The sequence below is a fragment of the Corticium candelabrum genome, chromosome 15 (genome assembly GCF_963422355.1).
Source record: "Corticium candelabrum chromosome 15, ooCorCand1.1, whole genome shotgun sequence".
NCBI classification, from domain to species: Eukaryota; Metazoa; Porifera; class Homoscleromorpha; order Homosclerophorida; family Plakinidae; genus Corticium; species Corticium candelabrum.
Genome location: NC_085099.1, coordinates 5,908,171 through 5,977,141, shown reverse-complemented (window position 1 = coordinate 5,977,141; position 68,971 = coordinate 5,908,171). Strand labels below are relative to the sequence as shown.

General features: G+C 41.2%; 8 protein-coding genes and 4 long non-coding RNA genes across 19 annotated transcripts in view; 8 read left to right on the top strand and 4 right to left on the bottom strand.

Annotated features, from left to right (window-relative positions):
* Positions 1 to 2,338: 2,338 nt before the first annotated feature.
* On the bottom strand, positions 2,339 to 3,194 carry LOC134191666 (uncharacterized). 2 transcript variants are annotated; one of them, XR_009971830.1, is made up of 5 exons: positions 3,165 to 3,194; positions 3,029 to 3,083; positions 2,859 to 2,943; positions 2,657 to 2,805; positions 2,339 to 2,592 (listed from the first exon to the last, which is right to left on the bottom strand). It is a non-coding gene; the product is annotated as an uncharacterized LOC134191666 (long non-coding RNA). The 2 variants fall into 2 exon arrangements; XR_009971829.1 differs by having other exon boundaries at positions 2,339 to 2,805.
* A 636-nt stretch (positions 3,195 to 3,830) lies between these two features.
* Positions 3,831 to 9,614, top strand: LOC134190818 (arylsulfatase-like). 2 transcript variants are annotated; one of them, XM_062659334.1, is made up of 15 exons: positions 3,831 to 3,901; positions 3,968 to 4,093; positions 6,961 to 7,059; positions 7,128 to 7,216; positions 7,275 to 7,376; positions 7,436 to 7,547; positions 7,611 to 7,732; positions 7,978 to 8,034; positions 8,091 to 8,201; positions 8,262 to 8,333; positions 8,389 to 8,623; positions 8,989 to 9,056; positions 9,156 to 9,218; positions 9,273 to 9,412; positions 9,477 to 9,614. In XM_062659334.1, exons 1-14 carry the CDS (start codon positions 3,853 to 3,855, stop codon positions 9,360 to 9,362), a joined length of 1,395 nt encoding a protein of 464 aa, XP_062515318.1. In that variant the 5' UTR covers positions 3,831 to 3,852; the 3' UTR covers positions 9,363 to 9,412; positions 9,477 to 9,614. The 2 variants fall into 2 exon arrangements, with proteins under 2 accessions (XP_062515318.1, XP_062515319.1); XM_062659335.1 differs by lacking the exons at positions 3,831 to 3,901; positions 3,968 to 4,093 and adding an exon at positions 6,146 to 6,176.
* A 4,935-nt stretch (positions 9,615 to 14,549) lies between these two features.
* LOC134191260 (uncharacterized) lies at positions 14,550 to 16,293 on the top strand. Its single transcript, XM_062659856.1, has 4 exons — positions 14,550 to 15,310; positions 15,388 to 15,474; positions 15,555 to 15,742; positions 15,810 to 16,293. Exons 1-4 carry the CDS (start codon positions 14,588 to 14,590, stop codon positions 16,033 to 16,035), a joined length of 1,224 nt encoding a protein of 407 aa, XP_062515840.1. The 5' UTR covers positions 14,550 to 14,587; the 3' UTR covers positions 16,036 to 16,293.
* Positions 16,294 to 23,900: 7,607 nt separating this feature from the next.
* Positions 23,901 to 24,756, top strand: LOC134191568 (uncharacterized). Its single transcript, XM_062660190.1, has 2 exons — positions 23,901 to 24,171; positions 24,218 to 24,756. The coding sequence occupies exons 1-2, from the start codon at positions 23,901 to 23,903 to the stop codon at positions 24,754 to 24,756; spliced, it is 810 nt and encodes a 269-aa protein (XP_062516174.1).
* An 11,097-nt stretch (positions 24,757 to 35,853) lies between these two features.
* LOC134191450 (uncharacterized) lies at positions 35,854 to 37,662 on the top strand. Its single transcript, XM_062660066.1, has 4 exons — positions 35,854 to 36,691; positions 36,760 to 36,846; positions 36,922 to 37,109; positions 37,178 to 37,662. The coding sequence occupies exons 1-4, from the start codon at positions 35,960 to 35,962 to the stop codon at positions 37,383 to 37,385; spliced, it is 1,215 nt and encodes a 404-aa protein (XP_062516050.1). The 5' UTR covers positions 35,854 to 35,959; the 3' UTR covers positions 37,386 to 37,662.
* Positions 37,663 to 39,359: 1,697 nt separating this feature from the next.
* Positions 39,360 to 41,340, bottom strand: LOC134191441 (uncharacterized). The gene is made up of 3 exons (XR_009971788.1): positions 40,984 to 41,340; positions 40,154 to 40,269; positions 39,360 to 39,932 (listed from the first exon to the last, which is right to left on the bottom strand). It is a non-coding gene; the product is annotated as an uncharacterized LOC134191441 (long non-coding RNA).
* A 189-nt stretch (positions 41,341 to 41,529) lies between these two features.
* Positions 41,530 to 43,345, top strand: LOC134191440 (uncharacterized). Its single transcript, XM_062660061.1, has 4 exons — positions 41,530 to 42,382; positions 42,451 to 42,537; positions 42,612 to 42,799; positions 42,868 to 43,345. The coding sequence occupies exons 1-4, from the start codon at positions 41,651 to 41,653 to the stop codon at positions 43,073 to 43,075; spliced, it is 1,215 nt and encodes a 404-aa protein (XP_062516045.1). The 5' UTR covers positions 41,530 to 41,650; the 3' UTR covers positions 43,076 to 43,345.
* Positions 43,346 to 45,740: 2,395 nt separating this feature from the next.
* LOC134191387 (uncharacterized) lies at positions 45,741 to 46,550 on the top strand. Its single transcript, XR_009971781.1, has 2 exons — positions 45,741 to 46,078; positions 46,147 to 46,550. It is a non-coding gene; the product is annotated as an uncharacterized LOC134191387 (long non-coding RNA).
* A 6,833-nt stretch (positions 46,551 to 53,383) lies between these two features.
* On the bottom strand, positions 53,384 to 61,777 carry LOC134191022 (3-beta-hydroxysteroid-Delta(8),Delta(7)-isomerase-like). Its single transcript, XM_062659576.1, has 4 exons — positions 61,573 to 61,777; positions 60,233 to 60,379; positions 57,996 to 58,125; positions 53,384 to 53,734 (listed from the first exon to the last, which is right to left on the bottom strand). Exons 1-4 carry the CDS (start codon positions 61,755 to 61,757, stop codon positions 53,579 to 53,581), a joined length of 618 nt encoding a protein of 205 aa, XP_062515560.1. The 5' UTR covers positions 61,758 to 61,777; the 3' UTR covers positions 53,384 to 53,578.
* A 263-nt stretch (positions 61,778 to 62,040) lies between these two features.
* Positions 62,041 to 63,017, bottom strand: LOC134191023 (uncharacterized). The gene is made up of 3 exons (XR_009971710.1): positions 62,789 to 63,017; positions 62,475 to 62,694; positions 62,041 to 62,351 (listed from the first exon to the last, which is right to left on the bottom strand). It is a non-coding gene; the product is annotated as an uncharacterized LOC134191023 (long non-coding RNA).
* Positions 63,018 to 63,056: 39 nt separating this feature from the next.
* Positions 63,057 to 64,334, top strand: LOC134191021 (uncharacterized). The gene is made up of 2 exons (XM_062659575.1): positions 63,057 to 63,157; positions 63,219 to 64,334. Exon 2 carries the CDS (start codon positions 63,241 to 63,243, stop codon positions 64,195 to 64,197), a length of 957 nt encoding a protein of 318 aa, XP_062515559.1. The 5' UTR covers positions 63,057 to 63,157; positions 63,219 to 63,240; the 3' UTR covers positions 64,198 to 64,334.
* A 361-nt stretch (positions 64,335 to 64,695) lies between these two features.
* The window catches only part of LOC134190857 (uncharacterized), a 15,018-nt gene continuing 10,742 nt past the window's right edge, over positions 64,696 to 68,971 (top strand). For 3 of the 6 annotated variants that reach the window (XM_062659390.1, XM_062659391.1, XM_062659388.1), the window contains exons 1-6: positions 64,696 to 64,751; positions 65,972 to 67,111; positions 67,182 to 67,436; positions 67,704 to 67,833; positions 67,901 to 68,041; positions 68,107 to 68,971. The exon at positions 68,107 to 68,971 is cut by the window's right edge and continues 632 nt beyond it. In XM_062659390.1, the coding sequence (XP_062515374.1) occupies positions 68,201 to 68,971 (771 nt within the window). In that variant the 5' untranslated portion in view covers positions 64,696 to 64,751; positions 65,972 to 67,111; positions 67,182 to 67,436; ... (1 more) ...; positions 67,901 to 68,041; positions 68,107 to 68,200. The remainder of the gene's footprint in view (positions 64,752 to 65,971; positions 67,112 to 67,181; positions 67,437 to 67,703; positions 67,834 to 67,900; positions 68,042 to 68,106) is intronic. The other 3 variants (XM_062659393.1, XM_062659389.1, XM_062659392.1) reach the window with 3 other exon arrangements.

Here is a 68,971-nt window from a genome sequence, read left to right as displayed (position 1 = left end):
GTGGCTGCATTAGATGGGTGGTGTTTGATGGTAGGCAGAATATAATGATGTTGTTACTTGCCCCTTGCTTGATTACAGCAGGGTTATAATGAGAAGAGTGACCATCTAATAGCAGAAGGATTGGACGAGCAGCAGGAATAAACTTTAAAAACAGTTAATTAAACCACCCATCAAACAAGTTACTATCAATCCAACCAGACTCATTTAGGCCATACCTAGTCCCAGGGACTTCTCCTTCTGTCCAGTCTGGATTTAATCCTTTTCTGTCAAAATAACCATTGGTGGCATAGAATATCCAGCAGCACAGATGCAAGCCATTACAGTTATTTGTGTTTTGCTGCCTGATGTTACAGAGTAGGTATGAGGTTGGCCCTTTCGAGTAGCAATGTATCCTGGCTTAAGATTTAGGGAAAATCCTGACTCATCACAATTGAATATTTGACCTGACTTGTTTAAAAGATTATTCTTTGTCAGTGTTTAAGACTTTGGTGTGGAACTCTGCATTCTTGCCTGCGACAAACTTTCACTTTTCCTGCACGTAATTCTTGGGTGTCGTTGTTTGTAGCCTTTCCACCATTCTCTAGACAGGGTTTCATTATTCCTTTTTGCTCTAGCATGGCCTGAGCATGAGGCAGTATCTAAGCATTACATGAAACAGGATGTAAGGTTTCAAACAATTTGGTGACTTCTATGTAGTAATAGTCTGAATACCTGTGTAACAGTTTGTGGATACCCCACATCTGCACATCCAAGCACAAATTGCTCTAGAGCTTGCTCTTCCTTATCCGTAAGGTACTTGGCTGGTCCTTGAGAAGAGCCGATTAGTATCTTCCCACTTGCGTACGCTTGACTTGTAGAATTTGGAATTCCGTATTCCATGGCTACTTTTCTGACACTTTTCCCAGTTCGTTTTATTTCATCCACGGCTCGCCCTATATTAGAGTCATCTTTCCAGTTTTTCTGTGACCGCTCGACTGAAGCTAGTTGCTGTAGTTTGTCGTTTTTCTTGAACTGGATGGTCCTGTCCTTGAGTGGCATCTGGTTCTTCACACCAAGCCTGTGCCATTGACAATCGTTGTAGGTATGAAGCAGATCTTCTCACTAGACAACAAACTGGAGAACTGGTAGCGTGTGATCTGAGGAATTCTTTTATACTGCATTAGCTCTTTTTTGCTATGTATTATTTATTACAGTGTATGAGAGATCTAAACTTTTACAGGCGAGGTGTATGTGTCTGGTGTTTACTCACTTAGTTGTTTAACACTTGACAATATTTAGTTAACACAAGTTGTAGCCCTGGTTGTCTAATTCAAGGCAGTGTGTGTTCTGGGGATTATTTTGTACTGTATTAGCTGTTTGCCGGGTATTGCGGGTGTATGAGAAACTTTACAAATGTATGCCAGGTGACAACATTTCTCTTGCTTGACAACATCTGACAGTAGTTTATTGAACACATGTAGCTCGATCAGCTTGTCTACCCTTACTGGTAGTGTGTAATCTGGGGACTATTTTGTACTACACTGTACATTAGCCTTTTGTCAAGGATTGCAGGTGTATGAGAGACTTTTTACAGATGTATGCCAGTTGACAACACCTGACAGTAGTTTTTGAACACATGTAACTCAGCTTGTCTACCCTTACTGGTAGTGTGTGATCTAGGGACTCTTTGTACTGCATTAGCCTTTTGCCAGGTATTTGCAGGTGTATCTTATGTATGCCAGTTGCAACACCTGACAGTAGTTTTGTGAGCACAAGTTTAGTTAATGTAGCTCAGCTTGTCTAATTACTGGCAGTATGTGATTTGGAAGCTCTTTAGCACAGTATTATTACCTTTTTTTGCCGGGTACTGCAAGTGTACAGGTGTATGCCAGGTGACTAGATGTTTCCAGCATTTTAATTCTTGGTAGTCATAAAAATAGGCTGATGTAATGACATATGTTGTTATACATATACATTGATTTCCTTTTGGTACTGCACATACAGAATATCACAAGATGCACTTTCAGCTTGCCAGATCTCTGCATTAAACTACAATCTTGTTTAAAATGTAAAATTTGTCCACATTAAGTTACTGCTGCTTGGTTTAGACAGAACAACATATCAGATACTTTCACCAGACTGCAGCTGATTATGATTCTGTCTCACAACCTCATAACTGTAATATGACAAGCCTTGCTCTCTTTGGTCACAACTGTCAACTTCTTCTAGAGCTCTTAACTTAATAATTAAAATTACCTAGATCCCATGAGGAGAAATCAATTCTTATAAATAAAATCAGCATCCCATCCAGGTTACAGAATCATTATATCAGCCAAGGAAAGCAAAAACAGGTAGGAAAACTGTCGTAATTGCCACAAAATGTGGAAATTCAGAGTCAGCTATTTGTAACATTGACATGTACAGTTGCAGCATATATGTGCAACGCTTGCCAAAGTGTAGTTTGACAAACACATTCTCGACAATAAAGCTCTAGAAGAACAGTGCACTACAAATTGCACCACACCTGCTAATCAGAGATTCTTATTCATGCGTCTGTTCTCAAAATAAAGTGTCCGAGATTATGTCTCGTACGACGACACCTTTTTCACTGACCTGAGACAGTAAACATAGAAGAGACAAAACTGGCTATTCAATGGCAAAAACCCGAAATGCTAACCTTTCAATAAACATAACTATCGTCTCAATCCGTATTGTAGAAGAGCGATGAGAGCGACTGACCTAGATATGATCCCGGATGTCCGAGGTATTTGTCCATCAGAATTCACGTTCTGCCGTAGCTACATCACGATGAACGTTGACTTCATCCTGTAGGTATAGTAGCTAGAGGCGAGGACTATTACGTTAGCCAAGAAGAACACCTCAAATCTTCGTCTGAAAGGGAGAAATCACTCGAGATCAGGTGACCGAGATTATGTCCCGTGAGTCATCGGTCTTCCTCGATGTCTGCAAGAGTAGACGTTGACAAGACAAAACCAACAATTTGATAAAAGAAAGCTCTAGGATGAGCCTATCGATAGAGATGACTTACGTCTCAAACGGAGTTGTAGAAACGAGATGGCAGGCACTGACCGAGATATGATTTTCTGTGACAGAGAATAGGTGCGATTGGTTTTCGAGTTCTAGAGCAGCGACGTTACGTCGATTGCTGATGTAACCTGCTCTACCTAGTTGCTATCCAGTAGCCTATGACGCTAGCACAGCAGCTGAGTTACGCCACGGCTATTTTGTAGAGAACGAGTGACCGAGATTAGGAAATGACCGAGATCAAATCCGGGACTCTAGTAGCACTACTGATGTGTCAATGTAGACACCAGCTTCAGTTTGACCAATTACTCGCTAGCTATAGATAGATGACATTGTACAATACTCAGTACACTAGATTCACTCGGCTGTTAATTAATTGTTTTGCCTAGTGACAAGTAAATTCTAGAAATTGTCGTGGGTATTACTGGCAAAAATGTAGTGTCACGAAGAAGATGAACTCTCTTCTATAGTTTGTCATGAATACTATGCAAACAGTCTAAAAATGAAATCTGTACTAAGTTAAAAATACCAATTTTGATCTAAAATACACTAGGTAAATTACGAAAGATTACAAAACTATTCAAATTAAATATTGAAGCAATAGACCACCGATGGTTTCATTTCCCACCCTCAAACACAATGCACGAGATCATCATCATCACTCTCAGATGTGGCACATCGCCTTTTTACTAGCAGCTTAGCGTGCGTTAAGTTACGCCTATTTAACACGCGTAAGGCTTCTTCACTTCGACACACCGTCCCTGCTTAGTTACGATGAAATTCGTTATTATCACTTTCTTGTTTGTGGCTGTTTCGGCCCATAAGCCGATGAACTTCGTTATTTTTAATCCAGACGAGATGAGGGCTGAAAGTTTGGGTGAGAAGTTGCTTTGATGCATGATGTGCATGCGCTAGGGATATTGACTCGTATGCTGTGTCGTAGGCTGCTACGGAAATGAAGTGGCGAAGACGCCAAACTTTGATTCTTTTGCATCTCAAGGAACCCGTTTTGAGCAGTGCCACACAACGTACACTGTGTGCTCACAGTCACGTGCTAGCTTTATGACAGGTGTTACTCTGTTGTTACTCTCTAGACCTTATTTGCTTCCGGGACATTGTTCATGTGACTTGGATGTTACCATGGTTACGCGCTATATTGAGTGGCAATAGTGAAAGTTGTTCTGCAGTTTACTGCAATAGCAGATCGGAGAATGGCATTTTGTTGAGTTTTTACTGTTTTTCTACTGAGTTATATTGCTGGTGTCAATGGATTGCTGCAGTCAATCGAAATGAGTGGTCTCCAAGTGAGGACAGTTGGCTCTGTTCTCTTCCATTCATGTCAGGAAAGAAGTCGGATGACTCGCTTTCACCAGTCTATGTCTTATTTTCCCCCACACCTTCAGTCCTGCTAAAAGCATCAGGAAAGAATTTGAAAGCGTACGCTTGCAGTGAACGATTTCCTGAAGATTACCCTATATAGCCAGCAACACAGCTGATTTAGCAAGGGTGGCTGCTATACAAGTGCAATGGCAGCATGTAACAATGCCTGACTTTATGACAGCAACCATTTACATGCAGCAGACATTTACATGTATTACTCGAAGAGGTTTCCACTCAGTCAAGTGGGCTAAAACATGAAAAGTCCCGGAAGCGAATAAGTGTAGCTTGTATATTAGTAAGTAATTTAAGTAATAGTAAGGGGAGGATCAAGAGACTCTTTAGACAGGGGCACAGGTATGCACTTTTTAGCACACTGCTATAGGTAGTAATTTTGTTAGTTACACTACTGGCCCATGGCCATGCCTGTCTTCATTATCTTCGTATGCAGCACCAGAGGAGAGAGAATCTTCATCGGTGTCTTTATCATCTAAGATGATATACTGTTTTGATATCTAAGATGATACATTATCAACAAAAGCATACTTTTTGTAAACTCACTAATGACATTGCCACTTTGACCTTTTTTCGGCGAATGTACATAAGATAAGAGTCAATGTGGTTATTCTTTCTTGAGACATGATGGACCTAACATTAGTCTTCTGGCTTGTCAATGCTGGGCTTGCACTTACAACTTGTGATAAGCTAAGCAAATTAAGTTTCACAAACGTTTTGTATGGCAAACACATTTAATACTAAAGTGTACCTCATGATACTGTTGAAGAGTTAGGGGAATTAAGTACTTCCAACTGGATTCATCACTGAGACGTATTCTTGCTGTAGTGCCACTTGTGGTGGAACCATGAATGTAGAATTTTGTAAGAAATGAAAAAATTATATGATGAAATCAGGTTATGGCATGAAGCACCATGAGCAGTAATGATTATGAAACCCAAGGATGGATTTGTTTGGCTTCTGTTTGACGTGGAACAAGAAGCAGATGCAAGGTCATTTGAGTTGGTCAGATTGGTCAAGCCACTCAAACGATTTTTGAGAGCTAGAGCTAGTGGCGTTAGTGGTTGCACTGACTTTGGCACATAAAGTAGCATACAAGAAGAGCATGCTGCTGAGGTTTCTGATGTGGTGTTGTATGTTTGGATGCTGCTACAAACGCAGCAACAATGTGGCAATGTACACAGAAATGCAGACGTGTACTACATGCCTGTGACAGGTTTCTGTTGTCTCCAAAGGAGCTGCCAGAGAAAGCAAACAAAATGTATTCTCTTTGAAACCTACAGCACTGAATTCGTCAAGACATTTTGCCCAGATTGTTGTTGTCGAGGCTAATTACTCTCACGTGCCTACGTGACTTAATAATCATAATAATTGGGACTAATGTTGGCCAAAGATAGTTAACTTAATCATAGTTACCCCAGATGTTGGTGTGAACACACTCCTAGTCTCGTCAGGTCATGTGCCGAAAACATGAAACGTACTACTCAGTATTGTGTGTGTCTTGGCTTTGGAACTTCTGGATCTTGTTATGGCATTGGATGATCTATTGGTATGCCAGGTTCATATGATATTTGAAGTTGCTTAATTAACAGGCATTTGGTATGATTGGATATTTGAAAGCTTACTAAAGTCTATCATGTTTCCAAAAGTAAGGTCTGCAAAATGTTAATCTTCTTATTTGCTCAGTCTGCTTTCAGTCATGAGTTTGGTTAGCTTTGGATGAAAAGATCGACAGACTGCGGCTATGTTCATCATATTTGGTAATTTGAGTAGCATTTTTGGCATAGCGTAGCTATTTTGGATATTTAGAATAAAGCTGATTGTATCTTATTAATTAGAAGTCAGACCACCAAATCTAACATTTTGTTGGTGTTGAGGTGATTATGATTGACTCTTTCCTTACAGCATCTACAGGTTTCAGAGCTTGTCTTGCTTAGAGTGATTGTAACACATTCAGGTAGTCAGATCTATTAATTATAGCGAGATGGGGAGCAGTACAATGCATCTTCTAAAGGCTAACAAGAGCTATGAGGGGAACAATTTGCTGCACTAGAATGCGTCAAAATGTTTCTAACAGTAAAATGATTAATTAACAATTTTGATTTGCCCTCTAGATAAGTGGTAACAGGTGGTTTTATTGTCACATAAAATTAGCAGTTTAGAAGATCAGTTGACACTTCAGTGCGTGCTGCTCTGGTTTTGCATGGAGACAGTAAGACAGTGTATAAGCACAAATCATGAATTATGATAGACAAACTTATTAATGGCAGAGTGTGGATACTAGGTAGAGTCATATGCATGAGAACTTCTTTACAAGTCTTTTACTTCTATATTGTTGTATAGGATGTGACATGAAAGAAAGTGTGATTATTTTTACGTATTCTTTACAAAATTTGTTTTTTGCAAGCAAATACCCAATTTTTCCACACAATGATATTACTTGATAATCAATGGAATAGATAATTAACACCAAAATACGCTGACTTATTGCAGAACTTGAATTTATGAATTTTGGGTGGAGATTAATTTACAAGATTTGAGTAGGTTGGTACACTCATGTCCGTGGTCATCGATCTTTGTGGCATCTTCTTCACAATGATGAACCCAATCTTTTGCGATACTTGAAAAAAGCAGGTTACACTGGTAAGATTCTAGTATACCTGTAAATACACTCTACTATTGAATGCTGGTGAATTTCAACATTATTACAGTGAATTGGTGGGGCAAGAATGACTTACTGGCAGCCGACTCGTTTAACAGTAGTGTGTCTTCTGCAATGCACATGGGTGGACCTCAGAACGTAATACGAAGAGTAACATATAACCAGCACATTTTGATTAATTTTGAATATTGCATAGGGTGGCAATTCATTTCGGTTTGGTGAGGCTGGTTACTACTCTTTTCTTAGTAATGCATACAATGGTAACTGGAACGAGACTTCAGACTACAATAACGTTGCAGTATGTGATTAGTTGAGACTTTGTGCAGATTGTGCAGATGAAATGGTGTTTTGCATTAGGAAGCTGTAAAATTTTTGGAGACCAAACCAACTAAGCCATTTATGATATATCTTCCTCTTATTAAACCACATCCACCCTATTCTGCACCGGAACCATTTCACAGTTTAATAGGTACGAGAAATCTTTACAGACAGGCAATGCAACGTGTTCTGCAGTGATTGTTGTTGTGTGCAGATCCTAAAGATATTCCAGATCTTCGTCCGTGGGGCTTGGATAAGAAGCCAGATTACCATGAACTGATCAGGAAACACAGAAATTTGACATCTTTGGATGTGGACTTTTTCAAGAAGCTGCAGGTTTTTGCATAACTTTGACTTTTGCTGTGTAATAGCAAAATTACTTGTCTGTTCGTTTGTCTCTCTTTCTGGCCCGCAGGTCATTGATTTATTTGTTTTTTAATTGTTTTACTGTGTCTTTGCCTTTCTTGCTTGTTGGTTAAGTTTTTAGCTGCTTATGTGGGGTGGTGAGGTGCATGCATTTATCTGATTAACTCCTACTGTTTATGCTGTGAACATAATTCAATTAATGGTTTTGATTTCAGGCAGTTTATATGGGCTCTATTTCATACTCAGATCACTTGTTTGGAATCTTACTGAAGGTGTAGTTTGAGTTTGTGTGATTGTGTAAATTCAGTGTTATGAGTGTAGTATTTAGGCATTAGAAGACAATGGTTACGCAGATTCAACAGCCGTATTTGTGTTTGCTGACCATGGAGATTACGCTGGTGATTATGGACTTGTGGAGAAGTGGCCCAGTGGTTTGGAGGTAACAAGTTGCTGTTATCATTCTTTAGTGACTTTGCTTTTCTACCTTTTTTCTATCAAGGATGTTCTTACTCGTGTTCCTTTGCTGGTGAGAGTACCGGGTGGAGCCTCAAACCACGTTGTTAGAGAGCAGGTGATTGTCATACATTATCAGCCAGGAAGTCTATTTGTCACGTGCTTGTTGAAAGGTTCAACACATGGATATAGTGGCGACTATATTACATTTGGCGAATGTCACCGCACAGCATGTTCACTTTTCTGAGGATCTTACCCCAATTCTGATGGGTGGTTTTGGTGATGTGGATAGAGCTGTGTATTCTGAAGGCGGCTATAGTACACATGAACCACTAGATTTTGAGGGTCGGTGTAAGGATCCTGAACAATCTGGGAAGTGTAATCCACAGCAAATTTACTACCCGAAAGGTGAAGAACAGTACTGTATTACCTATATGATTTTTTAATCATTACTGTACGTGCAGACTTGTCTCTTTATTTGCATATTTATTTTTCAGTTAAATTAACAACTGCACTAGTAAAGGAATTTTTACATTTAATAGCTTGTGTTTTTTTATTGAGAAATTTGAGTCATGTATGATTGAAGGTATTGTTAGCATGACTTTCTTGGAGGCTTTTACTCATCTATTATTGTTGATCTCTGTACAGTAATTTTTGTCTGTTTTCTGTGAGAATGTATCATAAAATGGTTTGGTCTGATATGTAACATTTCTTGTGTAGAGATATTATAGATAATATATGCTTATGTTTGTAATTATTGTGTTAATTTACAGGTCTTCAGCAGCAAATGGAGCCACTCAGTGTTTGTCGTTCTGTTATGATTCGTACTCTAACACACAAAGTACGATTTGTTGTTTAGATTCTGTATATGCTATGATAGTGGTTTAATGCTTTTATTAAAGAAGACAATTATTTCATAAAGTTGTATTTGCATGCTTAGTTGGTGCTTAGATCAGACCCTAAGGATTTCGATCATTGCTCTGAACTCTACGACTTGCAGAAGGTAATAAGCGAATTGACTTTATTTGTATTGATTTGAACTAGATTGCTTGTTTAGGATCCAAGGTATTTTACTGTCTTTCCAACTGTCTATCTCTATAAATTTAATTTGTGTCTTGCGAAATTCTATATGCACGTAGGGAACTGAAGAACGTGTACAATGAATCTGAGTATGCACAAGTGCAGCAGCAGTTGAAGGTACGATCTGGTGACCAGACTTTGACTAGTTAAGTTGTAGTTTACTGTAATTCTGTTGTGCAAGCAACAATTGCTGATTTGGTACATGCAAACTAGTGATGTCACACCATACGCTGAAGATTCTAGGGGCTACTTTCCACCACACAACCACAGTTTCAACGAACTTCAGCATTTTATGGGACTTGGTCTAGAGGCCACTTTGAACCCTCAGACAACTATTTACACAAATCCAGTCGAGTCTTCAGATCTTCTGCATCAGTACTATCGACGGACGCCTGCTGGATATGTGCTAAAAGAATGTGTACACGATATACCTGCTGGAGCTTCTGTAGTTGTAGAGGCTGACTCATTTCTGTAAGACTGAGTCTCAGAATTGGTGGTTGTTATGATTTGGATGTTTTTTGCTAGGGTGTTACATCCACGGTCAGATGAGCCAGTTAGATATTCAAAGTAAGTTTTAAAGTTAAAGGCTTGGTTAGTTGGTATTAATTGCAAAATACTTATGTAGATGTGGAGCAATGCAGTCTGGGTTACCGATGATGTTGTCAAGAGTACATGAAAGCTATGGCAAGTTTGATGTAATCACTGATGTTTATCTTCTCCTTGTGTATTTTTTGCTTTTAGGAAATTCTTTTAAATTTCCCAAGAGTTACAATGGTTGGTTGGCATATGCAGCTTACAACTCATCAAGTGGCTTTTCATACTTTTGGGGCAACTTCACTGTTCCAGACTTTCCTGATGAGAAACCGGAAGTTTTGTATTTGTTCACAGGATTACAAAACAAAGATTGGATTCCTCTAGTTGACCCAAAGTCGGAGTCTGTTGGTTTTGACATTATTCAGGTGTTCAAATACTGCATAGCACAACTATCAGTAAATTTATGCTTTGCATTCTGAACATGCCAAAGCACATTGAACTGAAAAGTATTAGCAGTTTTCAAGCATACTAAAAATTGGAGATTGCATGTCGCTGTTTGTGTCTTGTATCTTGTATCTAATATTGTAAATTTATTTTTTGTGTTTGTTGTGGTTTGTCTATTATCTTCTCTGAGTTTAATTCTGTCTGAGCATGTTTCTCTGCAAGTTTTTTTTTCTTTAGGTACAAAAGCTGCAATTTGCTCTTGATTTGATTTAATCAAAACCTTAAATTGATTATTAATTATTATAATTAAACAAACAAGGTGTAAATTTGATACTAATTTGTGATTATTATAATTTGCTTTCAAAATTTTGTTATTTGTGTGTGTGTTTTGTGCAGCCTGTTCTACAGTATCCTTGCGAACACAACAAAGGGTGGTGTGTGAGGAGTTGGTATGTTACAACAGATGGAGGAGTCATGGTCAGTTCTCCTGTGGGTGCCTTACCTGGCAGCTACATTCTTGCAAACATGACAAAAATTGGAGAGCAAGAGTGGTAAGCAGATTGTACTTATATACTTGTATGGATTTAATCTGGTTTATTTATTAATGTAGGTACGTGGGCTCAACAGTGGAATGGTATAATACTACAGATATGAGGTTGAAATAGCTTGCAGTTTTGTCAGGAAATGTAGGCAGTTGTGACTTCTGTTAGAGTTTCTCACAAACGTTTGATGAAGCAATCGTGGGCATACACAACACTCGAAGGCTATGGTATAAAGGGTTGCTCTTACTATCCGCATAAGTCATGTTCATTTGTTGATATGGTACTGTATTCGTCTAATGGCACAATGGAGGTCCCAAAGTGGCGGGTATGATAAGCCATTCCTTAGTTGTGATGTTGTATGAGTATGGTGTGGTTTTATGTAGGCCAATCCTAAGCCAAATCCTAAACCAGAATGTCATGAAACTGTGACAATTAATTCTTCGAGTCGGGTTGTCATCTCATTTGGCAATGAAAAGTAAATTGGTCTGTCTTCTTTATCCCTTGTTTTCCAGCAGGTTAATAACTGTTTTGCATGACATTCTGCACTGCATGTGCCAGCAGTGTGTTGCACTTTGTGTAGCTGTATGTCAACTATACTAATATATCATACAAAATTGAGAGTTTTAACCTCCTTCACGTGCAGAACTAAACTGAGAGTGGAGTGTTTTCATGAGTTAGTTTAGAATGATCTTCTGTTACCTGAGTTCACATGGTATATCAGAAGTGTTTGTAGATTTGCCATGTGGTTCATGCCTTGGGAATATTCAAGAATGGTGTACAAGGCTTTGAGACTTCTGAATCAATACAGAGATATGCAGTCACATTGCAGTAGGTTTCTATCACACCTGCTGTATTTAGTCTCGCGTAGCCAGACCCTCTCTGCCATCATACTGCCCCAAGTATGATGGCCTAGAGAGAGTGGCTACGCGGGAACCATGCTGTACTGTTGGAGTACTGTCAGCTGCAGATGTCCTCACAAGTTCGTAATGAGACTCACACATGTAGTGTTTTCAGTACCTTTGTGCTTGTAATCTGGTAGTGGTGGAGATAGGAGAAACCATTTGTACAATGTTGTATTTCTCCAAGGTCTAAAAAATGTTTGGGTATTGGATTTGTCCATCCATGCATGTCCGCTACAATCTTAAGTTAATTACACCAGTAGCTGGACTTTTCAGATATAAGACAAGTCATTGTTGTTTTATATTACGGACAGTCTTTTAATTAGTTAGCCACTGTCTACTATAACGACAAAACGTATGTAAGTCGTATAGGGTCCACGGGAGTCCGAGGTGCAGAAACAAAAATGTCAGTCGTATTGTTTGAGTTGTGTAATTAATGTTTGCTGATCGATCGCAACTGACTAATCTTGTTGGTACTCAGTGAGACTGTGACGTTAGCCAAGCAGCTGGGTTTACGTAGCCTCGACACTAGGCCTCCCTTTGCGTTCGGTGGTCCGACTGCGCGAGGATAGCAACGGGACTGTATCACGTGGTGTTCTATGCTTTTCGAAGAGAACATCAGTCCCGTTGCTATCCTCGCGCAGTCGGACCACCGAACGCAAAGGGAGGCCTAGTGTCGAGGCTAGGGTTTACGTACTTTGCAGATGCGAACTAAAGTTCGAAACTCGACATTAATTAATTAATTAATCGAGAAGTGTACGGGTGTGATCAGAGACACTGGGTGGCCGCCCATTTGGCAACGTGACAACTTCTTTATCATTGGCCTACCCTGCTTGATTGGTTACGGGGAACACACATTTCGTCATTTCACAAAGGGACCAACCCTTATCAAATGAGTGCTCTGAAGCACGCAAAATTCTCTCAAGTAGTGGCTGATATCTGTCTACGCACGTAGTGCACTCATGCAGCTTGATCTCCGAGGCCCTCTCACTTTCCGCACTTTACTTTAATCGCTGCTAAGTCAAAACTGATAAATAAAGTAATTAATTCTACAGATCCCTTTCGTGATGTTTCCACTATCAACTTATTCATTCATGCGTATGGTACTTCTTTAGACCTTATCTATGATTTGCATAAAGGGTCTCCAATAGACCCTTGTGGTGTTTTTGAGTTTTGCGTTTGTTACTAGTTGTATACAACTCTTAATTTTAGGTTTCTGCACAACATCTAGTTGTTAGATTGTCCTAGATACCGCCTTGGCTAATCTTCTTTCTTGACAGTAATTTTAGTGAAAAAGACAAGGTTTACAGACATCACGTGCAGTGCTAATCAGCTGGAGTAATCTGTTGTGTAGTTGGATAGATCGGCCTTACTATACATAGAAGGGTATGAGTAGAAAATGTTCAATTTCTTTTAACCTGTGGTTGTTATTTTGGTCATGTTCTGCTTGTTTAAATTGAATAGGAAACATTTGTCTTAGCAGGGCAACGAAAAATTTTGTAACACTGACCGCCACCATTTGAATTTTACTGAATCTAAGGTTGGTTTTCGTTGAATTTAATTTGTGACATAAGTATAGCCAGAGCAGCATATATGCACACAAATAATCACGACAATCTGTATCAAGCGAGTCAACTGCAACACCATCCAATATTATTTCCGCTTGCAAGCAACAAACCGTTCAAAGTATTTTCTTCGATCATCGTCCAGTATTGGAAGAGCAACGCCCGCTCCCCAATCCCATAATTGGAGGGGCTGCTGCCCTTCCTGTCTCCGGTTCCGCCGCTCCTGAATGAATCTTTCCTAGTTGTGTTCTGGCGTGGCGCAGCTAGAAAACTTTGCAAGAGTGCAAACGAGAAAAACGAAGTCCCTAGGAGTACGACTCTGGATGTTGAATCTAAAATTTTGTATAAACAAAACTAAATTAAGAATGCACTGCAATTAATGACTGCAAATCTCTCTCTTTGTGTTTTACTTTTCTTTTGTCTGTGATGAGAAATTCTGCAGCATAGTTGTTCTAGGATTTACAGCAGAATTGTGTTGAGATTGAGTGTTGGTATGCTACACTCAACAAAATTACAATGGCTCTGGGGTTGCGGCAACCAAAAATGCGGTTAGACGGCTAGCTGTGTAAATACAGTACAGTAGGCATAATAACCACCACGTGAGGGGATTTCAATGGTGTCAAATGCATAGACGTTCTTGCCACTGTACACATGTCATAGCGCCATGCGGTGTGCATGTACATCAGCCAAGGGTTAGCACTGTATAGTGCTTCTCTATTCATTTATATAGCTTAGAATACGTGTTGCAGTCTTACAAGCCTCTATTAGCTAAGTGTAGTGCCCGTGCAAAGACGTCATGCAGTTGATATTAACCAGTTAACGTAATTATTGATGCCTGGTATATATGGTAATTTGAATGGAACACATGACTCTACAAAAGTCCCACCCGTGGCCCTTTACATCACTGCATGATGTGAACGTATCAAATGATACCCCTACTCAACTTGTGGGTCTACAAAATTGATCTATAAAGTCCCAAATTTGGAAATTGTGCCCTACAGGGAACGTAGGTTCAGCTTAGCAATCTGCACTAGACTTGGAGCAAGTTTTCTTGCAGTTGTTTATTAAAATTGTATTTACTATTTAATAATTAAATTTTAGATTCATTCACCGATAACTTCCGACAGACTCCTAGGGAGTGTAATGACTATTAAGTAGGGGATTTCCCCAGGCAATTATGCTAGAAGGGGAATACTGTTGAGAAATCTCATGTCGTATAACAGAGACCTCACTGCAACTCTTCTGTTAGTTTGGGATTTGCGCAGCTGTTTGAACTTGACTGCGTACTCATGTGCCTGAAAGTTGACCATGGCAGACTTACCAATTGGTCTTGGAACTGCAACCCAGTGGAATGGACCAGTCGCTCATCCGTCGACTGGTCGTAAACAGCAACTGTGCACACGCTTACAGCCGATCGACGTCCATTCGTCTGCTATTCACTGCAGCTTAGGGAGTTGGTGCCTCGAAAATGCTGCTGTACCTAGCTCGTACCAGGAAACATACCACTTTTCTGGGGACAGTCAGTCCCCGATAGTTCGTCAACCCTCTGACGCCGCTTTGAGTCGTCGCCACCAGCAAATGTCTGCACAGAATTGGACTCAACAGATGGACAGCTATAGCTACAGCAACCAGCAGCTACGTCAGTGCGATGCCACGTCAAATGTTAGTGGGAGTGCAGACTCTTATTCCGGTCAGGCGCTCTCTGATCGTACCGCATACACTTGTGACGAAGCTGAACTCCTGGACATCCTAGAGCAGATGCCAGAACTGTTAGCAAGCGTGCAACAGGGGAAAATTGCTACTGACCCCGTCGCAAATATTGAAACCATGAAAACGAACTTGAATTTTGTGGACGGCTGCGTCTTTTCGGTCGTACATCCAACCGTTGCTCCTTTATCTTCTACACGTCCACACTACATGTGGGACTTTGCAGTAGAACGCTCCTACATAGACAGCTCATGGTTGTTCAGTTCTACACTCGAGCTGCCCGGCAAACCGCCTGTCCTCACTATCATTCGCCAACCGCCACCGGTAAATGCCGTAAATCGGCTCTGATATCAAAATATACGTACTATTATTGGAGACGCTATAGTAACTTTGATTTTTAGGTTCATCGAGCTCGTTACGAAAAGGAATCAAAGAGTGGTGCCAAAGGTTTGCTGAAAACGAAAACCAGAGAACCAATTGTTATTGAGGTAAATATTAATGCACTCTATCTAGGCATTCACACTTGTCATTTTGTGTTGCAGTATGCATTTGTATGTTTTATGATTAGTTGGAAAATGTGGCACAAGGTGCTGGAGATGTGACTGTGATCATTAGTACGGTCACAATCAAGGGAATCATACATCCGTACGTCTACCCATCATGCTTTGGTCGCGGTATGCCATCCGACTGGACCAAAGATGAGAAAAAGCGAATTGTTACGATCGCGTTGAAAGAAAAAGATGGATACAGAAAAAGGTATGACTTTTAGATTTCATTGTGGCCTCATCGATTAACTAAAGGCGCTGTATTTTCTCTTTACTAGTTTGTCGTTCTTAGGGATAAAACGCAAGAAGTTGGAACTCATCGATTTGACATGTCACAAGAAAAACGAGCTTGGTCACTTTCGAGTTGTGTTTGAAGTTGCAGTCCCTTCGACGTCTCAAGAATTCATACCAGTGACTGCAACTACGCAACCTGTCCGCATTTTGTGTCCCAGTACAGCTACAAAACTTCGCAAGAACAGTAATGAGGAGGACTTAAGTCTGTAGAAGCAGAATTCTTCAGGTGTACGATATGTAGTTATGTCAAGTACTGCAAATATCATTTTTATAAGATCTGATTATCGTTCTTTGTTTGTGTGTGTTTCATTTGTATATATTGAGGACTCTAGAGGGTTACACACTTTTTATTTGTTTTGGCTTTCTTAGCAACGACATTGGTCAATTGAATCTACTTAGGTTACACAAGATTTGTACAAACTTGTATGAATAGGTATAGTGTATTATGAATGGATGAAGCTAATTGGATCGAGCTATTGCAGTGTGTTGGATTGTATCGTTCCTTGTCGAGAAATAGGTTATCATGGCATAAGAATATTTATATTACCAAACTGCATGTCAATAGATTCGATAGCTGACAGAAAGAACATCCAAACTAGGCACAAAAAGATGAGAGAGTGTTTAAGTAAGCAAACTTAGAGCAGACCTACTAAATTACGCGCTAAAAGAGAAAACCATCAATTACCATTACATTTGTTAATACATCAAAGGTTTGTAGTGCAAATTCTAGGAATCATAGTACATGTGTATATACATACTGATTTTGCGGCTGGAGACCATTCATCAAAATCGAATAAAAAGATGACACAAAAGCGAATTCATCGTTGTCAAGCAAGCTAGTCAGAATCGTAATTTTAATTATTGATTTTTAAATTAATAAAATAGAATTTTTAAAAAAAATTACAATAAATTGAGTTGTGAGACAAGATAACGATAAAGTCAAAGTAAATAACTGTCTACAAGAGACACAAACGCATCATGAACAACAACTTCTGCACTTGCTGAACAGACATTGCACACAACTTACAGCTATACAAACGTGACAACATAATCAAACCAAACGTACTCGTACTATTAGTTACAGTAGTCTAATTAGCTAGGATGGAAATCAATCACACGAAAACAACCGGAAAACGAACAAATATATTTTCGATTAAATAAAAGTCGTTGTAATTCAAAGAGAGCTACAGCAATGAAGATTGAGTATAGATGCAGTTGTAAACAAATCGAACATATAAATTTTCACTTGATTTGACCATCGTGCCCTGGTTATTATACAGTTTAATTAAGACGATAACAGAAGTCCAACTGCCATGTCAGACAAAAAGTGGAAGGACAATAAAAAGACCGAGTTATCTCAGGGATTATACTACTTACCTTTTTTAATACTAGATGATTCATGTTTTTTTTTGAAACTATAGAGAGGGATGTAAGGAGTGGCTTTAGATAATTAGATTGGTAGACTTTAGCTAATTAGAGGTAGAATAGCACTTAGCATTCACTCGATGTTAGCCTAACTGGTTGCATTGTACTTTCAGCTATTGATATATTATACGTTGTATTGCAATATACAAACGTTACAAACCCAAAGTCGGAAGACAGTAACGGATTTCGATGGGGGAATTGGGGACACGTGCCCCATTCAGAAGCTCCCTCAATAACAATTGCTCTGTCTAGTATTTCTGTCCGCAATCGCAGCATAGCCTTTGCAGGGATACTCTATAATATAAGAGCGTCGCATCGTCGTAGCTTCCGTAAAGGCTGGTTCACAATATCTGCCGGAGAGCAGCCCGTTTCCTTGCTAGCACTAGTCATTCCTGGGAATCACCACATCCGAGATAAATCCAATAATTCTTCTTATACTCCATTGATTGATGTATTAGATGTAGCTAGTAAGTTATAGCTAGAACCTATAAAGTTAGCCTCCGGAAGGCTAAAAGTGTTATACGGGAACCGGACCCTGCCAAGCTCACGTGAGTCTGGGGACGCGGCTAGCGAGTAAGCTTAGTGCCCTTCTGCTGACTTACCCTCTCTATGTACTGCGGTGCATGTTTTCCTGTAATTCAAAACGTTGAATGGCAGCCAGCTTGTGGAGAAACAGCGAATGAGCATCCCGTCTGCGGTTTTCACTCTTAATTAATTATGTCTCTAGGCAGTGTCTACCACATTCGCGTTCAAGAGAAAGCACGACAGACTCATGCATATTACATGCACGTACGTACTGTACAGTGACTGTAGAACATAAAATCATGTCATTTGCTAAATTCTTTACCCAAACATTTGTGTTGACTTCTCCCTAAATGCATATGTCCTAGAGAACTGGTGCCTACCTATCTATACCTGTCGAGTCACGCGGTGCGTGACGTCATAAAGTTGATGGCGTCCTACCAGCTTTTAGTCGTTCCCCCCCCCTTCAGCCAAACTCTGGATCCGCCACTGGAAGACAAAGTAGTTGCACATGTCCAATTGTGACGTGCGTGTCATACCCCAGTTTCTTCCTATACCGTGGTCCGACCTAGTGGGCGGTGTCTGTCTTTCACACCCTACAAAGCGCTGGCTAATATATACGGCTCTGTGACTAACTCGTCCCCAGACTCTATCGTGCTAGTCTTGTCCGGTGCCCGTATAATAAGAATTTTCATACGGGCACCGGACAACAGGGCCAGCACGAGAGAGCCCGAAGACGAGAACATATAGAACTCGTTTCGAACGGCGCCGGACCAGCGCGAAACTCAGCGAAAGTATAGTTCAGGTACATTCTAACGCCTTTGATGTTTCGAAACGTATAAACTTGTTGGCTAGTGTGCGTTTCTGCTGCGCAATCGTTTGCGCATCAAATCCGGCCTAGAAGATAGATGCCGATTGTTCACGAAACGTGTTATACTACTGATATATGTGTTAGTAAATGTATTACAATACGTTTTACAGTTTTTCTCGCTTCGCGAATATTCGAAGCCTTGCTACTAGTAGATGGTAGGCTCCGGAAACAGAGCGGAAGTTTTGGGCAATTATCTTGTCGGTCAATAAAGGGGTAATTACGTACATTCATGATCTGGCATATACATGTAGTTATGATATTTCACTATACAACAATCATGTCGTGTACGATTACACTGTGAGGCAATTACACCTCTACTATTATAACAGAGAGTGTTGCACATGCACACAAAGGTAAACAGTAGTGCACTTGCCTGTCGATCCACAACTGCATCATTCCTACCCACACATTGCATCATCTTTTAGGGTATAAAACACAGTGTCTAGACAATAGTGCAATGTAGGGTTGGGTTGATGCATTGCTCAGTCTGTATGAGTGAATTCATGAAAGATGTCATAGCACATTCTACATGGTCTTGTTTCTAATTTTTGTACGGCAACTCTACATCTTTCTCATTTTTTTCAAACTTTTTATACTTGTTTGCATTCTTTTTTGAACTGAAAGTAAAGAAATATATTGAAAGCACGGGATCAATATACTTATAGCTAGAGTAGTAGCTACCACATTGGGTAATGTATAATATAATATAATAGTCATTGTATTCATTGTGACTTGCAATACGGTGGTCTGACCCTTTTCTTCTGCGTCATGCGTACGGAAGTTTGACGCGTTGGGAAAGGGTCTGGTTACGCGATACTAGGTGTACGCGAGCAGATGTGCAGTGTGTACCAGCTCTGGCGAGATGGACATTTGACGGTAGAAATCTGCACTCCCCGTGTAGCCCTCGGTGCAGGAAACGTGTAAGTTTGATTCGGTGCAAATACAGTCAGAAGCTAGAGAGAAATTAGCACTAGCGCTATCTAGTCAGCAAGAAAACTTCGATCGCTGGAAGCATTGAGGAGGGCGACGACACGTATAGTTTACACAGGACCGGTGTTGGCGTGTGTTTGAATAAACTGGAAGGTGTAGCTTTGGGGTTATCGATAAATTTTACACGGGAGTCGGTCCCTCGAAAGGGACCCTTGCACTGCAATGACAAAATCCAGTAGTCGTGGACCTGCTCCGTTGCAATCACAGAGGTTTGGTATAGGAATCAGCTTTGTAGCCTAAACGGTTGATACCGGTATCCGCTTTTACAGAGGACTGCATGAACACAACTCAACCATTACACATACCAACGTACTCAACCTTTATACATAGCAACGCTGCCGCGTTGGTGAAAGTGTTGATCAAATCACTCGGCCGGGCTAAATTGTACTTATTCGTATTGGGTTTTTTTTTCAGTTGTGGAGAGTTTGCTTGGGGACGCTCTCTGAGCAGTGGCTTTCCCACGATTTGTAGGGACCTCGACGTCTGCGTCTACAACATTAACTAGCCATCAGTTTACGTCACGCTAAGGAAAGTTAACACACGCATGCACTGATAGATAGCTCCGCCAAGATACGAGTTTCATATGCTCGCTGATCACCCTCATGTGGCCGGAAAACGGTGACAATGCTAAGCGTATGCGTTGCGAAAGTCCACCGGTTTCGGTAATTTTGTTGTAAAGAAGCAATTGCAAGGCGACAGTAACGTGGCAATGTTGAGTCGCCGAGAACGTTTTGGCAGACGTCTAGACGTCAGCGCTTTGCTCCTTCTAACTACCACTAAAGAATGGAGGAAACTCTACAAGAACTGTATGTGTATACCACGCAGCTGCTGTTACACCTGACTGAGCGCGCTCCTGCCCCTCTCTAGGATGGGAGCTCGCTGCCAATCTAACTTACATCTCTTATTAGACGTCTTTGATATTCTCTGGGAAGACGGCACCACGACGCAGGTAACAGCTTTCAAGTCGACCCCCATGGATGATGATTACGCGGTCAAGCAACAACCAGGCAGCGTAGTCACTGCAATCCACAGCGGGATCAGATACACTGCAATCCACAGCGGGAGCAGATACAGAGCTGTCATCCAAAACATGACAGCGACATGTAATACTTCAAAACAGGTTGAACTTGAATATATGTCAAAATCCCGCCAATTCCTAGTGTTAATTACCCGGCATTGTGTTTCTGTAATAGCAAAGTTTAGATTCGGTCAAAGCGCCTACACCAGCATGCAGCTTCAAGCAGACGTGCACAAAAAAGTACAAGAGAGCCTTGGCCAAGACATCGGATTTCTTAGCCATGAAATCAAAGGAGGTATATATACTGCACGCAGCCCATCAGTTATCACACACGCACGCACACGCATGCGCACGCTCACGCACACACGCACGCACGCACGCACGCACGCATACACATGCGCGCACACAAGCTAACCCAAATTGCAATGCACCTTCAATCCAACCAGACGTTCTTTCTCCACTTCAGATTCAAAGTCTACACAAACAAAAATTCGGTTGCCACTGAAGCTCTCATTTCTCTGCAAATCAAAGCCAGTCATGTCAATTATTCTCTGAGAATCAAGTACGAATACATTTCATTTTCCCGATGTATTGCTACGTACCAGCAGTATTGACATGTGTAGATTATGCAGCTTGGATCACACAGCCCAGACTCTAAACACCAGGTCAGGTAATTGTACCATATTTGCAAGCAATTCCAGAATGTAACACAATATTTGCCTTTAGACAATGAATACACAATAGAAAATGCCACATACTGAAGATGCCACATACTGGAGATGCCCCAATTAGCTTTCACTCTGCACAGGACGGTCAAGCAGGTCAGGCTACAAACCACTGATGTGGTACATCCCTCCCACTGGCAGTTGCACCCGTGAATTTAACCATTGCACCAATGGCAAAGATCTTGAGGTAACTCAAAGCTGCCATCAGCTCATGCAAGTATGTTTCCACTCTAATCGATGTTTTTGCACCGATAACTATCACAGAACATGATTTTGAACGATCTCCCATGACATTTCCAAACTCAGACATAGAGATACTTCCAAACGAAACACCAGCACGTCACAACTTGACAGATCCAGACTAAGGCATTGCAGCACTTCTCAATGAAACACCAGTAAGCCACAACTGAGCCATATGTACATAGTTATTACAAGTACTGTACTTATGTATCATACTGTGATCATACAGATTGATGACCAGGAAATATCTCTACTTCAGCGAAGTCAGGAAATACTTTTCCAGCAAACTTTTCCAGCAAATGAGGAAATCCTCAGGAGACTATCTGTCATTGAAAACAAACTGGTAAGACAAATGATAACCTTTATACGAATAGTATCTTACACTGAAGAACTGCATGGCTTTCTCTAGGCTGATGTAATAGAGATGAAAAGAAGGTCTCGAGCTGATCAAATCCTGACACCTTCACACCAAACGGCACTCAAAATGATTAGAATAGAAACGCCAGAAGACAGCCCGCCACAAATTGATCTGAAGAACCAAATCATTGCAACACAATTAGAGCAGCCCAGAGCATGTGCACGATCACAATCTGAACACAGCGAGTGTAAGAGTGTACACTTTCAGCGTATCCGTGCAGTACTGTGACATAACGTCGCCTCCCATTCGTCTTATAGGAATATATTGATTTCAGGGACCAAAAAGCTCAATTCTAGGAAAGTTGCTGAAGTCAAACTAAAAGGGACCATGTCAAATGGCCAAATCACTGTTATGGTGTTTTTCACCCACGAAGAACTGATAACATGTGGAATGAGAAAATCTAAGAGTTGAAGTTTAGGAGAAAGACCGCAACCTAATCAACATTAGCTTCATCTCCTTATTGGTATCTACAAGCTCTGTGTCAATTCTTCATAGAATGAGATATGCACATGCGTTTGCATTTTCCATTTCAGACTTTGTAGCAGATACCTACGAGACAAAACTGTGGTAGCACTCAGAAATGATGCCAGCGATAAACAAAGGAACTCGCGATCACTATAGACATAAAATAGAAGTAGAACTCACCACGTAGACATAAAAATGTTATGTTGTTCTAATAGAAACACACCAGGGGAGGTCGAAATCTAAGAGATCGAAGTCCAGCGGTTCACGTCTAGCTACGCTCGACTGAACTGCGTGCATGCGATTCTCATGCGATTCTCGTGCTTTCTGCATGCGAATACCCAAACGTTTCGCTTGCGATCTCCGTATGCATTCATACTCTTTCCGCATGCGAATGCTACACATTTCGCAATGCTACACTTTCCGGTTGTGGCATTCTATCTTCTTTATATTCTTCTAGACTGACGGCAAACATCGTGCTGCCTTTCGACTGTCGTACAATCGTGAAAATAGGTGGCTAGAATCATGTCACAGTTTCCAATATGATATGTACAAAATTGTGTGTTGACCATAGGAAGTGCTAAGAGTAGCTATAGATCTGAAAAGGTGAAAGATGAAAACTCATGCAGTTTTGAGTGAACATTTTGCATAGAGAAGATTCTTGTCATCAATAAGAATCTACTTGTACCTCCAATACGACGACCGCCTTTGAATACAAACTAATATTCCAGAAAGTGTACGAAAGGCTTACCAAGTCAATGATAATTAATTAAAGTGGTCGTTTCAACAGAGAAGCTAGTACATGACAAGGGGGCCGGAGAAGATATGTCTAGATTGCATGCGTGAATGCAAGAAAAATCGTCAGATGTGGTGTATTGGTGTACTAATTAGTTAGAGGCGGAGTTACGATGACATGTATAAGGTAGCCATAGGGCAATTGCATTTTTATCATCTGTATTCCACATTCAGATATAGTTCGGTGTGTCTATAGCAATAGAGCGTCAGTCTTCCGTGGTGTAGAATCAGTGCGTGCGTATATAAGTACCAATATACTACATTGGCTACGAGGATGGCCACGAGAAGACACGGGAAACTGGCAGAATTTAGCGTAGAAATGGACAACGTAGACGACTACAAAGAGCGTTTCATCCTGTACTTTCTTTGCCAATGAGTTGGAGGACGCAGACAAGCAGAAAGCAGTTTTCTTGACTTGCGTCAGTGCTGCGACATACACTCTCTTGAAGAATCTGGTGAGACCAGAGAAGCCACAAGACAATTGCAAGTCACTGGACGAGTTGTTTGCGCTGTTGAAGAGCCAATTTTGAGCCACGTTTCGTTGTGATCGCGGAGAGATTCCGTTTTTATCAGTGTCTTCAGAGAGAAGGTGAGACTATCGCGAATTGTATGGCTGAACTACGCAAGCTATCGAAGCACTGCGATTTCGGAGACTACCTGGATACAGCGTTTAGGGATCAGCTGGTGTGTAGATTATATCACGACGCTGTGCAGAGAAAGATCCTTGCCGAATCAGAGCTGAACTTGACGAAGGCAGTCCACATTGCGCAAGCCGCGGAAACTGCAAGAGACGAAATGCATGCTTTACGTGGGAATATCACAAGACAACCATCTGCAAAGCAAGTCGAGATGGCGTTTAGCGTACAACGTGACACAGCAGGTGGCGCTTGCAAACCAAGGCAATTAGACAACAGAGAATGCTATAGATGTGGTAAGCGTGGACATCACCCCTTGCAAATTCAACTCTCAGAAGTGTCACTTCTGCAAGAGACAAAGGCATATCAGTAGAGTATGCCGCAAACGATCTCAACAAGATGAGTTCAAGAAGGGCACCGCAGCCGTACGTACCACAGCAAAAGGCAAGCCACAACCCACTCATCAAATTGATGAGGATACTGTCAGCGTAGTGTTTGCTCAATCTGGAAAGGGTGGATTCAAGATCACACTGGAAGTAGCTGGCAGCCAGATACCAATGGATGTGGACACAGCAGCCACGGTGACGGTAATACCCATCAGTGTATATGAGCAGTATCTGTTCCATGTCCAGCTACATGCAAGTGCGGTGTCATTGAAGACGTACAGCAGTGGAAGCCTCAAGGTGAAAAGAGAGGCAACAGTACCAGTGAGATACAGTGAGCAGCATGCTACTTCTAAAATTATAGTAGTAGATGTACGGGGTAAAGCATTCATTCTGGGGAGAAAACTGGTTAAGCAAGATCCGGCTCGACTGGGGATCTCTGTTTAGTGTTGAGGCACGCCAAATGTTTGACCCCAAGGAGTAGTTCCCAAGGTTATTTGGTCCCGTCGTGGGTAGTGTAAAAGGGCATGAGGCAAGAATTTCACTGACAGCGGAGGCTAAACCGAGATTCCACAAGCCTTGACCGGTGCATTATGCTCTACAAGAAAAGATCAATCAGGAACTAGATCGCATACAACTCGAGGGAGTGATACGCCCAGTAGAGAAGAGTGACTGGGCAACCCCAGTAGTTGTAATTCGACAAGGGGACGGTACAGTGAGACTATGTGGTGACTACAAGGACACGAGAAACCCCTATTTAGATATGGGAGGTTATCCGATGCCGAACCCACAGGCATCCTTGGCTGGAGGAAAACGATTCTCGCGAATGGATCTGAAACAGGCGTACCAGCAAATGTGTGTTGCCCCTGATAGCCAACATTATTTGACGATTAATACCAACAAGGGTTTATTCAAGTTTAATCGGAAGCTTTTCGGAATATGTTCAGTGCCTGGAATTTGGCAGCAAACTATGGACAACCTCTTGTCAGGAATCCTGGTGTCATCAGCTATTTGGGCGACAGTAGTTGGCGAAAATAAAGATCAACATGAGCAGAGGTTATTAACAGTGCTGAGACGATTGGATAAGGCTGGTATGAGACTGAAACAGAAAAATTGCAAATTCAATCAGCCTTGAGTGGAATACTTGGGTCATATTATCAGTGACCAAGGCATCTCGCCCTCGGAGACTAAGGCCCAGGCGATTGGAGATGCGTCGGAACCGATGAATGCGACAGAGCTTAAGGCTTTCCTGGGATTACTCAATTACTATGGGGTTTTTTGCCAAAATTGTCAGCGATCTTGCATCACTTGTATGCGTTATTAGACAAGAATCGACCGTGGAAGTGGGGATCTAAGGAAAGAGAAGCATTCCAAAAAAGGAAACAGAAGCTTCTGGAATCAAAATTTCTGACACATTACGACCTGAAAAGGCCAGTGAGTCTGAGTTGTGATGCATCACCTTATGGGGTAAGTGCCTGTCTGACACACATAATGCCAGATGGCGAGGAGAGGCCGATAGCCTTTGCATCCAGAACACTGTTGAAAGCGGAGAAAGAGCACCCCCAACTAGAAGAAAAGGAGGCATTAGCATTAGTGTATGGAGTGAAGCAATTTTACAAGTACCTTGTGGGCAGAGAAGTTTTGTTGTTTACAGACCATCGACCCCTTCTGAAGATCTTGGAACTATATGAAGGCGTCCCAACTTTGGCAGCAGCCCGGTTACAACGATGGGCACTGCTTCTCAGTGCATACAACTACAAGCTAAAGTTCAAGTCAGGAGTAGACAACAAGGAAGCAGATTTGCTATCTAGATTGCCAATACCTATGCAAGTGATTTGCACAAATGAGGAGATTTACCACGTGGACTACTGCGATCAGTTGCCCGTGACGGCAACCAAAATAGCCAGAGAAACCCAGAAAGATCCTATACTGAGAAAGGCTTATGAATATACCCGAGATGGATGGAGAACTTTAGGGAATCCGTGTTTAGAGCCTTACGCCAGGCGATCAACAGAGTTGTCAATCGATAATGGATGCCTACTCTGGGGGAGTAGAGTAATTATACCAGGGCATTACGTACCGTGGTAGCAGAAGAAATTTATGATGAACATCTTGGAGTAGTCAGGATAAAGGCTTTAGTGAGGAGCTTCATCTGGTGGCCCAATCTTGACAAAGATTTGGAAGACTTAGCTAGGAGATGTGAGAGATGTCAGAGTCAAAAAGGAAGACCAGCACAAGTGTTACCATCTCACCCATGGATCTACCCTGCGATGCCTTGGGAGAGGGTGCATGCTGACTTCGTGGAACTATCCGGAAGACAGTACTTGCTGATGATCAACGCTTTCTCGAAGTGGCCAGAAGTAAACGAGTTGGGACCTCATACCACCACAGAGCAGACTATGAATGCCATGAGACGGACCTTCAGTTGTCACGGCTTACCCAGGAGGTTGGTGACGGATAACGGGCCTCAATTTAGGTCACATGAATTTCAGATGTTTATGAAGGCCATTGGAATTCGACATCAGTTAACACCTCCTTATCATCCATTATCCAATGAACAGGCTAAAAGACTAGTCCAAGAACTCAAGAAAAGTTAGAAGAGTCGGCCAACCGGGAGATCCATCAGTCATCAGGTATCATCATTCTTACTGCGGTATCGAACGACACCCAACACAACAACAGGGAAGGCCCTGGCTGAGCTAATGTTGAAGAGAGAATTGAGAACTAGACTAACTCTTTACGACCTGAAACAGAGAACAACATCCGAGATCTGCAGTCTAATCAATATGAAGATGCTACTTTTCGAGCAAAAGACCTCGAACTAGGATCAACCCGAGACAAGACAGTAGAGGGAAGTGATTAGGTGGTGTACCATAGTTCAGAGGCTGGGTCCCACGAACTACTTGGTCAATGTCGAAACAAGTGCTAGATATGTACATCTGGACCAACTAAGATCCAGAGATGAGAGGAGTATGCCACAAGTGGCAGAGACAAAAGAAACACCAATTTCAGTGGCCCTGGATCGAGATAAAGCAGCAGTTGAAGAGAACACAACGGCTGAACCAGGTGAATCAAACCAGAAGACACCAACGACAGCAACAGCCGAGTTATCACCCGGAGCAGAAAGAAGATATCCAGCGAGATCCAACAGGAGACCTCCTGCTAGATACCGACAAGACTAAGGAGGGAGGACTGTGGTGCATTGGTGTACTAATTAGTTAGAGGCGGAGTTACGATGACATGTATAAGATAGCCATAGGGCAATTGCATTGTTAGCGTCTGTGTTCCACGTTCAGATATAGTTCGATGTGTCTATAGCAATAGAGCGTCAGTCTTCCGTGGTGTAGAATCACTGCGTGCGTATAAGTACCAATATACTACAGTCAACACTAGCGTAACGTGATCATGTGAAATGACACAGGTCAATCTTCACATTCATAGCATTGCATGTGATGCTTCAACAAAAACACGGCCGTGACTGGCTGACTCAAGACGTTATTCCAGATATGTTGAAATTTACGAAAGAGATGCATCGGTATCGCTAAGACTAACTAGCGCTTCTGTAGAAACTTAATTACGCAAATAATCTAGATTGGAAATTCAAACGCATTGCCTAAGTTTATAATTGTTACAAAAATTATGTACCTGAGCTGAAGTATATATATATATATATATATATATATATATATATATATATATATATATATGTATTCGGAAACGTTTGGATCTTCTTATTCGTAATGTATATGCAGGCAGCATTTCCTGCATACATGTAACTAACGAGCATAGGCGTATAGGAACAGAAGACCGAAGGGCCTTGGATCCCCAATAATTTTCGTACAACAGAGCTGTGATATTAAAATTACCGTAAGTCTTGCATGCTATAGCTTCGAACTACCAGATCTTTTATGGTCAACATTTTATGAGTCTTGTACGTGGTTATCAAATAGAATTGCGAATTTATAAAATAGTTTGTCAAAGGTTAATTGGCTATTTAGATCGTGCAATGTCGATTATTTGAATTTAGTTAGCTTTAGTTAGCTAGAGATTTGAAAGATGTTCTCGTTCGATGCATGCATACTGCCATGTAGTCAATGCATGGAATACTGGTATAGGATTGATAGAATTCATGTCGGGTTGTCTTTGTGGAGAGGTCGTGAAACTGATCAATTCTTTTTGCTGGGCATGCAGCAGAGGCATACGTTGTGTGTGTGTGTGTGTGTGTGTGTGTGTGTGTGTGTGTGTGTGTGTGTGTGTGTGTGTGTGTGTGTGTGTCAAATTTTCATATATTTTTATACATCAAAGCTAATACAGGTGAAGCTAAAGTAACAGCTAATGAACAACAAGTGTCACAACTACAATTACAATTACACAAGGAACAAGTACCATTAAAAAGCTCCCCTACGAAGCCTACAAACCAAAATTTAGTTTACTGAATTAAAAGTTAAACAACATCTAGACTCTGGCCAGCTTTCTGTCCATATGTTACTCTGATCATCTTTCTAGCAAACACTGAGGCATTGCAACGCTGAAAGTTGTACTGATAAGCGTCTTCTCTAATGTGTCTTAAAATCTGAGAGCTTGTTTCTTCCTGCTTCATCTCTATATAGTTTGGAAAGTTTATCGAGGAACGCTGATGCGTCTTCTCCCCACCTACCAAAGTGTTCGAAAACTAGTGGAATAAGGGTAGGAGTGTACCCTCCAGGCAACTGCTCTTTAGAATATTTGCTATGTTTGATGTCTTCTCTCCTACTTGTTGCGGCTCCATCTATAGTTGCTCCACTTCGCAGAATGTCCTGGCTCCAGGGGTGAGCAAGGGTCACTTCAAGCTCAACATTTCCCCCACATGTTGAGTCAAACACAACAATGTCTAAACTATTGTTGGATGTGGTATATCTATCTTTTGGTTCTATTTGATGTTGGCATTGTAGACTGCTCAGGCATTTAGACCAGCACAAAACAACAGAATTGTGAGACCAAACTGGGCCTCCACCCATTTTGTATGTTAGTAAATGGTACCCTTCAACATCTAGTGACTTTCCACATTCACATTTAGTGGCCCAGGGCGGTAAAGACAAAGGTAGACCCAATCTGAGAGAAGCCGCCAAGACAAATAATTGCCAGATGAAAGTGCAAACTTTTCTGAAGATGGAATGGAATCTAACCATGCTCTAGCTCCTTTACCTCTAATTGAAAGCAATCGTGCTGCATCTCGATTAGAATCAGTTTCAATCAACTGATCTGCTTTTGATTGATGTTGCAACTTTTTTGTGTTAGGCAACAAATTCGACAACTTGGAAATATCTTTGAGATGGTGTTCTAAAGTTAGCCCAATATCACTCGCATGGTTAGATGATGTCACTAGAGAGTTGCCTTGATCTTGAAGAACAGGAAAGCGATCAGGCAATAGCCTAAGAGAATGTGCCCAGCTGGCAACAAAAGCAAAGGGTGCCACTCCGTTTAGAGAGTCATACCAAATCCTCCTAGTCTTACTGGCAGCGTTACTTGGTTCCACATATTTCCACTGATGTTAACATTTCCTAGCAAATGAGAGAAGGTATATGTTGTTTGCTTGTCGTGAATAGTAGCTGCCTGGTCCAGTGTTTCTGGACATGTTCCTCTTGCTAAGTGATTTAGCCGTGTGGTATGACAGTATCAAAGAAGCAACATGGATGCTTGCACATTATCCAAGTCGACAAGCTGTCTACAAAGATCATTCCCTTTTCTTCAATAGTGGAACATGCTCGTGCAACATATTCACGTTTCTCAATTGGTGTTCCTAGTATCATAATGCCTTCACTCGAAACAGGTATGGTATATTCTGTCTATCTGTCTGTCTGTCTGTCTGTCTCTCAAATACGTATATTTCAAATCCAAAAAGTTTCCTTCAAGAGCTTAAAAGCTAGACTTTAAGTAAAGTTGCTCTAAATCAACAACAAACTAAAGACTACAACAGATGACTGTCTGTCTGTCTGTCTGTCTGTGTGTCTGTGTATCACTATACGCTTGCTCAACGAATGCATGTTTTGTTCGTTTTAGGTTGCAATTTTAAAGAATTTAGTGATGTGAACGTGTTATGAATCGTTTTGTATCGTATGTTTCAACATGTCTACAAAGCCTTGCAAGAAGAGCAAAGAAGTAGAAGAGAATTCAATAGCACAAATACGGCTTTTACGGAGAAATAGAATGAATTCAATTATAATGGCTGCAGTTTGTTCTCTCTGCTCGCGTTTATATTTTTTGTAAAAATGTATAATATTATATCTTTTGAAACAATGTAATAGATAGAATGTTGGAATTACACTCCATCAATTGTATGCTTAAAGCACAAATAGTATAACGTGTACTCAGCCCAAATCAATGCAGCATGCAGCCTTACAGTCCCAGTTTGTGTAAAAATTTAAATAATTGATATCAATCAATACAATTATTGAAATAGTTAGTAATTAGAGTCGCACATGCATCACTACATGTAATGACGGTATCGAGTGATTCTGCTGTACTACAAATTCCTACAGTCTGTCACTAAATCAAGTAGCTTCGAAATTGTCCACTAAGGGGAACGAGTGCCAATTCGTACAGTCATCTGTAAATATAGATTTACTGCAGTGATTGTTAGTAAAACAGTACATTTTGCATGAATCCCAGTATACGCTAACTAACTTCAACACACTCCCGCACAGATGCATGAGTCATTAGGGGATTTCCCCACGGATATTATAATGCTCAAAAGGGGAAGACCGTTAGGAAACTGATACCGTTAGGAAACTGATACCGTATCTAGACAATAATAGAGACAGTGCAGAGTTGCTTCGTGATGATTGCAGTAACTGCTTACTTAGGTGCCATGGTCGACTATGTCAAACGTAACAAGTGGTCTTGCAACTGGAACCCAGTGGAATGGTCATGGTCTGGTTCATGCGTCTACTGGCGATAGACAGCAACGTTTTCAGCAGACTACCGTCTTTTCGTCTACATTTTAGAAAGTCGGATACTCGAAAATGATGATTTATCTACTTCGTACCAGGAAACTGATCATTAATTTTTCTTTCTCTGCAAGAGCGTATTCGGAAAGTCAGTCCCCAATAATTCGTTAGCTCTCTAGCGCCGCTTTGAGCCTTCACCACCAACTCTGTACGGACAACCAACACCCACACAAGTACGACGTCGTCTCTGCTGCATGGTCCGATCGAGTGGCGGTGAAGAGTCCTATAGCAGTCAAACGTCCTCTGAGCAAAGAGAGCAAACCCTATACTACGGTGATTACGAAGCTGTCTTGCTGGACATGTGCCTAGAGCAGATGCCAGAACTTCTGACAAGTTTACAAAACGACCAGCAATGCATGGAACAGTCCTACGGATGCCGTTGAATACACTGAAACCAGGAAACAACAAACCAGAAACTTGGATTTCGTGGACTGCAGCGCAGTTCCAGTTGAAAGTCCAGTTTCTTATTCTTCTTCTTCTACAGGCACACACTACGCGTGGGAATGTGCAGAGGACCTTCCCACACCTACAACCCTTGGGTGTCCAGTGTAATATATATATATATATATATATATATATATATATATATATATATATATATATATATTCGAGCTCCCCTTTAAACCATCTACTCTCACTATCATTCGTCAATCGCCACAGGTAAATAGTCTAAACGACTGATCAAAATATACATATATACATTTGCGAAAGATGTAACAACACTTTTGATTTTTCAGTTCCATCGAGCTCGTTATGATCCTTTCTAAGGGTTTGCTGAAAACTGAAAACAGAGGAACCAGTCGTTATTCAGGTTAAAAGCACTAAGCACAGTTGTCTTTTACGTGTTGCATACAAATTTACATGTTTCATGATTAGTTGGAAAATATGGCACAATGTGCTAAAAATGTGACTGTGACTACGCAATCTGTTCGTATTCTGTGTCCCAGCACAGCTACAAAGCTTTGCAGAAAAAGTGATAAAGAAGAACTAAGTCCATAAATGTAGAACTTTTGAGGAACAATATACATTTATGTCAACTATCTTTTTCTATAAACTGCCATGTGTGTTTTCACTTGTATTGTGTAGTCTGGGAGCTGCCAGACAGCAACTGTAACCGCACGACACTAAAGATATTTAGACTCACACTTTTGGAGCAAAATAGAACACATTCAAAGTTGTCAATAAAAACGGACATTATTTCTAAATATGTAGTCTAAACAAAAATGTTAAGGAAAGACAATAAAGCAAAATTACTGCAAAACCTTCCAAAGATAGAAATCATTAAACCATAAAATTTGTTTAAATGCATCAAAGGTTTTGTAATAGAAACTCTTTAGTGAGGAATAATCATATAGACTGAATTTGTGTCTGGAGAGCATGCATACATCAAGATCGAACAAAACCCCGCCAAAGGCGACTATTTACATTTCTATCACCAAACTATAATTCAACACTTAATTTTAATTAAATTATAATTTGAATTCTAAAAAATTGAAGAAAAACCAATTCATTATATAAACAGTTGTCGAAGAAAATAGGATGATAGGACAAGATAATGTTAGAGTCAAAATAGATGGGTGTTTGAAAAAAGTCTCATGTGACAACATAATCAATTAAACACGCACGACCCTAGATATGGGTTAGTATTCAAAATGTGCAATCAAATGAGACGAAAACAATCACAAACGAACGAGGATAATGTGCAAATCAAAAGTAGCAAAGATGTATATTAATAAACTTGAAACACTGTACGGTACATGTCAGAACTGTACGGATGTCTCAAAGAAGAGAATCTGAAGCAATGCTAATAGTAATGTTGCCTACATTGACTTGACTTAATTAATTAAGGGACTTAACTTGAATACCATACATAGAGACGTCTCTCCACCTTTATGGTAATCTTCAAAATTTCGAAATTTTCTTGTTCCTAAACTCTTGATCGAGCAACACTTTTGAATCATTCTAGTGCAAATTGACACTAGCAATTAACGTGCATGTGGTTGCATGAATCGATGCGCATCTAGTTGTGAAAAACAGCCCAACAGTCTGTATCACTAGGATTCATATAAAACAACGCTAGAACAATGATGTAACTACTGATTACAGTCATGCAGCTACTGATTGCGTTTGTTGCTTTCAGTTTTAGCGACCTTCTCAGAAAGGAAGCGGAAGGGCTGTTTTCATCTAGGGTCCTTTGAAACCGAAACAAAATATGCAAACATTTGTCAGTCAGACAAGTAAGTCTAAAGGGCTACGTAAAGCATCAATTTTACATTGTCTCCTACTTCATAGATGAATGTGACTGTGTCTGGAATGAGTTGAAAAGGCGAGCTGTAGAAACTTTGAAGATATCACTACACGTGACTGTCACAATCAGCACGCAGTCAATGCTAGGGACACGTGGAAAGAAAGTAATATAACATACCGACTCTCTAATAATGCTAAAGTAGCATTGAAAAATGACAAATATCTAGGGACACAAACTGCTGCAATAGTCTTGCAAATAGAATGATATCAAAAGATCAGTGCACATTCTATTGCATTAGCTAGAGTGCACTACACAAGTTTGACAAATTGTAGCTGCAAAAGATGCTCAATATATTTCATTGATCTGCTCAAGGGCATAGCCTGGCATGGGCTAGACAGGACTATAGCACCCACCATTTGTAGCCGTGACCTCATAAAATTCTTTAGATTCGTGTGAGGACCAACGCAGCATATAGTATACACACCACTATTTTTTCCAGTCTGCATCTGCCACTGATTCTACTGTGTGAGTCAATTAAAAGCCAACAAACGTAGGCGTGTCCGAAAAAAGGGTGTTTTCATAAAATGGGCGTGCCCCGTAGCATTGTGAAGTTTAGTCCCCCCATTCCTACAGGTCACGCTGCTCCTGGTCTGCACTTAAGGCGATGAAATTCTGGTAGTCGTGACTATAGCCTTTAGTGCGGGCTGGCGGGCAGGCAAGCATGCGCTACACACTCATGCACATGCACGCATGCGCTACACACGCACGCACAAGCACACACACACACACACACACACACACACACACACACACACACACACACACACACACACAACTTAACCGGCCTAACAGGTTACATATATATATATATATATATATATATATATATATGTACATCTGGATACATATATAGCCGTGTGTGTGTGTGTGTGTGTGTGTGTGTGTGTGTGTGTGTGTGTGTGTGTGTGTGTGTGTGTGTGTGTGTGTGTGTGTGTGTGTGTGTGAGTGTGTGTGTGTGTGTGTGTGTGTGTGTGTGTGTGTGTGTGTGTACAACGATAATTTAATTTACTAATATATATACATTATTGTTATTGGATAAACTCTTATTTGTAATCACTATCGATTGTTTATCTGTATACTATTACGTGTTTGTTGCTGAGATACTATTTAAAATATGAATTTAAATGCGTTGACGTTAAAAACGATTTTATATCTCATTACAACAACGTTAAAATCAGTTTTAATATTAATATATTCTAATAGTTAAAATCAAAATTTATAAAATAGAATTACCAACAATTGCACAATAACATGCATGCTGTCACAATGTCACAATAAATGTGTATTTTAGAAGAGAAATGAATATCAATCAATAAAATAATTACTATATTTGCTAGTAAACAACACATTTCCTAAAGTAATTTAGCTCTATAGAGATATACAATAGTTTTAACAAATTGATCACAACGTAGCAACACATGTCATACACACAATGCCAATTTCGTGCAATTGCGATTTTATTTCTATTCAGCCTTATCCACTGTGTGACCTTGTCTCTTTCAAGTCTATTGTTTGATCTGAAAAATATTGAGAAGTATGTAAAATTTAGGTATGAAAGCGCATCAAAAGTATTGCACTTGCAATTAGTCTTACATCCAATTTTCCTGAAAATTACATTTTTGTACTAACGTGTTTTGCAGCTGATTTCCAAATTTTGGGATTCTTCGTCGGAGGCTAAAGTCAGTCCGGTATGATTGTTTATGAAGAAACGTTAATTAGGGTATCACGTTCTGTGTTAGTGCTCGAGAATAGGCCTTCTGGTGTCACAGCAAACTCTGCATGTAAGCAATCATATTCGCGTAAGGTTTTAGTATCATGAGGTCTCGCAATCACAATCAATCCTGCGGGGAACTCGGTCCACATTACTTACACTTGCCAATAGGGACTTGGGTCTGTAGAATAAAGTGTCACAAATCTTTCGGAGTCACAGCAAACTGTTTGTTGTAATCCTACCTACTCGCGGGAGGTTTCAGTATCGTATGTCGTCTCGCAATCACGATCGAACCCTGCCGGGAACGTTAACGCTGGCTTACATCTGAGAGTAATGCTTTACACAGGGTCTTTGCGCTAGTCACTCCTCAAGAAGACGTCAGTAACTAGACATAGACATAATATATTACAGCATCGTTCCCTTACTAATTGAAACGTCCGCTAAGAAATTGTCCCTACCTTTAATTAGGGAATCTGGCTTTCATCCATATGACGAATGCGGGGTCTACTGTGGTGTACATAAGTACCTGCTTTGCGTCTTTCTAGGATTAGTCCGACCGCGTTTGCAGACGCCGGCAGTACAGCTCTTTGCCTCGCCTTTCAACTCGGTTATTTGACTCTCTGCTAATGCGTTTGGCGATCGACAATGGCTTTGCTAGCAGATTTGCTTGGCCTTCTAAACGAAACGACTGGCACGGAGAACGGCTTTCTTGGCCCCTCTAACTTCTCGATGTCTCAGCCAATCGCGATCCCTTCACAGTGTTGCTGGACCGAGAACGCAGCAAAGACTTCTTCCTACGGGGCACCATACCATTCTCTTTACCCTTCAGCTTGGGAAGGAGACACCACGGACTTAGGAAGTTGTCAGTTCTCCAGTGACGCCCAGAACTACTCCCAGCTTCAGTTCTATGATTGCAGCGCACATGCGTGGGGTGATCAGGAAGACGTGGCCAAACCCACCTACCAACACCAGGGCTCTCAAAACCAGTTCAGTTCAAGTCTCGGTGGCAGTGAGGATTCGTATTCTAGTCAGTCGCTCAATGCACAGACCGTGTACGGTAGCTACGACGAAGAATATCTGGATGACGTCTTTCATACACTACAAGAGTCCCCGCCCCTACAATTACAAAGGGTACAAACCACGGCACCGGATGATATTGTAAACGAAGAAGTTTCACTGACAGACCTGGACATGGCTATGCTAACCGACACCATCTTTTCGTCCGACGTCGAAGCCTCCACATTTCATTCTGCGTATGAACAAAGTGCGAGTAACGACGTCTTTTATGGCAGCTCGTACTTGTTTAACAGCCACAATTGCACACCTGAACTGACAGTCAAAGTGCCTACTATTAGAGTCATTAGTCAACCGCCAAAAGTAATACAGACCAGTACAAATAGCAAATACCATCAATTAACCAGTTTCTTTACCTTTGTTTCTTTCAGGCCCACAGAGCTCGTTACGAAAAGGAAGCAGAAGCCGGATCAAAAGGTTTGCTGAAAACTGAAAGCAAAGAACCGATTTCCATTCAGGTAAACAACCTCTAGACCTGATCTAACGCCAAGTGCACCTGTCTCTTAGACTTCAAACATGTCTTGTAACTCTAGCTGGACAATGTGGCCAAAGGAACTGGAGATCTCACTGTTACAATCAGTGCAGTGACTCTTACAGGGGTCAAACACCCTTACATCGCTCCATCCTGCTTTGGCCGTGGTATGCCTTCCAGCTGGAAAAGAGATGCAACGAACCGAACTGTTTCAACAGTGTTGCGCGAGAGCGAAGGTTACAGGAAGAGGTAACTCGATAATACTTTGCACTGCATGTGCTATGGCGTTCTAATATATGCTTTTTAATTTTTACTAGTCTGTCGTTCTTGGGAATAAAACGAAACAAGTTAGAAAACATTGACTTGAGATCACACAAGAAAGAGATGCTTGCCCAGTTTTGTCTCAAGTTTGAGATAGCAGTTCCTTTTGGGTCTGGATATATTACTCGGGCAACTGCAACGACGGAGCCTGTTCGCATTCTGTGTCCAAGCACGGCTACGAAACTTCGTAAAATGAGCGAATAAAACGGACGGAGTTCCTAAAGTTGCTGCTGATGAACAAAACTAGTAAATTGCAATTATACTAACTATATACTCTTTGATTTCATTTTTAACTTGTTTGCAATTTAACCCTTTGACATATTTTACATTTTGATTCGATGTTTTGAGTGCTTTGAGCATTGACATGACTTGAATGTAAGTCTGTAACTCTATATACTAGTATGTACCTTTTTAGTTTGCTCATTTGCTATGTTACTATTTGTATGAAAACGTAATTGTTTGAACACACAGTTGTACTGAACTCTTTTGGTAATTGTAAAGCATATATGCGTTTAGTCTTACTGATGATTGACCAGTCTTTTGCAGCGGCAGATCTAGGTCATTTCCGTTTACCTAAACATATATTAATGCACTCTTTTAGAATCAGTTGGAAAGTAGGGTTTATATTGAATGAATGAATGAATTTAGTGCTCCTATTTTATATTGAATGATATTGTGGAGTGCCTAGAGTCATGCATCTCCTACGCACTGTTCCTCCACGGATGGTCTCTTCTGTGGCCAGTCAGCATGACAAAGAAATCAATACTACGTTTGAGAACATCGTTGGCAGGAAACTAACAGCCAGACAACAGTAACAGCTCACGTTGGCCATCAAACATGGCGGCTTTGGCCTCTCAGCAGCTACAGAGACCGCCAGTTCAGCATTTGTGGGAGCCTGGGCCAACACACTGAGCAACCTTCCAGATAGAGAGCAGAGGCTCAGTGACATCTGCCGTGGTCTCACGGAAGACTTGGATTTACCAGCCATATCAACTACACAGGATCTGAAGGATGCTTTGAACGGTCTCCATACAAGTGGCGTCAGTATGGTAAAAGAGTTACCATCTTTGAAACTGCTTACTGCAAACCAAAACATCTTCAATCCAGACTGCAAGCCATCAGAAAAGACAGACAGTTTCAGGATTTCCTACAGTCCTGCAATACCAAAGAAGACCGCTCAAGGCTCATCAGCAGTAAGGGTCCTTTGGCTGGGAAATGGCTTGAGGCAATTCCTTGTTCGCAAAATTTTAGTCTTACAAATGCTCAGTTTCGTACTGCAGCTTTTATGCGACTTGGAGCGTCCCTTCCTCAGTTGAGTAGTATCAAGAAATGTATCAACCAATGTGGTAACTTACTAAGGATGTTGATCAGAAAGGTTACCATCTCCTAACATGCAAGTTTGGTTGTGGCCCCATTTGTCGTCACGATCACTTTCTGGACAGCTACTACGACATGTTGCGGTCTGTAGATTTCCGTTGTAAGAAAGAGATCACGGCTCAATACGAAGGCAAGCAACGCCCTGATATTGCAGTTTAATAGAACCGTCAGGTAAAACAATTTCTACACCATTTCGCACCACCTCCAAGTCGTTCACCAAAGGAGTCATAAAGTCATTGATATGCAGCTTAAGTTCAGATGGACCTGGTATAATACCTACCAAAATAGTCCACCTCGGTTTCATCCGCTGTTAATGACATGTTAGGTAAGAACTGACATGAAAATAACACCAACTTTATATTGTGACGGGAATAAGAACAAAACCAATCCACATTGAGACTCAACCCAACATTGAATTTCTCACTAAATGGATGGCCTCTATCGTCCCTCAACTGGCGCCATACTCTTCCATGCCAGACATCCCATATTCCTTTACGTAAGGCAAGAGGCACACTGCTTGGATCATCCAGCGGAGCATCAAGCCAATCCACAAACTGTTCTTTCTTGAAAAAGTCTTTAGAAGTTCTGACGGAGGGCAAAACCAAAATGTCTTGAAAGGTACCCATTTGAACTTTCCTAAGCTAAGTTGCTTCTTGTAAAGAAGTGGCTCATTGCATACTTTTATATTAATTGTTTGTTGGCAGTGTTGTTCAGAATGATCAAGTGAATTTACCAACTTGTAATTGTCAAAGATATACAAGTGCGAACACCCTGGACAGATAACGTAATTGACAGCTGATTTTGAACGTTTACTAATCCTGCTACAGGCAAACAGTTTATGCATTGTAGTAGGAAATGGGGTTGCTAAGGATGAGTTACCACATGCTAGTAAGACCACAATATTTCCTGAAGAGGACCATCACTGTGCTACAAACATAGTACTGTAACTGAAGTTTTAGCAGCAGCACGGCAAGCCACTGACTCAGAGATAGGTAAGCATCATCTTCTGATGTTTGAGAAACGATGGAGACTGCTGTGGATTAACGTCCTTTGTCTATTTTTAGGAGATTAACCAGAAGAAACTGCTTGTGATTCTTCATCTATGATATCATAAAATGTACCTTTCATATCGGATTCATCAGGTATAATTATTACTCTGGGTGGTTTAGTGTGAGTAACAGCCAAGTCAACCCTAACTTCAACAGATGACTTCTGAGTCTGGTTTGTTGATTCCTCATCATACTGAAATATGCCTTGAAAATCAATGAAACTGGTATCCTGCCCGCTTGAAGCTCCATCATCTGATGTCTCTGATGTTTCAAGTACAGGTGTTTGTTGGGTGTTCATATCAAACTCAGAGTCGCTTGATGCGTTCTGGTAGAAAAAGCTAGAGTTACCTGATATCTGCATACATGCGCACTCACTCACACACACACACACAAACACACACACACACACACACACACACACACACACACACACACACACACACACACACACACACACACACACCACATTCCGTGTCATCCATACTAAACAACCAATTCAATGTAAGAATAAATATATGCAAATGTAGGCACTAAATTTAGGTGTACCTCATCGCCTACATGATCAACTCTAGCAGTCTCTGACTCTTGTTGTACGCCACAGTTTGCAGATTGTTTGATAAAGCTGACCTTGGGTAATTCTGCCAGAAGCACTTCACTTTCCACTAAATCATATAAAATGCACGTTTATATGTATTGCTAAAGACATAAAAAGGTTTCAATATCTTGTTCCCACTGTAAGTAGGCAACAACCAGATGATTCAAATTTATTCAACTAGACATAGTGGCTGTGTTCACACTACAAAACACTAGATAGCGTTTTTGATGACTCACCAGCAGTTGAGTCATGATTCCTAGATGACTCTGTAATAACTGTACATGAGGAATAACACAATCGTTTAGAGAGCAGCTGCTAATGATGATGCATGTGGTATCCAATTTGCGAACGATGATGATAAAGCAAAGCTACCAACACATTGCTGTCGAAAAAGAAGTGAGTTTTCAGATGAGGACAGCAGTATATGAGTAAAAAGATTATATAGCATATATATAGCAGCATGACTTTCACCTGTAACAGTGTCAGGGTCCCCAAAGAAAATAGTAAAGAGCAGTAGTTTAGTGAGGCAAGTAGCAGATGACTTTGGAAAGAAGTTGATTCAGCTAGCTCACATTCAGACTGAGTTAGAAAGAGAAAATTACTTGTTCGCATCTACTGCAAATCTTGGCTTGGCCACTCGTAAACATGGCTAGACGATACCGTAGTGTGAACACGCCAGCAGTGTGGGCAGACAAGACGGACAACGAAACCGGGAGCGATCATACAATAATGATCATACATCAAGAAAAAAGCATACATTGCTGCAGCGTTGTCCACTTACCTGCTGTTCATTGTGACTTTTCGACGTTATCTGGCTTCGAATGTCCCATTATACCATAGGCACTGGTGTGTATTGATCACGTAGACCTGGCTACCAGCTTGCATCCACGGCAGCTATTTCAAGAGCGCCTTACCCCTTTGGAATCATCAGACGCTACAGCTGCACCTGTCCCCCACAGCTGCCTCTTTTTCTTGATTCCATGTAGATCCGACACAACGTTCGATTTCACACCTCCACGTGATTTCACAACCTTAGAGGTGATGCTAACATACCCAATCCCAATTTGAGCACACTTCTGCGGAACAGTTTGGTCGGCTACAGAGAAACAGTACGTGAATGCTTTAGACCTGCAGGGTCTTTGCGCTAGTCACTTCTCAAGAATACGTCACTAACTAGACATGTATAGACGTAATATATTACGGCATCGTACGCTTACTAATTGAAACGTCGATTCGCTAAGAAATTGTCCCTAGCTCTAACTAAGGGAATCTGGTCATTGTCCATATGATGCATGCAAGGTCTACTGTGGTGTACATAAGTACCTGCTTTGTGTCTTTCTAGGATTAGTCCGACCGCGTTCTTAGACGCCAGCAGTGCAGCTATTCGTCTCGCATTTCAACTTGGCTATTTGACTCTCTACTAATGCGCATGCGTCTGGCGATCGACAATGGCTTTGCTAGCAGATTTGCTTGGCCATCTAAACGAAACGACTGGTACGGAGAACGGCTTTCTTGGCCCCTCTAACTTCTCGATGTCTCAGCCGATCGCGATCCCTTCACAGTGTTGCTGGACCGAGAACGCAGCAAAGACTTCTTCCTACGGGGCACCATACCATTCTCTTTACCCTTCAGCTTGGGAAGGAGACACCACGGACTTAGGAAGTTGTCAGTTCTCCAGTGACGCCCAGAACTACTCCCAGTTTCAGTTCTATGATTGCAGCGCACATGCGTGGGGTGATCAGGAAGACGTGGCCAAACCCACCTACCAACACCAGGGCTCTCAAAACCGGTTCAGTTCAAGTCTCGGTGGCAGTGAGGATTCGTATTCTAGTCAGTCGCTCAATGCACAGACCGTGTACGGTAGCTACGACGAAGAATATCTGGATGACGTCCTTCGTATACTACAAGAGTCCCAGCTCCTACAATTACAAAAAGTACAAACCACGCCACCGGATGATATTGTAAACAAAGAAGCTTTACTGACAGACCTGGACATGGCTATGCTAACCGACGCCATCTTTTCGTCCGACGTCGAAGCCTCCACATTTCATTCTGCGTATGAACAAAGTGCGAGTAACGACGTCTTTTATGGCAGCTCGTACTTGTTTAACAGCCACAATTGCACACCTGAACTGACAGTCAAAGTGCCTACTATTAGAGTCATTAGTCAACCGCCAAAAGTAATACAGACCAGTACAAATAGCAAATACCATCAATTAATCAGTTTCTTTACCTTTGTTTCTTTCAGTCCCACAGACCTCGCTACGAAAAGGAAGCAGAAATCGGATCAAAAGGTTTCCTGAGAACTGAAAGCAAAGAACCGATTTCCATTCAGGTAAACAACCTCTAGACCTGATCTAACGCCAAGTGCATCTGTCTCCTAGTCTTCAAACATGTTTGTAACTCTAGCTGGACAATGTGGCCAAAGGAACTGGAGATCTCACTGTTACAATCAGTGCAGTGACTCTTACAGGGGTCAAACACCCTTACATCGCTCCATCCTGCTTTGGCCGTGGTATGCCTTCCAGCTGGAAAAGAGATGCAACGAACCGAACTGTTTCAACAGTGTTGCGCGAGAACGAAGGTTACAGGAAGAGGTAACTCGATAATACTTTGCACTGCATGTGCTATGGCGTTCTATTATATGCTTTTTAATTTTTACTAGTCTGTCGTTCTTGGGAATAAAACGAAACAAGTTAGAAAACATTGACTTGAGATCACACAAGAAAGAGATGCTTGCCCAGTTTTGCCTCAAGTTTGAGATGGCAGTTCGTTTTGGGTCTGGATATATCACTCGGGCAACTGCAACGACGGAGCCTGTTCGCATTCTGTGTCCAAGCACGGCTACGAAACTTCGTAAAACGAGCTTATAAAACGGACGGAATTCCTAAAGTTGCTGCTGATGAACAAAACTAGTAAATTGCAATTATACTAACTATATACTCTTTGATTTCATTTTTAACTTGTTTGCAATTTAACCCTTTGACATATTTTGCATTTTGATTCGATGTTTTGAGTGCTTTGATTATTGACATGACGTAAGTCTGTAACTCTCTCTATGGCGTTTTGATGACTCACTCATCAGCAGTTGAGTCATGATTCCTAGATGACTCTGTAATAACTATACATGAAGAATAACACAATCTTTTCGAGAGCAGCTGCTAGTGATAATGCAAGTGGTATCCAATTTACGAACAATAATGATAAAGCAAAGCTGCCAACACAATGCTGTTCAAAGAGAAAGGAGTTTCAGATGAGGACAGCAGTATATAAATATAGCATATATATAGCAGCATGACTTTCACCTATAAAATTCAGTGTCAGGGTCCCCAAACAAAATAGTAGAGAGCAATAGTTTAGTGAGGCAAGTATCAGATGACTTTGAAAAGAATTTGATTCAGCTAGCTCATCTTCAGCATGAGACAGACTGAGTTAGAAAGAGATAATTATTGCTTGTTTGCATCAACTTCAAATTTTGGTTTGGCCACTCGTAACCATGGCTAGACGCTACTGTATTGTGAACACGGCCAGTAGTGTGGGCAGACAAGACGACAACGAAACTGGAAGCGATCGCACAATAATTATCATACATCAAGAAAACAAAATCATACTTTTGCTGCAGCGTTGTCCGCTTACCTGCTGTTCATTGTGACTTCTCGACGTCACCTGGCTTCGAATGTCCCATTATATCATAGGCACTGGTGTGTCTTGATCGCGTAGACCTGGCTACTAGCTCGCAGCCACAGCAGCTATTACAAAGGCACTTCACCCGTTTGGCATCATCAGACGCTACGTCTGCACCTGTCCCCTACAGCTGCCTCTTTTTTCTTGACTCCATATAGATCCGAGACAGCGTTTGATTTCACACCTCCACGTAATGTCACAGCCTTAGAGGTGATGCAAACATACCAATTCCCAATTTAAGGACGCTTCCGCGGAACGATTTGGTCTGCTACTGAGACACAGTGCATGAATGCTTTACACAAGGTCTTTGCGCTAGTCGCTCATCAAGAAGACGTCACTAACTAGACATGTATAGACATAATGTATTACGGCATCCTACCCTTACTAATCGAAACGTCCGCTAAGAAATTGTCCCTAGCTGTAACTAATTAGAGAATTTGGCCATCATCCATATGTTGCATGCTGGGTCTACTGTGGTGTAGATAAGTACTTGCTTCGTGTCTTTCTAGAATTAGTTCAACCGCGCTCTTAGACGCCGGCTGTACAGCTTTTTGCCTCGCGTTTCAACTTGGCTATTTGACTCTCTACTAATGCGCATGCGTCTGGCGATCGACAATGGCTTTGCTAGTAGATTTGCTTGGCCTTTTAAACGAAACGACTGGCACGGAGAACAGCTTTCTTGGCCCCTCTAACTTCTCAGTGTCTCAGCCGATCGCGATCCCTTCACAACGCCGCTGGACCGAGAACGCAGCAAACATTACTTCCTACGGCCGGGCATCATGCTATTCTCTTTACCCTTCAACAACTGTTTGGGAAGGAGATACCACGGCCTTAGGAAGTTGTCAGCTCTCCAGTGACGCCCTGAACTACTGCTTCCAGCTTCTGTTCTATCAGGGGCGTACCGTGGCCATTGGAATTGGGGGGGGGGCTGAAATACCCGAACACTGACACGCCCCTTTGACAAAAATTGTATTAGTAGCAACAATGCAGACCACAAAGTATTACGTTTACTCGTATACATATATACAGTATGGAGCAGACTAAACAAGCACCTATTTACTGAAAAATCATCCTGCGGTTTCCTCTTGCACAGAACTCTTCTATGAGTTCATCAATAGCTTCCTCTAACTTCAATACCTCTTCTCTCTCAACTGTTAGTAAGGCCAGAGCTGCAAGTCTTTCTTCTTCCATAGAACTCCTAAGCCAAGTCTTTAGACGTAACGCTAGTTTTCACCTGACAAAATGGGAAACGCCCACAAAAACTGGGGGGGCTATAGCCCATTTAGCCCATGCCACGGTACGCCCCTGGTTCTATGATGACAGCGCACATGGGTGAGGTGATCAGGAAGACGTGGCCAAGCCCACCTACCAACACTGGGTCTCTCAAAACCGGCTCAGTTCTAGTCCCAGTAGCAGCGAGTATTCGTATTCTAGGCAGTCGCTCAATGCACAGACGGTAGCTACAACGACAAAAATTTCTGGATGACGTCTTTCATGTGATACAAGAGTCCCCACCCCTACAAGTACAAAGAGCACAAACCACGCCACCGGATGATATTGTAAACGAAGAAGTTTTACTGACAGACCTGGACATGGCTATGCTAACCGACACCATCTTTTCGTCCAACGTCGAAGCCTCCACATTTCATTCTGTCTTTGAACAAAGTGTGTGTAACGACGTCTTTCATGGCAGCTCGTACTTGTGTACAGCCACAGTTGCACACCTGAACTGACAGTCGAAGTGCTTACTATTAGAATCATTAGTCAACCTCCAAAGGTAATACAGACTAGTGCAAATAGCAACTATCATCAATTAATCCGTTTTTTACCTTTGTTTCTTTCAGTCCTACAGAGCTCGCACGAAAGGAAGCAGAAGCCGGATCAAAAGGTTTGTTGAAAACTGAAAGCAAAGACCCGATTTCCATTCAGGCAAACAACCTCTGGACCTGATCTAACGCCAAGTACACCTGTCTCCTAGTCTTCAAACTTGTTTTGTAACTCTAGCTGGACAATGTGGACAAAGGAACTGGAGATCTCACTGTTACGATCAGTGCAGTGACTCTTACAGGGGTCAAACACCCTTACATCGCTCCATCCTGCTTTGGCCGTGGTATGCCTTCCAGCTGGAAAAGAGATGCAACGAACCGAACTGTTTCAACAGTGTTGCACGAGAACGAAGGTTACAGGAAGAGGTAACTCGATAATACTTTGCACTGCATGTGCTATGGCGTTCTATTATATGCTTTTTAATTATTACTAGTCTGTCGTTCTTGGGAATAAGACGAAACAAGTTAGAAAACATTGACTTGAGATCGCACAGGAAAGAAATGCTTGTCCACTTTTGTCTTAAGTTTGAGATGGAAGTTTCTTCTGCGTCTGGAAATATATATCACTTGGCTAACTGCAACGACGGAGTCTGTACGCATTCTGTGTCCGAAACTAGTAAATTGCAATTATACTGACTATTACAATTTGATTTCATTTTTTACTTGTTTGCAGCTTAACCCTCTGACATATTTTGCATTTTGATTTGATGTTTTGAGTGCTCTAAATATTGACATGACTTGAATGTATGTTTGTGACTCTATATACTAGTATGTACCTCTTTTAGTTTGCTCTTTTGCTATGTTACTCTTTGTATGAAAATGTAATTGTTTGAACACACAGTTGTATTGAACTCTTTTGGTAATTGTAAAGCACATATGCATTTAGTCTTACTGATTATTGACTACAGTCTTTGCAGCAGCAGATTTAGATCATTTTCTTTTACCTAAACATATATTAGTGCACTCTTTTGAATCAGTTGGACAGTAGGGTTTATATCAAATAAATGAATAAATTTTGAATGAATTAAATGAATGGATTTTATTGTTATCGCACATAGTACAGTTCCCACTCAGGGCTCATACATCTACGTGGACATACATACACACTAAACGTACAACTATGTGACATAAACAAAAGACCACTACAACCAACCTATCTTACACTCTATATTCAGTACAACAACTCATTAAATCAAACTTCTAGAGAGCGCGTTACGGCAAACTGTAGCCATTTGCTTTGGTAAGGTATGTTACGTAGCTACTGGAGATTGACAATGGCTTTGCTTGGTCTACGACACGAAACGACTGACACAGAGGATGTCGACCTACTTGGCACGTCTAACTTCTAGTGTCCCAGCTGATCTACCGATCTCTTGACACCGTCGCTGAACAGAGAACGCAGCGAGGAGAACTTCTAGTTCCGCGTTGAACAATTATCAGTTTTAGGATCAAACTTAGACTCGTGTTTATAGTATATCTGAAAAATATCGCGACCGTATATGCAACTCAAGCAAGTCTAGCTAAGAAAGTGCACCAAAGATATACATTTTTGCGCTAACGCATGCATAGTATACATACTCGATACAAGCGATGTATGACGAGCTGAAAAAACTTCTGGAGCAACAGTGAACTCATTGATGCAAACAATTCTAATCGGACTTGTAATATTCCGTTTCATGTATTAGAGGTCGCCCAAATCGAATCTTGCGGGGGGGGGGGACGTCGACTTTCATGTGCATCTGGTGTTGCAAGAGTCTGGCAATTCTTGTACTAGTCAGCCCGCAAAGCACGTGTTAGTTATTCCTAAAGGGATTGTATACTATTTGTAAGTGACATGTTAGCTAATGATTGGTCCCTGTAATTAAACAGGGAATCTGGCCAACATCCATAATGTAGGGCCTGCATGCTGTGGGATATATACCTACGTCGGATCCTCATAGGATCAGTTGGACACTGTCCATAGACGTCGTTCAGTGCAGCTCTTGCAATTCAGTTGCACTCGCTAGTTGACTCATGCCGATTGTTGACAATGGCTCTTCATGCAAGTTGTCTTGGTCTTCGAGGCAAAACGAGTGGTGTGGAGAATGGTCTCCATGGCACGGCTAACTTCTCAATTTCTCAGCCGATCACGATTCCTTCACAGAGTTACTGGACCGAGAATGCAGCGAGAATTTCTTCTGTTTGGACACCCTACCATTTTCCTTACTCTTCAGAAACTGTTTGGGAAGGAGATTCCATGGCCATGGGAAGCTCTCAGCTCTCCAGCGCAGCACAGAACTATTCTCAATTATTGAGTCAACACCACACTGCACATGCGTGGCCTCTAGGCGTAGACAGGCAAATCAGCCAACACTGGCCTCAAAACGAGCTCAGTTCCAGTCTCAGTGGCAGCGAGGATTCGTATTTCAATCAATTCCCCAATGCAACGACCGCATGCAGTAGCTACGACGACGACCAATGGAAGTGCATCTTACAGAGTAGAGAAGATTTCCCCCTCTTACAACAGCAGGGACTACCGGAGCAGGGACTACAGACCACTGCACCCGATGATGTTGAAGCTATACTGAGAGGTCCAGATATCGATACCGTAATCAACGCCGAGTCTACGTCCTACGTCGAAGGCTCGACATTTCTTTTCGCTCATGACCAGAGGGCGTGGAACGTTGACAGGCAAATCGATCAACACTGGCCTCAAAACGAGCTCAGTTCCAGTCCCAGTGGCAGCGAGGATTCGTATTCCAATCAATTCCCCAATGCAACGACCACATGCGGTAGCTACGATGACGACGAATGGGAGGGCATCTCACAGATTATAGAAGATTTCCAACTCCTACAACAACAGGGAATACCGGAGCAGGGACTACAGACCACTGCACTCGATGATGTTGAAGCTATACTGAGAGGCTCAGATATCGATACCATAATCAACGCCGTGTCAACATCCAACGTTGAAGACCCGACATTTCTTTTCGCTCATGACCAGAGTGCGTGGAACGACGTCTCCTATGGCAGTTCGTGCTGGCCGAACACCCACAGTTGCAGTCCTCGACTGCCAGTCAACAAGCCTACTATCAACATAATTACTCAAGCACCCAAGGTAAATGGTCCGTTGGGCTACGTAGAGACACTAACGGGTCTTGTATTTAACTCTCTTTTTGTTTTTGGTATTTAGGTTCATCGTGCTCGCTATGAGAGAGAAGCAGAGAGTGGAGCAAAAGGTCTTTTGAAAACGGAAAGCAAGGAACCAATGGCTATTCAGGTATAAACAAGCTTCTAGGGCTGATCCAACGCCAAAAGCACCCGTCTCTTTCTTCATACACAATTTTTTCATGTTTTGTATCACTACAGGTGGAAAACGTGACTAAAGGAACAGGAGATATCACTCTTACAATCAGCGCAGTGATTGCAAAAGAAGCCAAACACCCGTATGTCTACACATCTTGCCTGGGTCGCGGTATGCCTGCAAGCTGGAAACAGGATGCAAAGAAGCGAACGGTTACAATTGTTTTGCGCGAGAAAGAAGGTTACAGAAAGTGGTAAACCTTTTTAACTTCGGACTGTGTTATCGTTTCACTCTAGGCTTCGATCTTTCTATTAGTTTGTCGTTTTTGGCAATAAAACGCAACAGGATGGAAAACATTGACTTGACGTTTCACAAGAAAGACGAGCTATGCTACTTTCAGATAAAATTTGAGACTGCAGTGCCTTCTGCGTTTGGAGACATCATTCCGATAACTGCAATCTCGCAGTCAGTTCGAATTTTGTGTCCCAGCACGGCTACGAGACGTCGTAGAGAGAGTGAGGAAGGGCGAAGTCGCTAACATTGAAAGTTATGAGCAAACTCGATACAAACTACTATGGTACTCGCTGAACTTTGCTGTCATTTTTGGTTGTTGGCTGTATTCGTCTAATTTGCTGAGATTCATTTTTTTGTTGTATTTCATAATCTTGTTTTTGAGTGTTTGCTTTGAGCATTGACGTGACTTGAATGTAACCATTAGTATGTATACGTCTTGCAATTTGTTTTGCTGCTATGTTACTGGATGTTGGTCTAAAAATGTAATTGTGTATAACACAACTTAAGTGGCTGTGACCATAAGCATGCACTAGTTTTCAACCGTTGGAGGTCTACATTCATAGAGGTCTACATTCATGCAACCAAAGGGATTTGTCTTGTAAGATGTATGTAATCGATTTACCCACACGACGGACCGAAATCACACTCTTTAACCCTTTAATGCTAAGAGCTAAGAGTTCCAAATGCAAATTAGGAAATTGTTGATTGTAGGAATTAAACTGTAACTCATAATGTTGTGTAAAGAAGAACGACATCGGAGCCAGAAAATCTTGTAAATGCAATTAAATTATAGTCAACCGTTGACTGCTGCTCATAGACGACGTGTAAGTGGCTCAACTGTGTGTGTGTGTGTGTGTGTGTGTGTGTGTGTGTGTGTGTGTGTGTGTGTGTGTGTGTGTGTGTGTGTGTGTGTGTGTGTGTGTGTGTGTGTGTGTGTGTGTGTGTGTGTGTAGGGGTAGGAACCACGGGGGCACGGGGCCATGGCTTTCAATCAGAAGGCTATGGTCACTAATATATATATATATATAATAGGTCATAGTGAAAAAAAGCTACAAGTAGAAGAAACGAGGAGCTTCAATAGACGACAGTACAAAAACTACTCTTGCGCGCAGACGTCTTGGGTACACGAGGCGCCACTTGCCGCGCATTGAGTTTTAATAAATTAATTGGCGCCCAACCTGGAAACCTGGATGACATTTCTACGCCATTGGCCAAGTAATGCATTTCTGCACAAAGTAACAATTGCAGTATATATGTTCTCAAGCAACCAGTAACATCTTTGAGTTGTGATTAAATTTCTTGTTGATTAGTTTTGTTTGAATCCAGAAGATACCTTGTCTTCCTAGACAGCACGTACTTCTACGAATTTCTTCGCATGTGCCAATCAGGTCAGAGACCATCACGCAATATAGTCTTAATAGAGGGCGTGGTCTAGTTTCATGCTATTCTGCAGATCAATAATCGTATACTAATCACCTGTGTTCAAATCTCATGCAAAATGTAAATGCATTTTTAAAAACTGCATTGACTACAACAAGTGTGACCATTGTGGTAATTATGAAGTATGTACAAGTATTGATTAAGTGTCAGGCACTGTGGTTGTACTAAAGCAACTAAAGTCTCATCTGCGGCTATAATTGGCCTGGTATTGTACCTTCTGATTTAAAAGCATGCAAGTGAGAACCTTGAGTAAGGCAAGCAATTGTTTTACTTCATCCGGAAGATTCCAGTGCATGACAATGACACAGACTGTCATGTGTTTATTTGCCTAGCTGATATGCACTATGTGTCTAAACTAATGATCATGAGATGATTTGTAAGCTTAGCTTTTACTAAGTTATCAAGTATCTGTGCTATAGTACAGTAGCAAGCATATGGTCAATATCAAATACAGAAAACTTCAATCAGGCAAGAAAGTTTTAAATTATGTATTGATGTTTTTCTGGTACTTTTGTTGTGTGTTACCGTCTGCTTGATAGGACAAAACCACATGCAAATTGCCAAAGCATAGATTTCCATGATTCTGCGTGACAAGCAGGACCCAAACTGATGCTCATGCTGTTCGTGGGTACACATGTATTCTATGTGTATGGTGTCTGATTAGCTTTTGGAAGCTGACATTTACTTAGTGTGGTAAGCATGCTTCTGATCCTAACTGAGTAATATTGTCTATAGTAGGCAAAAATTTCAGCTTTTCGTTTTTTTCAGCAGGGTAGTCTAGAGGCGACTTGCAATATCAGGCAGGCACCTGCAAATTTAAAGTGGCACAAATGTTGGTAAGTACATTGGTTTACAGCAAGATCTCCATACTGTTCTGTGTTTAGTAAGTGCTTGGAATGTCACTGTTGAAGAAAACCATTAGTAGGTTATTTGTTGTCACCAGTTACTATGGACAGAGAGCAAAGAGAGAAATGACACTTAGATGGAAGTAAATTAGTTGATCTCAAGATTGTAATTTTGCAATACATACAGTGAAATCTCTGACGTGTTTCATTTTTAAGATCTAGCTAATCATGAGCATGACAATTTGTGTAAGTCTTGAGTAGCCTGATTTACAACCCTCATCTTTCAATACACATGAGTAGCTAAAATAAAAGTTTCTCATGCTAAGTTGCTAAAATCATGGTCTTTCACAGTACCCTATAATTAATTACTCTTTCAAATTAAAAATTAATGCATAGCGTACAGTATAACGTGACGTGCTACATCTCAACAACACAAGCCCTGTATGTAGGATGTACTCTATGTGATATGTGGCAAAGCTCTACAAAGCTGATTAGAATAATGGCAGCACTAATAAATACAAACAACCCAAATTAGAGTCATAACCAACTAGCTTCCATGCATGGTATTACATGTTGTAGTGAAGTCTTAAAACCCCTACAACGGGAGGCCCTACTCTGTGACTTGTACAAATCCATTAGTGTCGTACGAGGCTTTCTTGCATTGCTCATTCTGCAAAATCAAGTTGTCATGAAAGCCGTGATTTACATTTTAAAATGGGACAGACTTATCCTCTCTTAGTTGAAATTGACTATAATGTACCTGCATAATTAGGAAAAATCCCTGATGCAATGTTTATAACGATGATTACTATACAACCAACTTTTGCTCAGTTCGAGGATAAATGTGGAAGTGACTCCTGGTGTCTGATTAACTTCTAAAAGCTGACATTTACTTGAGCATGCTTCTGATCACAACAGTTAGTGCTATTGCCTAGATAAAAATCTCAGCTTTTGTTTTCAGCATAGTAGCTAGTCTCTATAGGCGACTTTGAGATTTTAGAACTTCCAACATCAGGCAAGCAACTCAAAATTTTTGTGCATACACCAACACCTTCAAACCAGTAGTAAATAATTCGCTCTCAGCAGCCAAAGACAAAGAGTGAAGAAAACATGACACTTTGCAATTCACAAATACGCTGTTACATTTTAAAGATTAAATCATGATGCACATGTATAAATAAAGTCTTGAGTACCCTGATTGACAATCTCCTTTTTTCTCAATGAAGGAGCAGTCATGCATCATTGGTAAACTAGCCAAATTGTAATAACATTTTTCTTATGCCAAGTTGCCGAAGTCATGGTCTGTCACAGCCGTTGTCAGAAACTCTATACTATAGTTTACTGGTGTAAAGTATGGCGTGCTATACTTGTACTCGACGACACAAGGAATATATACGTGTGCTATAGTATGCCACAAAGCTCATGTTATGGCTCAGTGGTCAGACAATACATTTTCTCCAACTCTTCCAAAAAAGCCAAAAGCCAAAAGCCAATCCACTCAGATACATCAACATACATAAACAGTCAATCAACAAATCGTACAAAAGTCATTAGCTACAGCTTGGGTGCAATGTCACTCTAGATGTATGAGCCCGCCCTAACCCAGGACCCAGCCAAGTCCAACATTCACATAGTAACTTCATCATCTAACTGCCTACTACCAGTCGTTAATACTCAGTTAGGTGCTTTTTGTCACTGTCCTTCAATTGCATACCACACAGACAACCACATCAGCTATATTGTTCTTCTGCATGTGAAACCCAAGTCAAAATCACAACTCTAACTGTTACTTAGCTTCTTTCCACTATCAATAGTGTGGTAGGCCAATTCAACATGTCCAATGCATGCCACTTCATATAATTCATTAATCTTATTCATTGCAGACCCACTTCTAGATCAAGACAAATAAATACAGAACGCAACTCTGCAATACACAATACACTGCAACTAAAAATACATCAACTAATGATGTCCTATTGCACTCAGATAGTAGAAAGTCATTGTTCACTTATTCTTCCTAGACTCTTCTTTTGGTTTCATTGCCTGAAGACTCTTGTACATGAGTGTAAGTGGAACAATAAACCAGATAAGATTGAGGCCAATAAAAACAAACCAAAAATACTTGAACTCATAATATGAATTAAACTGAAGCGGAAACTTCTGCAAATACAAACAGTTGATTTAATTCCAAATTTGTACAAACAAGTTCATAGTTACAAACAGTTGCTATCTAACCCTAACCCTAACCCTAACTCCAACATTAGAATTTAGCAACACAGCAGTGGCAGAACCAGAACCAGCAGAGGTCTGGGGTTGGCCACTGTATTCATGACACTTTGATCAAATGGGACTTCATTCTAATCTGCACTGCTCATACTGTGTAATCATGACAAGAGCATTAGTAGCTAAATACATACAATTGTCAATGGTTTTTAATGCCATAATCTAGTCTGTCAAACAAAGGCATGTTTCTCAGATTGGACAAGTGTATACAGCTTGATCAAAGTTGTAGCTGGATAGTCGAAGGCCTCGGATTGAGATCTGCATGCAGTGGTTCAGTATGCTTCATGCACCCTAGATGATACTGTAACTAAGAGTGTTCATGTGACTATAGTCACCACAGAGCAGCAGAGCCTCTAGACCGTGCTGAAGAGAAACCAATGACATCTAGTCTGTCTGTAAGTTTGTCTGTCCAGGTACAAGTTCCTGCCAGGGCATTTTTTGTTATCACAAATAACAGATAGAACCACAAGTATATGCACTAGCGGGTCGTCCATATTTGTCAACATTTTCTCAAGCGTACAAAGCGTGCACTAGAGGGAGGGGGGTAGAAGTAGTTGTATGCTTTGGGGGCGTGGAATAAAATGTCGATGACCTCTTGTGGTCTAGTAGAAGTAGAAGTTATACTGGAGTCAGGATATTGCATTTATGCCTGCGCGTAACTATCGCTTCAAGTCAATACGCATGACGCATATAGCACGCACTAGCTTGGCCGGCGCACGTGATGGAAGCGTGTATGGCGTGAGATGGGAAGTACTCTGCTGTCCTGAGGAACTTGTCAAAGAGACTTTCCGCTGTTCACAAAGCACCAGCGAACAGATATCATCAGTTTGTGAATGCATTTTGTCTTTGTCAGCCCATCTCTGTCTCGCGAGGAAGGTGTGCAGAAAGCGCAACGTCAATGAAAGACAGCTAGTCAGAACAACGAAATGTACGCGGCAATCTTTGAAAGGGCTTCCAAGAGGATCGACCAACTGAAACGCAACAATATCACTTCGTTTTTCAAAGTTCAGCCTAAGGTAGCAAATGAAGTTCAGAATTCTCCGCTTGAGAGCAAGAATTCACTGTAGAATTAATATCCCATTTCAGATATCAAAGGAGAGAGCGGAGCATTCTTCTAGTAAGCCCAAGTCTACAGAAGAGAGTCAGCCAATAGAAGTGACTATAGCCACGCAAGAGATCAGCACTGCTGCTACTGCTGCTGCTGGGATAGGCGTTGACAAACGTGTACAAGACAGTCAGTGTTGTGCTATTGCACACCTGTGCATGCAGATAGAGATAAATTGCTTTGACCTGCTCTCTGATGATGTCAGGTCACACCCAGAATTCATGAAAATGCTTACTTCTATTGCAGTGTCATCCAAAGAGTACTTCTACCTTTTCTCAGCTTGGAAGGACAACCAAACTTTTGTGAAGAGTCAATCAAAGGTAGATGAAGCAAACTAAGCTGCGGAAAAATCACTCAGTAACTTGAAGACTGGGCTATTGGAGTTGTCTAACATGAGTGTTGTTACAACGACCTTAGCAGTTCAGCTTCGGTCATGCCAGGAGAAGCTAAACAAGATTTTATCTCTTCTGCCAAACATGCTGGACTAAAAGTGCTTTGGAGAGAGCCATTCCCTACCTTCAAAGTTGCATCCGCGCACAGAAACAATTTAAAACATTGCAAACTGACTGGCAGTGGCCGATACACGTTTTTGGCAAGTAACTCATTGGGTTTGAGTTGGGAGTCAGCAATTGAAATATTTCTGAAGTTGAATGTAGTTTGTGCAGTGAGTTATCTCCCCTAAATGCCAAACAACTTCAAAAACTTCCCCTAATCAGAGACAAATGCTATTACATGGGAATGGAGTGTATTACAGATTTGTTTTGCAGAGGGAATTATGCATAGCAGATGTTGACATATGTACGTTGAGAAATGTAGTCAACCAGACTGTTGAATTTTTTCCTGTTTTATGCGTAGAAATGGGTGATAAGTTCATTTTACTGGACTACACAGAATTGTTATTCAGGCCGAAAATTGTACATCAGTTGATGACCCTAAACAAGAAGATCGATAGTAAGGAAGAGAATGACAGAACAATGTTTATTACTGACCCAGCGCACAAAGAAGGCATCATGTTCTACCAAAGACCTGGACCTGTGCCTTTGCAGAGGAAGTATCCCCAACTTCTCACTTTCATCATGGACTTTGTAAAATTGCATGGGTTTGCAGCACATGTAAGAAGACGTACTGGTACCTCAACTTCCTGTGTTGTTAGTCTAGAAGACATTCAAAAGCATGTGCTTCAGAATGTTGATGGTTTGTCAAGCATTTCAAAGTCAAAGATTTACAATCTTTTGAAGCCAGCTAGATCTAACACTGCTGAAGTTGCAAGACACAAGAATGCACTAAATATTTGAGTGGGAGTAAAAGCCTGTGACTTGAGTAAGGACAATCCAAATGTCCATGAGTACTTTGCCTCTGTACAATGCATTCGCCAGATGTGCGCTGAGTTTCCTGCAGAATGTAGTATTTTTTCATGTGATAGCAAGGCCAAAGTACACATTGGTGGGCAAGCAGTTTCTCGATATCATCAGCTACGGCATTTTTTCCAAAAGATGATACACCACGTTTTCAAGATCACGACTTTCCAGTACCTGGATATTTAATTGAGCCAGATGGATACCTTTTGCTCAGACCTCAAGGTGATGACATGCAAATTACAAAGGACAAGCTTGGCCGGGAAATCTTGGATGTTCCTGCTACAGGACCTCTGGATCTATAACAGGTGCGTCAAAAACACGTCTACTAACATTTCGGATCACGTAGATGATTTGAGTGATATCTATGATGAAGAATCTTCAGTGAGAAAACCAGTTCTTGCGCTACTGACAGATGGTGGTCCTGACTGGTCACCCAAGTCCAATTTGAACCAGTTTTTCTTAGGCCGGTTTTGGAAAGACAAAAACCTTGACATGCTCGTCAGCGTCTGCTTCCCACCAGGACTATCCAGATACAATCCAATCAAACACTTGTGGTCTCCTTGTTCTAAATGGCTGGCTGGAGTGTCTACTCCTGCTTGTCTTCCGGACGAAACGGTACCACCTACCCTGCAATCAATTGATGCAGAGCAGAGAGCTGAGAAGGAAAGAGCAGTCTTCAATAATGCCTTAGATCGATTGAATATGTATTGGAATGGCAAAGTGCATGACAATTTCTGGGTGTCATCAATTGGCGTACGAGGAACTGATGGTTCTCATTACAGACAGCTGAAACACACAGACTTTGAAGAGGTCAGAGAAATGTTTAAGGCTCCTATGAAGTCTATCAAGAGTGACAAACAAAAGTGCAAACTACTAGAAGAGTGGAGGTACTATGTGAAGCATATGGATAGGAGATGGGGACTGGTGTGTTTTCGAAAGGGAGCTTGCGGTGACATGTCCTGTGATTGCACAATTGTTGAGATGAGTGCCAAGAACGTCATGAAACTGCCCAACAGTGACAGATGGTTAATACCACCAATAACACCTGATCCTGAAAATCCTGGGCATTACATGACATTCCGCCAACTGTCCAAAACATTAGCTTTTAGTAGCCCAGATCAGCATATGAAGAGTGTGATGAATACCAGTTGTGGCCAATGCAGGTATGTCTTTACTAGTGAATCCGATCAAAAAAGCACATAAAATTGGTACACAGTGGAGTCATGTGCTTGGAAACTCAGACAGATTCAAGCCGTCCAGCAGAAAAGAAAGTGCACAAGTGTCCACTGTGTGAGAAGCACTATCTGTCGAGGTACCAACTGATGAAGCATCAGGACCAGAAGAAGCACAAGTTAAAACGGGGAAGACCAGGAAAGACTGGAAACAAGTGACAGAACAGTGTTCTTTATTCGTACAGTTCACTATTAAAATCTGCATGGTGTTTAAAAAATATGATGTTAAACAAACAAGTTCTTTTGCCTTGCATGTAGCAGTAGTTTTCAGTAATATTATGGTGTACATTAGAACAGCTTCACGTGACCAACATTTTTTACGTAGGCTTAGGGGAGGGGTGTGCCGAAAAGAGTACGCTTTGTATGCTTGAGAAAATGTCGACAATTATGGACGACCTCTAAATGTAGCTCCTTGTAATTACTAATTTATTATTAATACTAACCACAGGCAAATGCTTGAATTCATCCCATGCTTCAGCGAACATATACATGAAGTCACCCATCATATGAAATGAGCTGACAACAAGACAAAGAGGATGCTGATACCAACGATCCTGTTGAATAGCTCCGTACCTAAGATGAAACTCAATGTGTGAAACCAATAGTAATACAACAAGTTAAACAAATAAAGAAAACACAAAGACAAGAAATGTAAAAAGAAAAAGTAAGAAAAATTAGTTACAGTCAAAACTCTGTATACAAAAAATTATGTGTAAACACTACCGACCTCTGACCGGCTGTCAAAGTGTATCATGCATAGCCACCTGATAAGACAGAAAGCTGCAAAACACCCTTTAATTAACTTTCGTCACAAACCAACGAAGTCTGTCTTCATCAAAGTACGCATTCAGACGATGCTATAAAATATCATAATAATCAACCTACACTCATCTTGAATACATACAATAAACATCTACTTCAAGTGCCATTCTAGGTTAGACCCCCTTGACACTAGAATTATTTTTGTTGGTTCTAAAAAAGACACCTTTCAGACACCTACCATAAATATTTTTGAGGGTGCTTAGACCTGCTTGAATCACAATATATGCTAAAATAATGTGGTGGTAGTAAAAGTGATGGTATGGCAGTGGCTTTGACAATGTGTAGAAGACAGTTAGTCAGTACAGTACTGAAATACTATCAGCTATCTAGCTGATACTGTTTATGCTACCAGCGCCATTACTGGTTGATGAACTGGAATGGTATCACAAAATTATATAATGTCTGATGTGTTACTGATAGCAAAAGTATCAGAGAGCAATATTAATTTAGAAGCCTCTAACTCAAGTGCATTTTAATCACATAATTATTCTTATGGCACCTGAATTAGAGCTCCAGTTAATTAAGGTATAATCTCCCGTGGTAAGACTGCCATCTAGCAAGCCTTTCCATACTTATTTCTGTCTCAAGTGCACTACCACTGTCTTGTAGAAATCTGTAATCCAGGTTTTTGCAAATTGCTGATGCTACTGCTCAACTTAAACTAACGACATCTAAAAAAACTACGTCCAGTGTTCTGCCCAAGATTTGCAGAGTGGTCATCAGGTATTTGCTGCATTAAGGGGCGTGGTTTATTTCAGGGCGTGGTGTACATGATCTAGACAAATTCACTACTACAACAAACAAACAAACAAACAAATATCCTCTAATTAAGCCTTTATCCTCTAGTCAATTAAGCCTAAATATCCTCATGCTTTCTCCATTCCCTTCATCTCTGGTAGACTCTGCCACTACTTGTGACCCGTCATCACTACTCTCAATGCTTTCACTGAAGCTGAAAGTCTGATCTGGCTCCAATCAATTGATGACGTTTCCAGGAGAAATACTTCAGTAAAAGACATCTTATCTTGACTGAACATCTCAACAATATCCGGAAACACCACTATAGTGGCCTGACTGATCCATGCTACTATAGATTGTATCATAACAGGGCCAGTCTGCCACGTGTCACCATGTGAACAAAGTGCTCACCTTTCAACAAACTACTAACCTTTCAATGCTCATCAGCTTGGAGCAAGTAGAACACTAGCTAAATATATAGTGGTGGTCGGAACATGTGGAGTGATGGTTGGTGTTTGTTGAGTGATGGTTGGGCCTGACCACCTCCGACCACTGTGGGCAGAACCCTGTATGTCAGCTAAAACTATTGAAACATCAAGTCCTGATATATTTCATAGTAAGTGAACACTGAAGGAACACACACTAAAAAGTGTGCATAATGTGTACACAACTACTTGTATGTAGGCATGTACGAAAGTACATGTACATAAGACTGTGTAGAAATATATTAAAATTTCTGGTAGTTCAAATTTTGGTTGCGAAAGGGCAGCTCAACTAATGTACTGTTTGAAATGACAGAGAAAAATCATGCAGCAACTTCAACATGGTATCCAAGTGACTACTATGCCTGCCTTTGTTCAGGTAATGTCTTTATGCAAGTGCATGGGTAAGGCACTGCTCTATATGCTAGGCCAGTATATCTATCAGAGCTAAGTAGTTTCTGTACATGTATGTATGGCAACATCAGAACTGATCAGAGGTGCATCTGATGTCCAACCATTATTAGCAGTCTGTATGAGTGTGAACAATACAAATAACATATTCTGAGCGGGCAGGAAAATATTGCTTATGCTAGAAAAACTTGACCAAATCAACACACCAGCACATGAAATCAGTATACCAAGCAAATGCAAGTGGTCCCATCACCAAAAGTTCAAACATTGACATTGCCATGACGGTTGAATCCTGAGTTGGCCAAAATCGAGAATCCAATGTTGTGTACTCATTCACCATCCACAAAGGACCACGTCCCAAAGAGCCTACCAACCTGCACAAACAGAAAATTCATGAATAACTTAAAGTCATCAAACAAAGCAGATATCTATAATATCCCAGAACATCCAATTCAAAACTCATTCAACGATCTTGTATCTAAATCAACAACTCTGTACAGTACCTGTAGAAGGCTCAACAACCTGATGCCAATCAATTATATCAACTAGTAACTGAAGCTGTGTGTACAACCTTGCTTCCACAGCTATGAGCCTTCTGAAAACTATGATAGGATTGTCGTCAAAAATTTCAACTTTAGATGCTATATAATTGCTTGTTAGCGTACTACTTGCAAAATCTCTAAAGTCATACAAAACTGCCGATTTATGTGCCCGGAAAGTCCGTAAATAGTCTGTAGTCATCAAAGTACAGTAATGAGAGTCATCACATATGGGTCATAAATATCGCACATGGTTACACAATGTTAGGTTCCTGTTTGCATGTCATAAGCCATGAGAACGATTGATTTCACTGACACGTTAGCAGTTGCTGACAGGCAAGTTCTGTTCTCTATTTCCAACAAAACCTGGCAATCACCGACAAGAATTACACTGATCTGGTAAAAAAGTCTTTCACAAACATTTCGCAGATCTGATTTAATTGGCAGTTCTTCCATTGTCTATGGTTTCCATTTACAATCAATTGCAAACGCTGCTCGCTGATTGAGCTGCATTGATGGCCACGAACATTCCTGAGCAATGTGACAGACATATCACATCACAAAGTAAAAAACAAAAGCCATTACAGCCATCTATTTTGAATACACTATTTACTGAGTCACGTGATCTTTACAGTACACCTAGAGCTCATGGTTAAAGTTAATTATCTTTCATCCACGCAAAAATTTATTGTTCTACAATAGAACCTTGGTTATGGCAAAGCAGAGGGCCAAACACTACCTTCAGATCTGTGTGTTTCCTAGGACAGTCAAGCACATTTAATTAAGTATGACAGACAGTAGAAACCTTCCATACAATCAAAACGCAGCATATTGAGCAAATTTGAACGTTCCACAGGCAGTTTCTTCCACTCGCAAGGTTTAATTAAAACTATTTCCTGAAGCCATTAATTAATTAATTAATTAATTAATTAATTAAGGCATTCCCTCATTTGACTTCCAGTTGCCAGTGTCTGCTAGTAGGCTAACTCAGAATTTAGAAAGACTAATAAAGTCAATAAATACCATACCCGTCCATCCAACTGTGTATAATGGCGCTATTGAAGAGAGTCCATGCTGCTGTCTTGTTTCTTGGAGAACCGAAGAAAGACAAGCAAACTGCTATAACAGCGATGGGAATAGCGTTGATAGGGTCAGTCCATCCAACTGTTAGCTCTTCAGTGGTATATCCAACAATTCCTCTGGAGGAGTTCATGGCCTCAGAATCAGGTGATGCTAGCGCGCGTTAGAAACTAAGTATTCAAAACATTCCTACACGTGCAGTACTCCACATTGTAGATACCACAGATAGCGTGTTCTGGGTTTTGTTGTAGCTCTTTTGTAGCACTCTAACACGCACGCAATGATGATGCGTTATGATTGCCTCTGGCCTTCCAGACCCGTGTGACCGCGGCTATAATTGTCGCTACACGGATCTGGGAGGTCGAGGCTACCAGTTTCTGTTTGCATGTGATAGAGACAATCAAAGATGTATTCTATGCTGCATGTTTGGCTGAGAAGATTTTAAAGCTATTCCAAATCTGCATGTTGCCATGCAGTAAAGCGATTACACAGCAAGCATTCATCATTGTTCTACCCCTACCACAAAGCATGCAATCACATGCTCTCAAATTCTCTTTATTTGTCGTCATCCAATCCTCAAATGACTGAACAAGAGGATTCAGTTTCTCAGTCAGAGCGACATCCAATATCACACTGGAAATCAGTCTGGAAATATCTGCATGAACATGTTTGCTAGATCATCAGCTGCCAGGAAGTCAAAAGCAGCAGACTCGTCACTCGTCAACTTCTATCACACAAAAAGCGCTCAAAATTAAGCAAATTATTAAATATGACCATGTAAATTAAAAACAATTACATCAGCATGTTTGATTCAAATGTTTTTGTTGTACAGTATGTTTCGTCATCATACCTGCATAGTAACCAACAAGCTTGTGTTCAATTTCCAGTCCAGTTGACTTCCCAATAAACTCAACTCGATTTTATAAAAATTACTGTCACAGCTGCACGGTCCACCATCTGAAACAGACTTGCCTTAATTTAATTAATTAAACAGGATCTTCATCGAGATGACAAATAAGGAGCTTCCATATTTCTGCTTCTGCATAAGTTAATCCGAATCTTCCAGTTATCTAGACAAGAGGTCATTTCATGCTGTTTCTAACTAAAGAGTGTTGCATTAGTAAATAGGTAATTATTTAAGTTACTTAATTAACCGCAGCTCACATCCAACACTGAACACCTGATCCTAGCCTTGTTCTAATCTTCCTATCTCCTGTTGCCTTCACGTTCTATTCTGTACGTCACAGTAGCGAGTAGCTACGGCTCTCTCAAGGCCGTGCACCTCTGGTGTCCGTTGTCACTTAAATGAGAGTCTAATTAGATCTAGGCGCACGTGCAAAAGCTTAATTAAGTAGCGAACGACAAGCTGCTTCAACGAAATGGTAAGTGTACTACGTGAGCCAACGAAGTTCACGACATTATCCGGGAGGATAGCTTTCGCCCATGCGTAGTTGTGCGTGTAATGAGTCATCATTCGTTTGCCTGTCACTCGACTAAGCATTAGTCCTACTGCTTGCGTGACCTCATCATCAGGTATAAGAAAACCGTCTTTGATGTTGAAAATCAGAACACTGTCTCTACTCGTTTCTATTAGTTGTCAAGCGTTGTCGTTCGTCATGTCTGGCCAAGTGGCGGTAGCTCGGCGTGTAGAAAACTTTGCTGTAGCCCATCAGCAACGTGAAGGAGGAGGATTTTTAGTCCGGCGACCGATTGGAGGACGTATTCGCAACTGTGACCCTTTCCTGATGTTAGATCACATGGGACCGGTGGAATACGGACCAGGAGAAGCTGTGGGAGCACCGGATCATCCTCATCGAGGATTTGAGACGGTTTCGTATGTTATTGATGGCGGTATGAAACACCAGGATAGCGCTGGCAATTCGGGCGTCTTGAGTCCAGGTTGGGTACAATGGATGACCGCTGGATCTGGTGTGGTGCATAGTGAAATGCCCAGCGATGAGTTACTGGAGAAAGGGGGTCGCATGGAGGGATTTCAATTGTGGGTCAATCTACCGAAGAAGGATAAGATGATCAAACCTCGTTATCAGGATACTCCACCAGAAAGAATTCCTATGGCTAGGACGAGCGATGGGAAAGTGACTGTTAAAGTAATTGCAGGAGAAGCTCTCGGAACAAGTGCTACAATCGAGACTCGAACGCCAATTCTGTACCTTGACATACGTCTTTCACCGGGTGCCTCTTTTACACAGCCTATACCTGACAGCTACAATGGGTTTGCATATGTATGGCGAGGATCTGGTTTCCTTGGGGCTGAGAAGAAGCCCGCCAAGATGGGTGAAGTGGGAACAATGGGAGATGGTAGCTCGTTTACTGTATCAGCCGGTCCCGATGAAGAATTCCGAGTACTCTTACTGGCTGGAGAGCCAATAAAGGAGCCAGTAGTGCAACATGGTCCATTTGTAATGAACACGTGGGAGGAAATACAGCAGGCATTCACTGATTATCAAAATGGAAAACTTGGAGAGATCAGAGGGTCCAGTGAAAGATATGAGAAAACAAAGAAAGCAAGAGAGACCCAGAAAGCAAGTGGTAAGTGGAATGATGACCTTTGATATAACAGTCAGACAACTTTGTAGTTAGCCAGTATCTTTCTAAGTTTATGATGTTATTTTTACTGGAACAGAATATTCAAGGGTACTACAATAGCTTAGCTTAGATGATTACAACAAATTGTTACTAGAACTGCTAATTGACGCCATGTTTACACCCTCCCTTCCACGGCTATGAGCCTTCTGAACACCACTTAGGATAAGATTAATCTGTTTGTGTAGTGTGATGCTATGCAGACGAACAGTCTGTGTTTGTGAAATAATAATGTGGCATACTTGAATCCTTGAATCGTGCCCCATGGCCATATTTAAATAATGTTGCACTATGTTTTCAGGAGAATCAAAAATAGTACTCCGTGGGGCACTATTTGCGAAAATACGGTAATATCTAAGGTGAATAGAAAACAAACTTTTCAAATTTGACCAAAGTACATCTCATCGAAACTACACCGATCTGTAACTATCAAACAGCTCTTCTGCGCAGGCGCAATAGTTATTTCGCGGGACGTCACTTTGTGGAATTTTCAACATCTGTGACTGTCAACGATTGGAAAGAGGTAAGTTTGCAGTAGTATAAGGGAGCGTCCAGTATCCCCCCTCGCAACCGCCGCAGTACAAACTGTACGTAACACCTTCTGCCGACTACTCCTTCCACCGACCGTACATGTACACAGGATAGGATAGAAGCGGGCGCTTCCGCTTCTATGAATTAGTCTCAACTCCTGTTAGCAAACGCCGGCAAAGGTGATGACCAGCTAGCTAGAGCGCCGACTGGGTGCACCGCCCCATCAGTCTCTTCACTGCCCTCGCCGTACAGCGGTCAGCACTGTAAAGAAGTTGCCGGAGTGTACGAGAAGTTGTAGTGTACAGTAGTCACAAGACGTCACGTGCAGAACCAGGTGGGTCGCATCCCCGGGCTTCTTCTTCGCTCTTACGGTAAACTGTGGGGTGCGTTCTTGCATTTGATTATATCACGTGTTGTGAGAGCGTGGAAGTAGGGTTGCACACTCTAAATCTTGCGACAGTAAACAATTTACATGCACATTTTATAGTCTTAATTAATTTAACTAGTTGTACGATATCCGTAGGCGCCTCGCGTTCGTGAGTAACACGTCCAACAGAGTTTTCAGACCGTCTACTGAAACGCCGAGTCCTAGCTATACAATACGTATTTGTTGAAACCCTAGCTGTCATGGAAGTAAACATGCAAACTTCCTAGTAGTTTAGATTACGTATATAGGCCTGGTATATGTAGTCGTCGTTTTGCAAATGTACAGTCTAGGTATGCACTCAGTTCCGTTGTAACGACAGTGGTATGGTATTTACTGACATAGAAATTGATATCGGCAAACATTGACTATCAACAGTGTTAGATGCAGCGCAGTGTAGTAAAGGATTGATCATACTGTAAATATGGGACGTGTGAATAGTTGACTGTAGGTGGCATTCAACTCATGAAGGTGTTTCTTGCTTGTCAAGTACAACTTCATGAAGCATTTTCTTTGCCCGTTTGGTCACTTGCAGGAATCGTTCTTGGACTCATCTGTAGTCGGACACGGATAAGATTTACACACAAACACACACACACACACACACACACACACACACACACACACACACACACACACACACACACACACACAAGCTCAATAGAGCCATATAGGACCACGCCCATTTCTCAATAGGTCCATTATAGGACCACCCTGATTAGAAGCCTCGCTACACTCGGCAATTAATGTTTATCATGAGGTGTTTAATTAATTGATTATGGATTTAGGTAAAGTTGATTATACAAGCAAAGTCAAAGTCAACTAAAGCTTATTGATCAATTCTTTCTACGTTTATTGTGCCATTGATTTTGAGATGGCAAAACGAGATCATTTTGATGTGCTGATTGTTTGTCCTCGGGAGTCAGAGTTGCAGGCTGCAAGTCGCGTGTTTGAACACGAAACAAACAGCAAGTTTGAAGGAGTTCACACAGATCTCCCTTACAATCTTTGTTTATGTCGTGGATGGAATAATTTGCCTTTGAATGTTGCCATGGTAGCTCAGGTGGGTTCGGGTCGTATTGAGTCTACGAAGCTTGTTCCTGATCTGGCAAAACATTTTACTGTTGGTTTGATTGCAATGACGGGCATTTGTGCCAGAGAAGAAGACAAGTACAGAGGAATAGACTATGGGACTGTTGTGGTTGGCAGCAACACAATTACAGAATGTGAAGGGTTAGAGAAGGAAGATGGAATAGTTCAATCTCGTGTTTCTTACAAGGAATTGGACAAACAGCTTTTCCCAGCACTGAATGAGCTTGTCGAAATGAGAGAAAGTCACAAGTGGTCATCATATGTTCCTGCTGTATTATATCGTGCCAGTCCACGATATGTGAAGGAGCTTCTGTTAGAGTGTGTGTTAGATAATGAAGGCATCAGTAAGAGAAGACTTCTTACAACAGTGGAATCCAAAAGTTTGGGTTTGACCAAACTTGACATTGATGAGGTGTTAGAGAAGATGTAGAAGGAGCATAACCCATTGGTATATGTAGAAGACAAGCAATGGGAATACAAGGCAACTGAAGCAGGACAGTTATATGCTAATGTCCAAGTGGAATTTCCACATGAAGAAAAAACTTTTACTGTTGTATTAGCATCAATAGGATCAGTTTTCATGGACACAGAGCTACTTGACATGACAAATGTGAAACAGCGAATGGCAGATCACAACATCAGAGCTATTGATAGAGAAGCTCATTCATTCATGGAACAAGCGACAGACAGTTTCAGTCCTGGATTACCTGTTGTGATGAAGGGAATATCTGACTACGGCACTGAGAGCAGCAAACTGATGTATTATGAAGCTTATGCTGCTGCCACTTCAGCTGCATTTCTGAGACATTTCATCACTGAAAAGAAGTCTGTGATCAGTACGTGATGTTGATAACGATATGCAGGCAGTTATGTGAAAATATATTGTATTTGCTTTATTGTTTGTAGGTTCTGGGTCAGTGAAGGCTCAGTTGTTTGATTTGTCTGACATGGTGGGTGACAAGTGGCGTGATTTGGCTGATCGTCTCAACGTGAGCAGATGGGATGTTGAGATGATAGAACTGGAGGTTCATACAAAGAAGGAAATAGCATTTATGATGCTATGCAAATGGCAGTCGATGGTAGGAGACAATGCAACTATAGAGAAGGTGAAAGCTGAGCTAAAAGAGATTGAAGAGCAGAAGAAGGGAGAAGCCATTGCAAGTAAGAGACTATAATATGTTGTGATGTTGGTGTTGTAGATTTTGTTTTTAAAATGTGTGTTTTGAGGCAACTTTACAAAGTCTAGAATAGTCTGATTTTGTTACTTTTTGCTGGAAGCGTATATTGGTTGTACTTGTGTTATATTATCTTATTTATTAAATTGTGTTCGCTGATTGCTATTGTTGAGCTTAGCACATGTAATAATTCAGTAGCAGTTGCAGAAGCAAAGCACAGCAAGACTTGTATGATCTCTTCCTTGTATGTTAGGTATAGTGTTTCCCAATGAGCTAATGGGAGCAAAACAATTTTGTGGTCGCAAGAGTTGACAGTATTGTCCAACACAATGTGGGGAGAAAATGCTCCACAAGTGTCTACGTTATTGAAATTCTGCTGTGTGGTGTGTTTACATGTCAGTGTCAATGAGTCATTTGGTATCAGCTGATTGTTTTGTGTATTTCATTTAGGTGATCAAAGGAATGTGCGGAGTGGGGAAATCATCTTTAGCAGCCAAATATGCTTTTCTATGCAAACATTTGTATAGTGATGGAGTGCTGTATTTCAATGCAGAATCATGGGCAACGCTTACAAACTCAGTTATAAACAATGTAAACACATTGACTCACATTACTGGTAGTTCTTTGTCAACAATGAACACATTTCCTGTTTATAGCTCACAGTTTTGTCTCTAAGTTCACCTTCTGCTTTACGTACTCAAAGTCATTTTGACGACGCAAACAGCAGTTATAAGCCATTACAACACAAGAATGCAGTGCTGCTTAACCACATTTCCAAGCTTTCTAAGATGTTGCTGGTCTATGATGGTGCAGATGATCTCTCTTTCTTTGCCTAAAATTCTTCCTCGTTCAACTGCTTGTGTCCATGTATTGATCACAACTCAATGTGATGATTGTTCTGTGTTGCAGAAAGTAAATCATGTCATCTCTCTTGGTTGTTTGGAAGCTGAAGATGCTGTGGCAGCTGTAACCATGTGGTCTGGTCGTCAACCGTCAAACAGTCAAGAAACAGCAGCAGCCACCAAATTGTCAGTTGAACCTCCCATAGAAAAGCTACCAATTGCTCTTGCTCATGCAGGCACATATATGCGAAAGGCATGTTTAAGCTATGAGGAATATTACAAACTGTTGAAAACAAATGAAGTTGAACTTGAGGCTTTAGCATTAGATCTTGACAAACTGTTGCATTACTCTAGAGCAAGTCATCTACGTGAAGTATTTATGGAAGCTGATGTAACTCAGCCTCCTGATTTGAAACAGTTGAGTGACGGGAATATTGATGAGTTGAATTTAAGTGAACATGACAGAGATGTTGTAAAAAATGTGAGAAATTCTGTGATGTCATGTAGTCATGCTCATCTGACATGGCAGATGGACATTGAGTTGGTTGCAAGAGAGAATCCTAAAGCGTTGTCTCTACTTGAATATGCATCATTTCTGTCTTCAAGAGACATTCCAGAGAAGCTAGTTCGTCCTCTTGTGCTTAGTGAATGTGCCAAGTATGAATACAGTTTGTGTGTC

Excerpts from the sequence above, each read along its gene's own strand:
- LOC134190818 (XM_062659334.1), top strand. The coding sequence starts at position 3,853 with ATGAACTTCGTTATTTTTAATCCAGACGAGATGAGGGCTGAAAGTTTG. Across the intron at positions 3,902-3,967 it reads GATGAGGGCTGAAAGTTTGG|GCTGCTACGGAAATGAAGTG; the intron begins GTGAGAAGTTGC and ends GCTGTGTCGTAG. Across the intron at positions 8,624-8,988 it reads GCAAATTTACTACCCGAAAG|GTCTTCAGCAGCAAATGGAG; the intron begins GTGAAGAACAGT and ends GTTAATTTACAG.
- LOC134191260 (XM_062659856.1), top strand. The coding sequence starts at position 14,588 with ATGGCAGACTTACCAATTGGTCTTGGAACTGCAACCCAGTGGAATGGA. Across the intron at positions 15,475-15,554 it reads GAGAACCAATTGTTATTGAG|TTGGAAAATGTGGCACAAGG; the intron begins GTAAATATTAAT and ends TTTTATGATTAG. Across the intron at positions 15,743-15,809 it reads AAAGATGGATACAGAAAAAG|TTTGTCGTTCTTAGGGATAA; the intron begins GTATGACTTTTA and ends TCTCTTTACTAG.
- LOC134191568 (XM_062660190.1), top strand. The coding sequence starts at position 23,901 with ATGGCTGAACTACGCAAGCTATCGAAGCACTGCGATTTCGGAGACTAC. Across the intron at positions 24,172-24,217 it reads CGTACAACGTGACACAGCAG|ATGTGGTAAGCGTGGACATC; the intron begins GTGGCGCTTGCA and ends AGAATGCTATAG.
- LOC134191450 (XM_062660066.1), top strand. The coding sequence starts at position 35,960 with ATGGCTTTGCTAGCAGATTTGCTTGGCCTTCTAAACGAAACGACTGGC. Across the intron at positions 36,847-36,921 it reads AAGAACCGATTTCCATTCAG|CTGGACAATGTGGCCAAAGG; the intron begins GTAAACAACCTC and ends TTGTAACTCTAG. Across the intron at positions 37,110-37,177 it reads AGCGAAGGTTACAGGAAGAG|TCTGTCGTTCTTGGGAATAA; the intron begins GTAACTCGATAA and ends AATTTTTACTAG.
- LOC134191440 (XM_062660061.1), top strand. The coding sequence starts at position 41,651 with ATGGCTTTGCTAGCAGATTTGCTTGGCCATCTAAACGAAACGACTGGT. Across the intron at positions 42,383-42,450 it reads TCATTAGTCAACCGCCAAAA|TCCCACAGACCTCGCTACGA; the intron begins GTAATACAGACC and ends TGTTTCTTTCAG. Across the intron at positions 42,538-42,611 it reads AAGAACCGATTTCCATTCAG|CTGGACAATGTGGCCAAAGG; the intron begins GTAAACAACCTC and ends TTGTAACTCTAG.
- LOC134191022 (XM_062659576.1), bottom strand. The coding sequence starts at position 61,757 with ATGAACTCCTCCAGAGGAATTGTTGGATATACCACTGAAGAGCTAACA. Across the intron at positions 58,126-60,232 it reads GGACCACTTGCATTTGCTTG|GTACGGAGCTATTCAACAGG; the intron begins GTATACTGATTT and ends GTTTCATCTTAG. Across the intron at positions 53,735-57,995 it reads AATTCAAGCATTTGCCTGTG|AAGTTTCCGCTTCAGTTTAA; the intron begins GTTAGTATTAAT and ends TTGTATTTGCAG.
- LOC134191021 (XM_062659575.1), top strand. The coding sequence starts at position 63,241 with ATGTCTGGCCAAGTGGCGGTAGCTCGGCGTGTAGAAAACTTTGCTGTA.